Source organism: Barbatula barbatula, assembly GCF_947034865.1.
Source record: "Barbatula barbatula genome assembly, chromosome: 2".
In the NCBI taxonomy this organism is placed as follows: Eukaryota; Metazoa; Chordata; class Actinopteri; order Cypriniformes; family Nemacheilidae; genus Barbatula; species Barbatula barbatula.
In genome coordinates, this window is record NC_136767.1 from 26,728,790 (window position 1) to 26,789,737 (window position 60,948).

A 60,948-nucleotide genomic window follows, 5' to 3' on the forward strand; every position below is an offset into this window, starting at 1 on the left:
TGATTTGGAGTAAAGTGCTCAGAATGCAACCTTTGGGCATTGTTTACTCCAACAGACCTATTCATCCGCATTAGTGTGTTGTGGTTAAATGTAGTCAGCATTGTGCTTTGTTTTTGCTCTTATAGATGCAATCCTCTGAGAGCCATAGACCTCTACCGGAATTGTTTTCAGATTCAAAGAATGAGCTTCTTTCCTTGCCCATGCTTTCCAAACCAGAAACTAAGCCATCAGGTGAGGGAATTGTCTGTTTGAAAAGCTTCATTTACTTAATTTTTTCCTCAAATCCTCAATACATACAATCTTCTACTCTCAGATGTCGACGAGATCTCATCTGTACGCAAGAAGCGTGTTCGCTTCGGGGCACCACTCTCCCCGGAGTTCTTTGACAAAACCCTTCCGCCCAGTACCCCGCTGCAAAAAGGAGGGACCCCAATGTGTCCTCCGTCGTCTACGGGGAAAAAACGCTCTCTTCTAAAGACACCTCAAAGATTAGAAGGCCCTCTTCCTCAACCTGACTTCAATAGTCCCCAAAGCAATGGAGCTTCACCTGTTTTTGTTATTGACAGACGGACCACGGGACTTGTGTACAGTGATGATGTATTTGACAAGGTTTGGCTTTCACCAGCATTTCTGAATATCTGATTTTAGATTAATCACATAACATTAATATCTTGTGGTTGGTAGTCACAATGCGATTTTGTGCCATCGGTGACGTTTCCATGTCCATGTATCTCCTTAGATCGGTTTCCCCAGTATGGATGAAGAGTCTCCAAACAGGCCTTCTGAGAACTGCAAGGGTTAGTTACCATATTATTGTCAAGAGAAGGAAAAGGTTTGAAGAATAAATGAAAATGTGACCTATTTGGGTAACACTTTACAATAAGGTGCTATTAGTTAACATTAGTAAATGCCTTAGCTGACAATGATCAATTTAGATTTTCAGCATTTATTAATCCTTGTTAATGTTAGTTGATTACAATACAGTTATTCGTGTTAGTATATGGTACATTAACTAATGTTTGTACAAGAAAAACCCACCGCACACTCACTTGTGCAAGCTTTTTATTAGACTGTTAGCATTAACTAATGTTAACCGGGACAATGTTTGATTTTAATAATGTATTAGAAAATGCTGAAATTTACACAAATTAATATTAATAAATGCTGTAGAAGAATGGTCCATTGTTAGTTCATGTTAGCTAATGCATGTTAACAAATAGCACCTTATTGTAGAGTGTTGCCCCTATGTATTTTACTAGCTTAAAATAAAAAAAGCTGAAGACACAGTTTGCTTACACTGGTTGAAAAGGTTGGGAAAAATACCCTTAATCTTGGTGCAAATACAGTACATATTATAAATTCAGCCCAAAGTATTCATCTAATAGCCTAGTCTTTGAAGAAAGTCTCTTGTCTGTGTGTATTTTTCTCATGTATCTGAAATAAAAGATACTCTCTCAGCTGAAGACCCAGGGCAGCCCCAGGCTCAAGCCAGTGAAGTTATGAATGCCGCTTTTCAAGTGGATGAGGATGAACCATCAGCTTCACAGATGGAGGAAAAACTGCTATCAGCCACCAGTGATCAGCCACCGGCCCTCTCCAGTGAGTTACATTTTACGACTCTGCTATTTTCACCCATTGCTCTCTCTGACCGACATCTACTCTGAGCTGAATAGCCGTCGCTGAATAACTGACAATAGAAAGCGTGGTGTAGAAATATGATCCCCTTTAAATATCTTTTTACAAAATCTATAGACCATTTACTAACTAATACTCCTGCTCTGACAATAAAGCTGATATTTGCCTATGTAAAAAAATAAAGAACACCTTTGGTTTTTAACATTGTGTTGACACCATGGACTTGTTTTAAAGTGTTAGCCTTATTAGGGGAACTGTGGAACAATGTCAATGCTTGAACATGACTTTGACTGTCATGAAGTAATTTGAATATATATGGATACAGAAGAGCTGATCTCAGCTCTGCACTCTTTTTAACTGCTGCTGATTTATAAAGCCTGACATTTGTTTTTTTTCCCAGCAGCAGAAGTTGATCTGGAGTCTGTTGGCAACTCTGAGAAGCAGCTATCATTCAACGCCAGCACTCAACCCACTCGTTCTCGCTGTAGGAAAAGAAAGGTATGTTTTTCTCTGTAGCGCAGGTAGAAATTCTGTCATGCTGAGAAACTCAACAATATCAAGTGGAGGGTGTTGATTGAAGGTTTTCACTTTTACACTTGTTTGATGAGGTGTGTTTGCTGTTCATCTTAGAATTTCTTACTATTAATGTGAGTGCTGTTTATAGCATTTATTAGATTTGGTTATAGTTCATTTCTTTTTGTGCATTCATTTAAAAAATGCGCATTTCTTTATGTACATTAACCAAGAATTACACTTATAATTGTTTATATTTGGTTCATGATATCTAATGCGTTAACATGTATGTGTAAAATTATATTGTAAAATACTTTCCAGTATTTGCTGGGTTCGTTTCACTTATGACAATATACGTGGTCAAATTTATAGTTCCTCTAAATAAATAAACATGTTGTCAATCAAGAGCAAACACATTGAATGTTGTCAAATGGCTGAGAATTTGTTTCCTTTGTTGCAGCAACCAGGAGAAAATGAAGGTGAGAATCGGAGAAGCTCTCGCACAGCAGCGGCATCTGCTTCAGGAAAGATGAAGGTATGAAGTGGATTTATAGATCAAGTGAAGCTGACATGTGAAGAGTCTTGGTAAATCTGGGTTTTTTAAGCTCAGTTTATTCGGGTTGGAAGCAAGTTGACGTTGAGCCTGAAACAATAACACTTATGTGACTGGGACTTAACGTTTGGGATATAAATAGCATGATGGGTGCTTGTCACTTTATCACAAAGTTCACTAGTTTCTTGATTTCACATGTCTAAAGCCTTTGAGCGCATTTGAGTGTATAGACCTTTTGATAGTCCCTTTTCATTACTAAACTATAGCAGGGTAAACTTCTAGAGACTAGAAATTTCTGGTTTAAAAGCAACCCACTATTGAACTCTCACGGCTATCCATATTATGACTCCATATAAATGTCAATTTACCATTTATAAAGATACATTTTGTATCGCTGCTTGTTTTGTGTCCAGAAGACTGCGGGCATCAAGAAGCGCTTTGGCAATAAGGAGGTGGATCGTTCTCTATATGGCAAAAGAGACTTTGCCTCCAAGAACCCTCTGCTCAGTCCCATATTTGAGACGATGTCTGCCAGTTTCAACATCACACCAACCCAGACGCCATCTGAAAAGCTGTCAGGTAAAGTTTTTGTTTATAAGTCGCCCACAAGACATTAATGATAATTTTGGCAAAAAGTGCTCTGTTTCTTTGCAAGATGCCTCATAAAATGTGTACGTCTGTGGCTGCTCTGGTTTGACTGATTTGGCTGGTAAATTAGATTCATTAGACTTGGTGGCGGTAGCTAAAGGCTGGCAGGTATAAAGAACTGTTAATGCTCAGCCCACGCATTACAAGAATGTTGAACTTATTCGCATTCTTGTGGTTGTATTTAAGACTTATGTATTCAAGGGGGAGATGATATGTTATATATCTCAGGAACTGAAACAGACTTTATTTTAGCTAGCTGACCATTGTTATACCATTTTGGCAACTGTTAGAATTCAAAGCGTACTTGTTGCTTTATGAATTGGACACTGACACACCGCAATGACAAGAAAAATCATGTTTGCATAATTAATGATGGTTTAACGCTTAGTTACATCTACATTACTTTTTTCATTTAGTTATCTTTATGCAAACTGGCTTACAAATGAGAGAAAAGTCGAAAGTTGGTTACCCAAACAGTTTGAGATGCTAGATGATAACTCTTTGTGGCACCCATAGCCAATATTCTGTCACTTGCAGCTGTATAAAAGATTTCTGCTAAATAAATGTTATAATTGATGAAGCCTTGATGGCAGGAAAACAAAACCACATTAGCCAGAGTGCTTTTAATATGCTAATGTCATCTAACCAATTTTCCGTTTAACACACAGGTGCAGAGAAAGATGACATTCAGACACCCACCGTTCTTCATAGCCAGACCGATCGCTTACTGGTAAGTCTGTGGAGCGGTAGTGCCTTGTCTGATGCTACATTGACCAATAAAATCGAGGAGACATTAAGCCCCATCAACCAATCAAACACCGGCGTGACTTGTTTGGAACCCTCAGCCAGCACTGAGAGTCCTGCAAGAATAGGCGACTCCTGGTCAAAGCCTCTCAAAGCCAGACGTGGCTCGGGAAGGCCTGCAAGCCAACGCCGTAGCTCCGGCGCAACCAAGAGAAGGAAGTTCAGCACCTCGGCTATTGACTCTGGAAAACTGGAAGGTGAAACTGCTGGTATTGACAGCCAACAGTTGACCGAAGCTATAGGCTTAAACCAGATCAATAGTGATGGACTAGCGCTTCATGAAGATGAGCACTCTGAGACTCCAAACGTGGTACCAAATGACCCCATTAGCACGGAGCGGTCCGAGCAGAAGACACCAAAGAGATCTGGACGGGTTCAAAAGGCGTTGAAATCTCCTTGTGTAAAGATCGATGTTGTGCTAGAAGCAGATGAGAGAATTGTAGATGAGACTGAGTTTGCATACAGCAAAGCTGCACCTACAGAACCCGCTTTGGCCCCCTGGCAACAGACTGACTTTAACATCGATGACATTCTGAAGCCCGTGGCAAAGTGTCGAGGTTCAGTGCGACGTAGCCTGAGGAACCGGAGGAGCGTGGACTTTCAAGCTGTGGGCCTGGCGTGGGTGGACCACACCTCACCAGAGTTTAGTAAGGTGGGTAGGAGAAGAACACGTGGCAGACTCAGCGGCGTATCAGAACCATGTGTGACACTGGTCTGTGAGGAACCAACACCAGACGTGGCAGAGTGACCTTAAAGATCATTTTGTCTGTCTGTTAAATAACTTCTACAATGATATTTTGCAAAAATGTTACTCTGTATTGTTTTAATTTTTGCATTATTTTAATGTCTATGGACTATGCTCACACCTCTCTGAAGAGTAATTGCTTAATTGGTTATGCTCATTAAATGTTCACTCTGGTTAATTATGTTTTGAGGTGATATTACTGTGTTGCTTTACATAAAAGACCATGCTGGTTTGCTAGACAATTAAAGTCTTAGCTATATATTTATCTGTTTTACATTTTATTCAAAGTTGATATAAAAAAGTCTGCATTGTTTTAATAGAAATGCGTTACAACAAACAGGAAGCATGTTGTGGGTTACGGTTCATCTTAGTAGGACATGACTGGAACATAATTTACTCACCAAAAATGTACAACTAGTGAGATTTTATGTATTATTACATAATTTTAGAATAAATTCTAGCACATGCCCTATTAACATAATGCATCTTTTTCTTTTTGTGTTTGATTCCTGCTACACTCAGTTCCTATTAATTTTTTTCCAGATAAACCTAAATTGAAGTCATTTTGCACATTTTGATGTGAAATGTGACCTAGACGTGTGCATGATATTTAAGCACATTGAAACTATTTGGTTTGAAATCTACTGACAGTATCTGAGTTTTGCCATTACTTGTTATTAGGAGTCATTATGCAAAATCCAGGGATATTATTATATAATATATAGATATAATATTAGTGAATTAAATGAAAGATGTACTGTTGTGTTAGCTCTAGTGTTCCGCTTAACAGCTAATTCTGAAAACATTGCTTCATGGAAGACAATTAGAAACGTCCTGAATATAATTATTGTTATATTGTTAAACCAGTAAAGTTTCAGCTTTGTTTGTATTATGCTGTGAATCCGTTTTCAGCAGTGATGATAGTGTATTTGTGAGAAACAGCACCGCAACGGTGTTTAAATATTTATGGTCTGTCTTCAGACTCCAATTTCAGTTTGGATTTCCTGATATTTTTTTTCAACATGGTCTTACACCTGTGCAACTTGATCAGTTGCTTTTTTTTATCACAAAGTTCATTTTTCTCAGATTGTTTGTTTAGTCATAGGGATGTAAAATGTCATTACACAATAGACCTGATTCGTTTTTAGCAGTGTCTGCAAATTCATCTGCACACTGAAATTGATTTCCTGAGAACTCTTTGCTTTCCTAAATACTTTGAAATGTTTTCTTTTGTGTTCAACGGAAAAAAAAACATTTCTTCTATGGTCGTTGATGTTGCCCCAGAGATCTCAGTTGCTAACGTTCTTACAAATATCTTTCTTTGTGTTCAACCAAAAAAGAAATGCGTGTTTGGAACAACTTGAGGGTGAGTTGTAACAGAATTCAGAAATCAGAATTGCATCCAGATAACTACATAAAAAACAACAAGACAAAAAAATAGGGCATTTTTATGAAATCAATAAATAAAACAACACAATTGCACAAAGGATATTTGGGCTCTATGTATTTCTTATGACCCTAGGGTCCTGACTAATTCTTGCCTCTGGTACATTTTTATGTAATCTTACTACAGTACTGCCATCTAGTGGATTTATACTATCACCACATGTAAATCAGACTTTCCTTCCCTTAATCTGCTTGTCAGTGGTTCTCAACCTGGGGTTCATACTTCGAAATCAAATATAGAGTCGAAATGTGTTCCACTTATAATTGATTTATTTTTATATAAAAAAATCTTATTCCTAAACTCTATTTTGCTCGCAATCCCTCTGTTATTATGTCCAACATGAATATCATAATTATTCATCAGAAGCTTGGACAAAATGTAACTTTTTGGCCAGGGTGAGTTATTTTACGTTTCTATAATTACAGATCTTTCTTAAATATTCTAACAGGGAGTGAAACACTTTTCGACAGCTTAAAACATCGATATCATGAGATTGATTTCTTCTCCTCCTCACCTGTCCACTACATTAAATCAGTTAATTGAAAGCTATCAGAAAAAACAATGTGTTCCCTATGTACTCGCTTTACCCCTTTTATGTGAACTCGTATGTTGCCTTGAATGACTTGATGTGTTGTTTATCTGTCTGCCACTGTTGGGGTTAAAATGATTGTGTTAAGTGCTTTTTCTCTGTGTGTGAAGGAGGGAAACCCCTCTCCCCCATCCTGCAGGCCGACTGAAGGCAGCTTAGCACCAGAACAAAGGGGTCCTTTGACCAAACTGAGTCCCTTAAGACATGTGGCCTCCAGTCACCGTGGCAACCTCCCCCTCCTCCAATGGGGGGGGCAACGTACAGACTGACAGCTGGAGAGAGAGAGAGACTCACAAATTTGGAGTCTCTTTTTGTTCCAGCGTTCTCCACTTTGTTCTGGCCCATTATTTCTCGCATACGCTCGTGCTAAGTGTTCAGCGTCTGTCCCTGTCTCCCTTTATTTGGTAATAATGCAAACCTTTCAGATCCCTTATCACTTGGCATCTATTTATTCAGTGTGATGCTTCAACTAAATCTTTAACAGAGAGAGTCATGCAAAGTTGATATTGAGTGTCTCATGCCGTTTATGATTAAAATGTTTAGAGGTCAAATGTTCGGTGTTGAGAGGAGTTGGGTTAGCAGGTGTTGACACTTTCCACGTGTCATCTGTTGTGTTCAAGTGCAGCTATAAAGTTCGCACTGTCTCGTTTTTTGTCATAAAAACTTCTACTTTGATTGATAGGTTTAGACTGAACATCTACAACTGGAGACATTTCATCTTTCAAGCAACTTCAGTTTTGAAACGTTCAAGTTCTGGCACTATACAGTGAGGGTCATTTCAGGTCAACTCCAAGCACAGCAGAACTTTGAGCAAGTACCTGAATAAATTGTATTATTCACCTAAGAAAAGTAGTGTAGGTTTTGACCATAATAAAATGGCAACGGAAATTCTGTCATCATTTACTCACCCACCTGTCACTTCAAACCTGAATGACTTTCCTTCTTCTGCAGATCAAAACAGAAGATATGTTACAGAATGTTGTTAACCGGCACCCATTCACTTTTGTTGGTTTTGTGTTCATACGGGGAGCGCTGCTGTTCGATTACCAACTTTCTTCAAAATGTGATAAGAGGGTGAGTAAATGATGACAAAATATTCATATTTTATAACTGGACTCCAGACTTGTCATATTTTGGCAAACTGTTTGTGTGCTTGTGTTGACATTTCCAGAAGCCAACCCACTTGCATGCAGGAGGAATACAGGACAAAACATCTTGCCTAAGGTCATATAACAATACAACAATAGAATACACTCGCACCAAAACTTTGCGTTTGCTGCCCAGGTTCCTAATCATTACTTTCCAGCAGCCCAAACAGAAACAAACAGCATGAGCTGCCAGTCTGCGCTCTGTTTATCTCTTTGAGACGTGCTCTCTTTACGTCAAATCGTATTCCTCCGCCTGTGAGAGCGAGCACCTGAGATGTGATGGGGAGGATGTGCTCATCTCGTCTCCAGTGGGACGGTCTTCAGTGGAGGGATGTGGAACTCGTACGCTGCTCCATTATTAATGAAGTGTTGAGTCCTCAGCTCGCTTTCTGTCTGCTACAGAGAGTTGACAATATCAGAAGTAAGCAAGCAGCTGTAAACCTTGTCTCAGTGCTCTTGTTTGTGGCCGTTGCCTTCTGCTTATGGGTTTTAGTGACGGTTTGTGCATTTAATGGAAATGTGCAGTAGAAATAGGTAACATTTATTTATTTAGTTGTTCCTGTAGCTCGGAGCATTGCATTGGCAGCGCAACGTTTTAGGGTTCAATTCCCGGGAACACGCATGCAAATGTTTGTCTTGAATCCATTGAAAGTCACTGTGGATAGAAGCCAAATGTAATTTATTTTCTGACAGATACAATTGCTAACATTGTCACAAAGATGTAGGTATTGATGGTGACACAATGTCTACATTGCAAGCGAACAGCACAAAAGCGAAACAAAATGACTTTTTTCTATTAGATTTAGCTTGCTACTTGTGCATAGTGTGCATGGTGAAAAAAACTGCAAGCCAAGCATTGTGCTTTATTTCTTGAAATTAATGCTGTGTCCCCTTTATCAATTAGACATCTGTAGTAAACCCCAAAAACAAAAGTGAATTATTTTCATCATTTACTCACCCTTATGTCATTTCAAACCTGTATGTCTTTCTTATTTTGAAGAATGTTGGGAACCAAACAACATTGAACCCCATTGACTTCCATTGTAGGGATCCACTTTCCACATTTCTCAAAATATCTTCTTCTGTCTTCCACAGAGGAACGAATCATATACAGGTTTTTAAAAACATACGGTTGAATAAATGAATGTTGAAAAATGATGAATTTTTGCGTGACCCATCTCTTTTTTTGCTTTAATCTAGATTTTCCTCCTGTAAGCAGAATTCTGATTGTAATGAAGTCCTTTAGAAGCCACGTGTGTTTTTCTTAGTTTAGCCAGAAATGTAAACGCGTACCCGGTTACATTAGAATTAGTTGAGGACACACTGTTGAGTAAATTAACCGCTGTTTAGCGGTGATGTCAGGGAATCTGTGTAAAGGAAAGCAGCTTGCGATTGGCCCGGGCAGATGATGTATTAGTTTCGAGATTTTCAAAGGTCAGGGATCACAGTGTCTGCGCTGTGAGAAGATCTAACGATTAACTATCAAAACAAAAGCTGAAGCAGCCGGCCCCTGACTGCGTGTCAATGATGACATCACCATAAAAACATTTCAATAAGAATGTTGGCAAAATAACAGAGACAAATCATTGTCTAAAATAGATATCAGACCATGAAAAATAAAACCAGATGCTGTTAAATTAAAATCATCAATATCGAGAAGGGCCATCTATGTGCGCCATGGAAACCCGACGGAATCCAATAAGGTGGTAATTCGATTTCCGTGTGATGTCAAAGCTGATTTTATTTCATTTGAAGACATTGCCCTCATATTTTACATCGTTCTTGTTTGCTCACAGAGAGGAATGATAAATAACTCCAATTAGTCGGCCATTGTAATGCATTTCAGCTGTTGCAGTCGGGATCTAATCATATTTGGATTTGTACTATTGAATTAAAGACACTTCTCGCTGACTCTTAACTTCAATTTCATAGTGACTAGTCTCATTAGAGTGTCCGGCTCTTATATCAGAGTGCCAGAGGTGAAAAAAAAACTTAAACCGGCAATGATTATAACGTGAATCTGGCAGCTGATATCCCATGTTTCCGCCATCGCGCCGAACCGTTCTAAGCACAGTCTGAAACGGTTACAGTTATGTTTCCACCTGGGGCTTCTCGGCTCTGAATTTTCGGTACGGTTGTCTAACCGTCTAAAGCGCTCATAGTGTACCAGTTTGAATACAAACAGTTTAGTTCGTATTCATTTAGAGGAATGAAGACAAATACAGGTAAACCCTACAGGTAAAACGCATAGCCCACAAATCACAGCAACAGGCTAGAACACTCAAAGGAGACACACTTAATGAGTTTTCAAGTTGGCATTTGATGGTTGATCTCCAGAGGATTTACTAGCACAACCCAGGTAGAACAAAGTACACTTTATTTAAGTACACTTCCATAGTAATGCTGTATTGTCACACATTCATTTTGTATATTTAACGGATAGTTCACCCGGAAATGAAAATTCTCACACCCTCTCGTCATTTCAAACCAGTATGACTTTCTTTCTTCTGCAGAACACAAAAATATATATTTTTAAGATATTGTGCAGACGCAAAACCAATGCAAGTCATGGGTACTGCTGCTGTTTGGTTACCAACATTCTTCAACCTATCTTCTTTTGTGTTCTGCAGAAGAAAGTCATATAGCCTATGTTTGAAATGACAAGAGGTTGAATAAATGATGACAGAATTGTCATTTTCACTGTATAGTATCAGATGTTTGTACTTTTATTCTATGTGTCTCGAAATAGCACAGTAGAGTACAGTAGGATCATCTCAGTTTGTTGTAAATGAATAACAAAATTAGTGCGTGAAAATAGAGCACTTTAAGTCACGATTCTGCCTCTTTTTGATCATGTTTTCTTAGTCTTGTGGCAGGATCATGACAGACCACGTGTTTAGTGTGAGAGAGACATGGCATTGTTTGTTTTGGCACGCCGTGCGCTCTCTCAGGTCTCGTCTTTGTCCCCGCCCTCTCATTTCCTCCTTTTTGATTGTTAATTATTTCAAGCCCTGCACCTGTTCCCCTCTTGATTTGGTTCCCTATTTTATGCCCTCATGTTCTCCGTCCTGTGCTGCTACGTTGTGTAAGATTCGTGTATTGTTCCAGTCTGCCTTTTTGTCTTGTTGATGTTCGCTGGTCCCCTTCCTGTTGGATTATTCCTGTATTCTGTTTTTAGACTTTGTTTTGCCCTTCATGGCACAGTTTATGTTTGATCCATGTTATTTGTTCCTGCCTCCCCATTTTTTTAAATAAATGTTTTTTATTTTACTTATCGCGTATCTAATAAGAAACGGGTTAGTTTAGATCTTCATTTTGACTCCAAGTCCATGGTGCTCAGTTGGGCATACCAAGATGGCGCCGCGATCCCTTCCGGTGGCTACGCCTCCTGCCATTGTGGTTTAGTGTTTTATAGTGCATAGATTACAGTGCATCAGAAGTCTAAATCATTATCTTCCATAAGACAGACTTTCACAGAAAAATGAGCCATGAGCTCCAGGTTTATTATGGGTCCTGAGGACCTAAATGAAGAGTCTGCACCGCTGTGGTGTGAGTAGGCAGAGGGTAAAAAAAAGAGAGGGGCTGTCCTCCACTTACAGTCAAAACAGGAGAGAGGGAGGAGAGAGAGTGAAGACACGTCTGCTAGGCTCAGGGAGAAGAAACCCTCGAGCAGCCCCTGCAGAAATGCGCGGAGGTCTTAGAAGGTCTTAGAAGTCGCATTGTTGTCTGCAGTATATCCTGCCCTGTAAATATACACTGAAGTCCTGCCGTCACGTCATGTGACCCTGCGTAGAAAGTAAACATTGGATTATGTATTTTTCCTCTGCCCAGGGTGTCATTATAATGTAAACTGGAAGTACAGAACTGTACAAAGAAGAGTTTTTCCCCGGGGGGCCAAACGCTCCATGAGTGTTTTTTTCTTGCTCTGACTGTGCTCTGTAACTTGAGATATTGCCCCTGTGAGAGTGAGGGCTTTATAATAAGTAAAAGGAAAGAGTATCTGAGCTCTTTCATATATAACTCATTTTATAAAGAATAAAAAAACAGGATAAAAGTGAGATTAATATAAAACGTATATCTAGACTTTACAGTTCAGATATTCTTTTTTTCCACATTCTACGTACTGTTATATTAATTTAGGAAATTAGGAATAGTTAACCTCCAAAATGAAACTTTTGCTTATTTACTCACCCTTGTCATTTTAACCTGTGTGCTTTTCTTTCTCCTGCGAAACACAAAATACGTTTTTGGAAAAATGTTGGTATCCCAAAACTGTTGATTCCCATTTACTTCTATTGTATGAACACAAAACCAATGCAAGTCAATGGGGACCAACGTTTATTTTTGTAACCGACATTTTTCGAAATATCTTCTTTTGTGTTTTGCAGAAGAAAGAAAGTCATACAGATGTGAAATGACAACCTGCCGTGTAAATAATGACGGAATCTTCATTTTGAAGTTAAACTATCCATTTCCCAAAACAGACTTCAACAAAAACATTTCATATGCTGTTTTGGGTATATGCTTGAGTTTGCAAGCCTGCATTTCACACTAATATACTGTAGATTGTAAATCTTATTTGCTTCGAAAAGTAAAAGCACATTTTTCCTCAACAAGCCACACAATTTGGCATATTCATGTCCACATAAATGCCAAAATAGAATGTTAAAGGTTTGCACATGTAAGCAGGACCGATAATAATAGTAATGCAAGCACATCAAAAAATCACACCACACATCTCAGATTTTAGGCGTTTCTTTACAAATAACTCTATAGGCCAGCAGAAGCACACTTCTGTTTGAATCAGGAGAGCACTTCTATGCACTTGAAGGACTGAAGAGGAAAAACAGGACTAAATTACGATGTCACCGAGATCTTGGTGAAGTTGCGCTCTCTTTAGGGTCTTTCAGCTGAAAAACTCCTCTAGTGGATTCCATGAGGTGGAGATGCTTCAGTTGACTCAAAAGTGAGTAGAGAGGATATGGTGTCACAAGCAGGCCAGATTTAAATGTCAATAGCATTGAAAAGTGGGCATTTCATTGTAAACATGGAAGCTGAATGTGAGTTTGCAGTCAAAGTATCACCAGGATTAAACTATATTTAATTGAAACTGAACCTGAACAGAGATGGTGGTCGAGATTAAAGGGACAGTTCACCCAAAAATCTTGCCCTCGAGTTGTTTCAAAACATTTCTTGCTCACCATTGACTAGCCTTTGTAGGAAAACATTTGTTTAATTTGTTTGCTGTTGAACACGAATGAAGATATTTTGAAGAATGTAGGAAAGGAATAAAGTTCTGGGGCACTTTTGACTATCCTTGGAATATTTCCTACTATGGTAGTCAATGGTTACCAAGAACTGTTTTGTAACAAGCATTCTTCAAAATATCTTTCTCTGTATTCGTCAGAAGTTTTTACAGATTCAGAACAACTCGAGGGTGAGTAAATGATGATAGAATTTTTGTTTTTGAGTGAATTGACCCTTTAATTGTTGCAGTATTTTTTTCAATCTATATTTATATAAATCTATATGTAGCATTTTAAGGATTCAGCATTACCTGAATAGCTGTTTAGCTATTGGTTAACATTATAAGGTTATTTCTTTGGACAAGTGTGCACGGATGAATTATCCACAACATGGATTAAATACTGTATATTTCGTCCTGGCTTTAAAATGAAAACCAGCAGATGGTTTAAAGTGGGTGGGAGGCCTGAGCTCTCGGTTGCATATGCCTGGAAAAATTCTGCTTCATGTCTGTATTCCAGGATGGGAGGGTTGTGTGTGTTGTGGAGAAATAGAGAGCAGCGGTGTGAGACTGGAGCTGGGGTTTGAGAGTTGGCCGTAAGCCAGTCCCAGCAGGAAGCTTACTGGTTCACACGCACAAAAGCAGTAATGACTGGTTCCACGGATGTCAGTGGTGAACAAAACTGCCCAGACCACCCCAACAATAGGGTTTCTATCTGAAAGTCAGTCACTGAGGCACTGTAGACTTGAGATCACACTTGTTATCACTTTCTTGCATGGATTATGACAACCCAGCAATTCGGCTTTTTTGTCTCTTAGATTATGAAAAGCAAGATTATTTTAACGTAGTTTTTAGTTTTTGTCCACATTTTGCATAACGGTCCCTGTATAACCCCTGTAGAGGGCCACAATTTGAAAAGTTACTATTAAATTCTGTTCTTGTTAACATATGTTTGTTTGTTGCACTTTATTTTACAGTACGTGTACCTATAATGTACCCAAGAAAGTATTGGGTAATTTAAAGTAACTAAATGGGATAAGGTTAAGTTTAAGGGTAGGTTCAGGTTTAGTACCTAGTTATTACCCGGTTATCATATTTACTATAACACAGTATGTAGGCTGGGAAACAGGACTGTGAAATAAAGTGCTACCTGTATGTTTATTGCTAGACAACCAGGACGGCTTGGATTTATAACTGAAACTTACAGTATAAGGGCACATATGAACAACATCATCATAAAAGTGACAGTCCTGGAGCAACCCCGGGTTAAGTGTCGTGCTCAAGGGCACAATAGTGAACGTTCACATACAGCCTCTAGTACAGCCTTTGGATCTAGGCACTAGGCCACACAATCCTAAATACTTTTATTCACAGAAAGAGAGAGAATGGGATGTTTCCAAAACCGGAACTGAATTTGCAGTTTATGCTTTTATGGCACAACATTTCCAATAAACTGTATCTTTGATAAAACTCTGCATTCGTGAGTCAGAAATTTTTGGTGCTGTTGCATAATTTTTTTTTCTTCATTTAGGCTACCAAATAAACAAGCTTTTCATCATTAACACGTTCTCACTTTATCACGTTTATTAAGAATGAATGTTTTAATTAAGATGTGATGATGAAGTCTGCACTGTCTGCAGCTACAGCTCGCCCACACAGTGTTTTGAAAGTCCTGTCAGATTCCGTTGCTGTCTCGTGATGGTACTGCATTATTTATTTTATAGATACTGTATGTGTTTCTATAGTGACATTACTGGTTGCACTCAAGAACAGCCCCCTAATCATGTTGACATGATTCTTTTTGCAGTTTTTTCCAATATGAATTTCTGTTTTAAAAGGATTTAACCAAAGTAACAAGTCTTTTCGGAAGACAGTCATCTTTACCATCTGTCCCCACCCATCAGGACGCAAACAGACATTTATGTATTTGACAGGCACTTTTATTCAAATCAACTTACAGAAGCCATACATTATATCAGATGCGCTGCCAACACAACCAGCTGAGCTACAAGAACACAGATTACTAGATGAACGACACAGACGTCTAGATTGATACACTGTAATTGGTCAAATGTTTTAAATTGGTTGTTTTTAAATGGTTCATATTATTAACAGAACATGTACGCCAAAGTTTGTAAAGCCCCGCTGTTTGTGTAAGTCTCCAACAAATACTGAGACAAACCTAAAATGACGTTTTTCCATCTTAAAATTAGACGATGAGTCACACTGGCACAGATGAAGGCATGAATCTAATCATTTGGCCTTTTCTTTATTTTCTGCAAGCATTTCAGATGTAAAAGCAGACACTGTGTCTACATTGTAGAAGCATGGCAGTGCTTCTGCTGCGTGAAATTAGTTTATATTTATCACATAAGTTGCATCGTAATATTCAAAACATAAACATCAAACAATTCAGGGCAGGAGAAGTCCTAACATTTCAAAAACTCATATAAAAAAGATCATTTGAAAACAACGAACATTATTTTAGAATAAATCACACCACTGTTTATTCGGTGGGGTATACAGACCGTTTATAGGAGAAAATTCTTTTCGGAAAGCTCAAATTTCAAAAAGCCAGATAGGTCCTTGTTATTTATTTGAATTGTTTTAACTTGGTTTTGACCAGTTGACGTCTTGGACTGCACTTATTTAACAACAACCATAGAATAGACAGAGCGAAGATAGTAAAGACGTCTACTTTGTTATCATTATATTCTAAAGATAATAATTTATAATAATTCATCATTGTGGACATGGCAAATAAAAATGTAAACTGCGAAAAAAACGTTTTGTTAAATAATGATGATTAATAGGCCCATTCCTAATTCGTATGTTTTCCTGCTGTCTTGAAATGTAATAATGATCTAAAGCACGCCCAAAATATCATTCATAATTTTAATATATTCACGCAGCTCAAACATTACAGCAATTACAATGCCACTACATCATATCATAAATATTCAATTAATGACTACCGATGGCAAAACAGCAACGGATTCACATTTCCCGAGCGGGTGTTAAATTGAAAACATCTCTGCCTCCCTCCAGTGAAGATAAAGGTGTGTGGGTCACCTGTCATCATTGCCACATACAGCACTGCGGGAAATTTACATAATCCTCTCTTGTAGTAAGAGAGAGAGAGAGAGAGAGAGAGAGAGAGAGAGAGAGAGAGAGAGAGCCTGCGTGCAGCCATTGTTTATGTAGCCCGTTCCCGAAATAAAACATTTGCTTTGTCATAAAGCCTTATGTTTTTTTCATTGCGTGATCATTTCTCTAAAAAACAGGGATCGTCCACCGGTTCATACCCTTACACGAAAACAGCACGCAGAACAACGATGGGAGGTGTGGAGGGGCTGTCTTTGATCTTTAAATACCCTCTAACATTAAAACCACACTCCATCGCTTTGATTTCCTTCGCCTCCGCCGAGACGCGACCGCAATATTCAGACGCTCCCTAAGCACGCCACATCGCTACGTGCGAGCCAGCGCACCTTTCTTTTTCCGCTTTACCATCTGTCCCTTTCTTCCATTTCACGCGCAAGCAGCGGACATTCGCCCTTCAGATGTGCACCCGCATCCCCCCTCTCCTTCTCTCCTCCCGCCGCAGTCCCTTTCACTCCCCATCCGTCCCTCTCCGACTCCGACTCGCACGATGCAGACGCTCCCTAGCGCCGACCGTTCCCCCCTCCCCCACCCGCAAAGCTCCTGTTTCACTCAAAGATGGCGTCAGCTCTGGAGCCACTGCTCTCTGACTGCATTTTTCAGGCTTGTTGTTGTCTGTGTTTCGAACGCGTTCTGGCACATTCTCCTCGGACACTCGACCCGAAATTCCGGTGAGTACAGCATGATCGCGCGCGGGTTTTCAAATGCTCTCGGTTTGTCGGTCCGAACCGGACTCGTGGTTCTGTCTTTCAGCCAAGGAGCGGGAGAAGGTAGAGGGAATGGGGGGGTACGAGGAGATGAAGGAAGGGGGAGGGCGGGGGTGCGAGCCGAGGCCTAACTACTTCCCTCACGGGCCTCGTCTCAAACGCCACCGCGGGCTCTGCCGTTGGGTAGGGAGGGTGGTTTTCAGTAAGCGGGGAAGGAAGTGGAGAAGAAAACAAACACGCAAACATCTTGCGCGAGGAATATTTTTGCGTACGCGTATCCGAGGCTGAGATTGAGGCCGCGCGCGGCCGTGTCAAACGTTGGCGCGAGGGAGGGAAGGAAGAAATCTTGGCGTTCTTTCTTAACGGCTGAAGCGCGGTAGCCACTGGTTACGGGCATTGTGTGTTTAGCTAGGCCGCGGTGTGTCTTAACGCCGTTCCTACCTGGAAATGTCTGAATAAATGTCAGTTTTCTAGTGTTATGGTGTAAAATAACAGGCAGTGGAGGGAAGGAGGGGGAACCGCTGAGGAAACATTGTCCTCCTCAGATGCACGTTGCTTGTGTTTTGGGTCGTTTAGGAACTAACAACATCCGTTCGGTGAGTTCACATTGTGTGGGAAATAAATAAATGGTGAATTCATTCTCGATTAAGCATATTTACAACCACCCAAGGATTTCTGAGCACCTGTTTGTGACAATGTTTACATTAGTACAACGGTTAAGCCTTGTTGCCATGGGTTTCTATGCCTTGGCCCTGTTATGGCGGTTTATGTTGATGCTTGTTTACTTTTGGCCATGTGTTGACATTTATTAACCGTTTATATCTGCCTGATTAACACTTACGTTAGATTTCAAAATATCGTGTTTATAAGTGGCCATCTGCTATTGTAATGAGATTGAGATGAGTAGTAATAATAGACAGTGTATTGCTATTTGTACACATGGTTGTTAAAATAAAAGTAGCTGAATCTGTCAGGGGAGACGTTTCATGTTTTGATTCAGCAGTCTACCAGTCAAGTGATTTTATTTATGGCGATGTTTACTTTACATGGGGTATGTCATTTTTAATGCACACGTGCGTGTCATTGATACAATCGTGTATTTTTTCTGTTTAGAACAGTTAAACTGTTTATTGAAAGTTTCTGGTGCACTTATTGTTTTGTTTACATCTGAGAAATGGTTGTTCCTTCTTTGCTTCAACCGAAGCCTTAACAGGTTATGTGTTAAAGTATGTTGTGATGGTCATGCAGAACCAAAATGTGCATACTCCATCACACTTTTTCTGTAGGGTAGTTCAAAATAAGTTTTTCTATAATTGTTTCTATAATTTACATTTAGTGATTTAGCAGACGCTTTTATATCCAAAGCGACTTACAAAGAATTCGGGGAGCGATATGTCATACATCAATGCAAGTTACTGTTTATTTAGGTCTTTGTGTTTCACTATGTTTTTTATGTGGAAGATTTAGATAATATATAAATGCAACACCTGTATTGGTTTGATTGTGTTTTTCTGATCATGTTATGTTTTTGTGCAGGTTACAAGGGCTTTTGAGGAATACTCAGTAGGAAGATGTTCAGCCTACGTTGCTTTCTGGAGTGAGGTATCTGTTTTGGACAACACGTTTCTACGAAGACAAGGAAGAACAAGAGCGTACTGGAGTGTTGAACGGACTTGATTTCACACTTTTATTTTCCCAAGACACACACATCTGTCTGAGTTTCTTAAAGCTCTGCTACAATTGTTTACGAAGATGCTCCATCTAAACGAGTAACACTTAAGTATTGAAGGATTCTAACTGAATTTGAGACGGGCAAAAATCTGGGCACCCAAGATTCCTGTCAGCCGGCCACAACCCGTCTCTTCCAACGTTATCCTACTGGACAAAAGTTGCGGTGTCTGCCTGTTGCATACCTCCCTGCTTTGCTTTGGTGTGGCCACCCTTCAAAAAGAAGGGTCACTGGGTTAGGGGAATCTGTTTTAGGTTGGGGGGGATTTAGGGAGCCTATGATATGGTGATCGGCTCCCTCTATAACAGCTCCTGCTCAGGCACAGAGAGACTTACTACCCCTTCCCAGGACAAAGGATAGCCTCCTGGAAGAAGAAAGAGGAGGAGGGTAACGACAAGGCAGCGCCAGGGCTGAGGCCACTGGGTGCTTCCTAACGGTTGTGTGAGTGTGTTGGGCCGTGGCCCAACGGAATTGCAGTAGCCATGGTGAAGCTGGCCAACCCGTTGTACACCACCTGGATCTTGGAAGCCATCAAAAAGGTAAAAAAGCAAAAGCAGCGGCCGTCCGAAGAACGCATCTGCAATGCTGTGTCAATGTCCCACGGGCTCGACCGCAAGACTGTCTTGGAGCACCTAGAACTCAGTGTTAAAGATGGCTCTATACTCAAGGTGTCCAACAAGGGGCTCAACTCCTACAAGGACCCCGACAACCCTGGGCGTATTGCGTTCGGAAAGCCCCGAACGGGAGGATGTGGAGGGACTTCCTGCACCAGCACCAGCTCTAGCTCTAGCTCCTCCAAAAAACCTGGCCTGGATTGGAACAAACTTATCAAGCGCTCTCTGGAGGGGCTTCACGAACCTGGCGGATCATCTCTGAAGAGCATTGAACGCTTTTTGAAATGCCAGGCAGATGTTGCGGGTTACCTGTCTGGCAGTGGCTCTATGGGGCCTGGCCTGTTCCATCAGCACCTCCGGCTGGCTCTGAAGCGGGCCGCTGCACATGGACGTGTGGTAAAACAAGGTCCGCTCTTCCGCTTGGTAAGCAGGAGTTCCCATAATGACGGGACGGGCATCGTATCTCTGGATTCACTGCCTCCAGTACGTCTGCTGCCCCACGAACAAGATCGGGTAAGATTATGAAACTAATTTACGCTTGATCACATGGCAGTGTTGTTACCTCCACGTTCCTTATGACTTTAGTGTAGCCAGCAGACTTTCAGTTTCTCTTTCTGATGCTGTGTATTTACATATTTCACTTCTGTTTTTAAAACAGTCTTTTTAAAAGCTTTGTCTTGACTTGTAAACAAACATTTATCATGGACTGGATAAAGTAGGTCAGGTCAGGCATCCACACGAAGTGCATGTGAACTTAGATCTGTGTTGTTGTGTTCAAATGGCAATGTTAATGTTTTTAATGGCAGTTTTTCCAAAGGTTTGCTTTGAGTCTTAAAATACAAGTTGTCAGTCTGCAATGCCTAGCCATGAAGTCCAGTAGAAAACAGAAAAAACAAGATGGTCAAGAATAAGCGGTCATGTGAGATTTTCTTCCTGTCAGCTGCAAGATGGGCTGCTGTAGGGGGGTGAGAGACAGAAAGAGACAATATGTGAGTGAATACAAGAGTGTGTGTTGTTTTTTGTGTTTTGAAATGTAGGCGAAATCCAGTCAGAAGGGGTTATATGTTAGACAGGAAGAAGGGAGAGGCAGGGATAGGCTTGTGTGTGTGTGTGTAAATGTGTGAGAGAGGTGATGTGGAGGATTTTGTCGAAGTGTGGCTGAAGAGATCCACGCATGCTCAGAACGATATACTCCATTCCACTCTGCACGAGAAAGAGAGAGAGAAGGATGAAGATAGAGATAGAAGCTGAACAGTAGACATACAGGCGACAAGAGCTGAGCAATGCACACCCACTTTTTTGTAACCTGATAAATAGCAGCTCTGCCTTACGCTCCCCAGGGGCTAAACACACACACACATCCACCCTTCTTATCACATCTGATATGAGTCTTATCCATGATGTGCACTGTAGGGTTTTGGCTGTCAGAATGATGCCATGGTAAATTTCAGCTCTGTGTTTTGTTTTTGGGCACACGACGTTGACAGCTTTACACACGACCAAGGTGCTCAGTGTGTGTTGTGTCTGGCTTGGGAATTAAGTCTTCCACAAGTGGCTGCCACATGACCCCGCTTCAAGCGATAATTCAGACAAGAAAGAAAATGTCCCCTGGTTTCACTCACCCTTAAGGCATCCTAACTAAATAAGACTTTCTTATAGGAATAATGATATAAAGAGTTATGATACCATGTAGTGTTGTCAAAACATTGATATTTCGATACTGAGAAATCTGAAGCACTTCCAATACGCATGTTCAATAGTATCGATACCATCTGCGCGTTCTTGCGCCCTCTCTTTTTTTCTGACAGCGAGTTGTAGGGCTATGATGGTGGCCGTGACAACCGCACCATCGCTGTGGTAAAGTGCTGTGCCTGTGGAGAACTACCACCAGCGGTAGTGCATGTCACTCTGCCAAATATTAGTGTAATAAAAATGACAGTTGCAATAAGAATTGGTATTTGTAGCCTCTTTTGTGGAATGTTTTATTTAAAAGATTTTACATTAACGCATAAATGATTGACATACATTTCTGTTGGTGGGTTGCATTCGAGTGTGGGCCTGCACAGCAAAACCCAGGTTATTCTGCAGGTTCTGCAATGGATCTTGTTGTGAAATGAACAGTCTACAAAATCGGCTATGACCCACTTGCTTGGTGTCTGAGCCCGCGCAGGTTTTGCCAGCGGATGCGGACAGACATCTTTTCACTTGCTCTCTGAGCACATCTTCTGAACGCGCATTTAGTGCAACTGTACACATATTAATCTGGACAATGTCAACATGTTAGTGTTGCATCAATGAGAAGGTAAAAGTAACTTTTTATGGCAATCTGAATAGAAAAGCCAAGGTAGGTTGAAACAGTTTGTTTCAAATTCAATTATTAAGGACTGTAAGGGTAATGCACGACTGACCGAAGTTGTCACTGCAACAAGAGCTTTTTTATTTAGTATTTAACCTTCTTATATTATTTAAATGTTCATTATTTACTTAAATGTTACTGCTGTGTGCTGTTTCACTGATGGATTTGCGCATTAAACATGGACTGATGTTTTATCCTCATTTATTTCAGATAGCGTTATCTCATTTAAAAAAGTATTTAAACTAGGTGTATATTTCTCTTCCACTCGTGATGTGGTTGCTACATGTAAACATAATATAAATATTATTTATTTATTATTTATATTAAAAAACTGTATTTCCCAACCACCGGACCACAGGTTAATTTGTCCATTACCATCACGGTGGTAAAAAACTACCACCATGACAGCCCTAGCGAGTTGACACAGAGCGGCAACTTTCTGGTCTCTCTCGTGAAACCAACACGGAAGTGACTTAAACCTCAATTAATTGACTGGCGGTAGAGAATGGCACCAAAACAGAGCAGAAACTGAGTGAGCTCCAACTTTATTGCAGAGATAAACATGTTTACAGCTTGGTACAAAAATTATTTTGGTCTATGTAGCTCATTTCGTCTTTAATGATAACGGTGAGGGGTGAATTCTTTTATAGCTCCTCCGTTTAAATTATATTAAGACTTAATTAAGGGCATGGCCACTTGAGTGACAAGTCGTTTCACCAACCAGGCTCTTCAGCTCCACCCGCGTACTGCTTTTTGCCCTTTTTTATTATCCGTGAGTGACGACTGGCTCCGCTCACTTTAGACTCTTCACAAACCTTCGGGTGATGACACTACGTCCATGTTTTTTTTACAGTCTCTGGTTGACAAACACTGCACATGAACGCAGTGACAACAGACCCATACCATTCTCTCTGACTCGACTCGTTTGCTGCAGTTAAACAGTGTTAATGTTAAAAAAAGATGGCCAGTGCAGAGTCTCAGTAACACATCTGGCGCTTGGTGCACGCTTGTCGCTTGTTTATGCTTCCCATGTGTACCACAGTGCTCTATGTATGTGCGTTGATCAATGATTTCACCCACTCGTATCATTGGCTTTGTTCAAATGTTTTCTATGTTAAAAAGATGTCCAGTGCGGAGTCTCCAGCAGTTCTTGTGTTAGTTTGCGTTTCCGTCTCTGTGCGCTGATCGGTGATTGTATGTGAATAAAAGCCCAATTAAAATTTGTTAATATAAATGTATTAGCGAACAATGAATGAGCAAAACATCTTTTTTATTGCAAGTTAAATTTTAACTATTTATGTAAGCTCTGGTCCATTGATATTGACAAATACAACTTTGATTTTAAATAGTAAATGTATTAGTAAAATTAACATTATTTATTAATTCTTAATCTAATGTAAAAATACACCTCCTTGTCTAGTCTTGTTCAATTTACTTTTTAATCAAAATAAACAAGTAGGGCCTTAATGTCATGGCAGTTTTTCCCCTGTGGTATTTAAAATGGTATCGAATACCGATATGTTTTAGCTATAGTATGGAACGTTAAAAATTCCAGTATCGTGACAACACTGATGCCACGTATCATTTTTCTTCCAAGGGCTAAAATGCGTGCGAATGGGGGTAACGTTTTTGAAGTTTTTGAACTTTCATTTATCCCTCGGCTGCGTGTGAGCCAGAGGCTTGTTTTTCCGGTAAAGGACAGTGACAAAAGCTCTTGCAGAGAGGAGATGTATCCAAATGGAACAAAATGAAAAATGCTGTGTTCGTCATCGTCACCGGTAGCTGCGTCATTTTGCGTAAAAACAAGCCTTTGGGTCACGCGCAACTGAGGGATAACGGAAGTTAGACATTATCGCCAATATAATTCTCTTTAAGAACATGACAAATTCATTAAAGACCAAACAATCATTATTGTTAAAAACGGCAATTTAATATTTTCTAATCCAAAACCTTGTCACTTTTCTCCTTACAAGTTTGTAACAAACAGGGATGAGCTTTTCTCATCGTGTTGGTTGAAATTAACCTGTAATGTTTTTGTTTTGACAGTATTTTTACACAAGGAGTATTATGTGTTCACATGTTGCTTTGGAGACAAAACATTTTTACTACTTGGGTATTTTGTTTGGCTTTTACAATGGTAAAAGTGAAGACATTTTTGGGCCAAATAGATGTTTTCTTTAGTATATGGTTTGTCTTTTAGGTTAAGGTTGTTTTTATCACTTGACCTAGGTCAAATATTGTTTTACTTCAGTTAGCTCTGTGCATGGCGATAGACGGCGTAAAAGTGATAGACGGCAATTGTTTTGTATTTGGTTATTTTACTCTCTTTGCTCTGCCAAATTTTTGGCAAGCATCAACTTTGTCATTTTTGCATTTTTTAATGGTGTTGTCAGACTTTCTACTGTAAGTAGGGAAATGCGCTTGTTTTTCATAGCTGCTTTTTACATCTGATTTTGTTAAAGTGCGTTCCCTCTGGTCATTTAAAGCAGTAGTGCCTTGCGAACTGTTCCCATACAGCCTATAAAGGTTATACTGTAGTGCAGCGAGGAAGAGAAGCAAAACAAATGGTTGAGCACTGGCTGCGACCCCGATATGGAGAGGATTATTACACACAAATGACTGTGTCACACTCCTCCATTTAAACATGATCGCAGACTCGCTTAAATGCTTTTTTCTCTAATAGAGGGTCAATGCCAGGGCATATGTGGGGTGTGGGAGGGGGGCCGGAGTCAAACAGGGGGCATGGATGTATAGATAGAAAATCTCATAGGTTATAAGAGCGTGTGTGTCTGTATATAGGACATTAAGTGGGCTGGTCCTGATGAGAGCTTTTTGTGTAAGAGTCAGCAGTAAGAAGGATGGCAGTCTCGTGTTGCCCTTTCACAGCTGATAGCTCCAGGGTTGAAGTAAAGTTCCTTGGGCGGTCATTCTGGGGACGTGTGAAAATCCAACGTCAATGAACTAGTAGCCTGTGACGTTCAGTTCTTATTCAGCCAAAGGAGAAAGCTGATTGTAGCATACCATGTTATGGTTATTTTATGCAGGCGTTCAGTTAAACTTAAACGACAACACTTCTCCTCTTCTCGCGATATAAAACGATAAATCCTAGTTGATGACGTATTTCTTTGTGAGACCCATTCACAGTTTATGACAGAGTAGATTTAATAGATTTAATTAGATTTAATCTTTTATCCGCATCCACACTGTGCAGGAGAGCGTGATTGACAGCGTGATGCGAAGGTTTACACCCAACAATAGGCTATATAATGTTTAGATATTACATGATGTGTATATGGAGTTAAAGCTAATTTAATTATTTCTTTACAACAACCTTTTGAAGTCGAATATCACCATTTATATTTAAAATTTACAAAAATATTGTATGTATATTTTAGGAGGCTGTTTTAATTGGGGTACATTTTACTTTTTGATTCATGTTTGTGTTTCCGAGGCTCTAGACTACATGCAGCTAGCTGATATCATTTGCGGCAAAAACAGCGGTGGATGGTGTTATAGTTATATCATCATTTGTATAGTTATCGCAACAAATATCAGAAAATATTGTCATTGTGTTTTAGGGCCATAACGCGGCGCCTAGTGTTATTAATTTACGTTATTCTGTGGGTTCTGAAATGGATCTTGTTGTGAAATGAACGGATACATAAAATCAAAACTGGCTATGACCCGCTTTCTTGGTGAACCTGCCTCCCATCATGGAATAAAAGTATTTAATATATTAACACTTTTTTGAGTGCGAATCGTTGTGTATAATTATTAAAAAATATTGTCACTTGTTGGGAGAATCTGACAAGCAACTTTGTTTCTTTACATCCATGGTCACTGTTTTCTTCATTGCATTGACTAACACTCTCTGCTCACAGTTGGGCTTTTTGGACTTTATGCGGCGCTGCACAGACCGATCTGCCCACAACAGTGCTGCAGGAGGTCAAACTACAAGCAAAACACGTGTATACATGTATTTTCCTCAAACATCCCGCCTCCTCTACCACTTAAACTAAATGTATTAAGTCTGCCACGATTAGAATGAAATGTGAAAAGGAACGAGAAGTGTTGGTTACACTCTAACTTTCAGATCTGTGCGGTAGGAAAGAGTAACTTCCACTCCTTGTAGCATTTAAAGAACTACAGATCTTTGCAGGCTGAAGTCGTAAAAAGTCCGGTTTAAAGATAAGGAACGCACCAAGCACAATGTTCTTTCATCATTCTAACGCGCACACACACACACACACACACATACATACACACACCGTTTGTTGCAGTCTCGCACTAGTCAGAGCAGAAATGAAAGCCAGTAGATTTTTCTGTAATTTATTCTGCAGTGTCTTCTGTGTTTACATAACATGTCCAGTTTTGCAGGCTGTGCGTCAATAGTCATGGTCCGTGGGGAAACGTGGTGCTCTGTGTGTAATGTAGTTAAATGGATTAAACAAAGCAATGATTTCTTGATTTCAAATTACTCGAGCTTCTCGAGGAAGTGTGGAATTTTTTTTTGTGCTTTGCATCATGTTTTTAGCATTGAAACTTCTAAGGTTTTTGCAGCGTAAAATTCATTGTGGGTCATTGTGCCCTATGATGGATTTGAGTTTGACAGGACTGAGTGTGACTTAACCGACACGCTTGTGCACATGCATTTTCTCCTCCATTAAACTCTACTGTAAGATATATTTGCTACCGCCTATTATTTGTACAAGATTCACTCGTATGACCTCTAGGTCTAAACACTTACTTCACAGCAATGGGCTGTGTCACATCCCACAAACTACAAGGGATTTTGGCGTGCTTGGAACCTCCTTTTGAGAAGCTTTGACATACTGAGACTTGATAAACCGTTTAAAGGACTTCATGTGATGTCGATCTCAGCAGGAGGTGTTTTGGAAGTTGCAACTTATCCGAAAGGTGTTTTATTGTTTGAAGAGCTATGAAAGGTCTTAGAAATAAAGAGAATCTCTTAAGGGCAGAACGGACTCGTTCATTACCATGGTATGTCATCATACATTATAGATTTAAAATTCTTAAATAATAAAAGTGGATCAGGGCTTTTTTTAAGTCCTGGTGAGATTTAAAATAAAATAATTCTTATTTCATTGCAGTGAATATTGCAGTGTTTGTTATAAATAGGCTATCAGTGTGGGCCATTCACATTTTAAAATTGATGTGTCCTCATAATCTTTCATCAAAATCTGAAAATGCACTTTATATACAATATAGTGGGTATCCGTCTCAGATGATGTCAGTTAGACAGCTTGGACAGGGCAGAGCCAAAAACTCCTCCCCTAATTAAAGTTCTTGTGTACTATAGTATATTTGATCCTAACTATAGTAAATATTAAAGTATACTATAGTGAAGTGTTTTCACGATACTGGAATTTCTAACTTAAATTCGATACCTAAAAAATACAGATTTTTGATACCACCTGGATAAAACTGCCATAGCAACAAGGCCCTATTTACAACGTTTAAGCAGAGCAAATGAGACGAGTGGATGAAATCATTCATCAGCGCACATACATAGAGCACTACGGTAAACACGGACGTGCGTGTATCACACGTGAGAACTGTTGCGAAGATTTTACCCCCACCAGCATCGTTTCAAACATAAACTTAACAGGAACGAATGTGACGAGTGGATGAAATCATTGATGAGCGCACATAGAGACAGAAACGCGTGCATGCGAACTGTTGCGGAGACTCTGTGCTGACCACCCTTTCTAACATGAACAACGTTTAACCAGTTGCACATACATAGAGCGCCATGGGAAGCCTAAATGAGTGTGCATCAATCGCCAGATGTTACTGAGACTGCACTCACCATCTTTTCTGACATTAACCCTATTTAACTGCAGCAAACAAGTCAAGGCTGTGTTGTTTACTGAAGTAAAACAAGCAGGAACGTGCAGTTGGTGTTGATATGTGGGTCATCCATGTATCGAAATATCGATAGTTTCTACAGTGTTTACTAGGGCTGTGTATTGGCAAGGGCCTCACGATACGATACATATCACGATAGATGGGTCCCGAATCGATACAATATATCACAATACATTCGATACGATACAAACGTTCGATATATTGCAATAATTTGTTTTAAATAAATACAAATTAAGAATACATGTTGGTGTGTAGAATCTATGGTATTCGGGTATGTTCATCACATTATAGTGATAATTCTGCAGACACAAAAGATTCCATTCAATTTTATTAACAAAGCTATTTATAAGAGGTATTTGTCATCTTGCTTACACAGTGTTACTGAACAGCGAACATATAATGTTTAAATTGCATATTTAGTCATTAAATATTTAAATGCAAATGCCACAAAAAACATATTTTTTTCAGTATGTTGTTAATAAAAAACAAAGTACATTAAAATCTATTCATAAAACTGAAATTGTCAGTATGACTCTCTTTTATATCCCACTCCACCAGTGCAGTTTTCAGTAACTCCGCAATGTTTATGCCAGTATGGCTCGTCTCATGCATTGCGCGTGTCTGTGGTTGTGATGTAATCCTAACATACGATGCATTGCAAGTCAGGGTCACTCGCTCTACCGAGCTAAGGGATTTTTTACCTCTTGGTAAATCCCGGGTACTTCTACGTCCGTTATGTGCCTGCGAATCGGAATCACATAACACAGCTAGTGTTCACCATATGCCCGAAGCCGGGGTTTTCAACCACACTGTCGCAGATCCTTACAAATAAAATACACCACCGACTAAGATATACGGAAGCTTGTTGGTGATATTATATGAATGAATCTACTTTACGCCATTTGCTTTCTCGCACCCGCTTCCTTTTGAGACATTGTCCGTATGACAGCGAATCACAGCGACATCAACAGGAACGGAAAAAATGGTTATGTGATGACATGTCATTTTGAATCCATTCAAAACATGACTTATTTAAGGTATCGATACTATAGGTTGGACTATCGATACACTATCGTGAAAAAATTATCGCAATAGTTTGCTGTATCGATAATTTTGCACAGCCCTAGTGTTTACTACAGTTTATACAATTACAATACATTTTTTAAATTAATTTAATCTGGTTCAAATACATTTTTTAATTTTGGGGGGTCGTCGTGAAACTTCAGTGTTTGACAGAAGCTTCACTTAATCAGTGAAATGCTCATAAAGAAACTTTAAACAACTCTGTGGGGTAAGTTCATGTCCTCATATATTAAGATACAGTCAAATCCACAAGTGTCATGCTTGTAATATGTTATAACTCATTCACTCATAGACGCAGAACAAGCAGAGGACCTATTTAAACAGTAGAATTCCGCTTTTGTGATTCCTTCCATGTTTCAATAAGCTTGATGCAGCTGGAAAACAAGTTTGAATTGCAAACACTAAATAAAAACGAAAACTTCACTCAAACAAGCGGATCTGTCTAATGCACCTGCTAAACTGTATCGCACACGTGCTACAGTTTTCGTAGCATGTGTACACTATGTACAGCCCTGGGAATTAATTGGAAGTCAAACACACTTTCAGAAATTGGTTGCCTGCCCAGTAGTATCATTGCATCTGCATGTTTGCCCTCTATTGTATAGTTTTTTCTCTCACTGGTTTGTGGTTGGGTTTGTGTGTGTCCAGCTGTCTCGCTCTGTGCATTGATCGGTGGCTTTTTTGCAAAGGAGGTTTTGGGAGATGGGTAGGGGCTGTTCAGTCAGGTGACTGCACAAATGAGTTTCACATGTTAATGAGAACCTTGACGGAGCCATAGACAAGGACAGCAGGTCTTTCTCCCTCCCCCTGCCTTTCCTCTGCCATTCTTGTTGTATCCACAACTACTAATTCGGATTTCTAGTGTCTGAGTGATTGCCTATGCACAACGCGCACTCAGCTTTGCGTACATTAGGAGAAAATTGAAGGCTATATATGAATGGGTAAAACTGGCAGATTGATGCATGTGCATGAGGGGGAGGCTTTTGTTCTGTCAGATGCGAATAATCTTTTTCTCCTACATTGCTGGAATATTTTTAGATTTCCTGTGGCGGTGGGCTGCCTGGCAGCTGTGCTTTAATTCGGCCCTGTGAATAGTTGGTTCATCTTCAGCTATTGTGCTTGTTTAGAAAAGTAATTGTCCGTGGAGGCAGAGCTCTTTTTATGAATGATGAAGGTGTGTCTGCAAACTGCCCAGGTTTCTCCACATGTTTTTAACAATAATTTTCTATACAGGTTGGAAGCTACCTATCCTACACTGTCTGGCTACGTGTGTGCCTTAATGTGATCATTTATTATCAAATTCTTATGCCAGCTAAGCCTAAATATGTTTTTCTTTTTCTGTTAACAGCGATGTTGAATCAAAGCAGAACTTTCTAGTAAGTGTCAGTAACTAACTTGACAAGTTTCGAAGGTGAATAAGTGGTTGCTAATGTCAAGTCCAGTATGTTCCTATGCTATTCAAAGGGTTGGTGTTTTCTGGTGGGTCTTTACTGGCCAAGTCCATAATAATTATGAACTTTCCTTATGAATCTCATAGACAGATTGTACACTTGAATTGGTTTCTCATGGAACTGTGTTCCGCTCTGCCCAGTTTTTATTGGATTGGGTTGTTGATTCAAAAAGATAAATAAGCTCAAAAACATACTTTTCTTAAAAAAGTGTAGTCAGAGGAGAATGAACCCAATAAATCATGCTGTCCCTTTTCTCTCTCTTCCCTTCCTGGACCTGCTCACCGCTGCTCTCTTCCTATCTGAAAGTAGACCTCTCTGTCTTCTGTCTGTCTCTCTCTCTCTCTCTTAGCTGTTGGACACTAGGGCTGTCAACATTAGTCGTTTAGTCGACTAATCGGTCGATGCCGTCTTGGTCGACTGACATTCTCATTGGTCGACCAGTTGCCTATTTTTTTTAGCCTATGTTTCATCCCCAACTTTAAATACTTTAATTTCGGCTATTTAAAAAAAATCACTTAATTTTCAAAGAATTGTATTATTATTATAGTTGTATGTATTATTGATGTCTTTTCGTTGTTGTTTTATAAATGTTCTATGACGATTGTTTAATAAATGTTCAATCAAAATGCAAAACATCGCGTCTTTTTTTTTTTTTTTTTGTTTTTTTTTTTTTTTAGTCGACTGATCGCTGCGCAGGACAGGACTTTGGTCGACTAAGCATTTCTTTGGTTGACTACAGCCCTATTGGACACATTATCCTTTTGCAAGTTTCACCTCTGAATTGAACTTCTTTGCCATTGTCACTAGTGTCACTGTCTTTAGACCTATCACAAGGGTTTTTTCGCTGTTTACATTGATCAGCTTTTTATTTTTGCCACAGCGTCTTAAAAGAAACGAGATCTTCGTTTCCACATGCGTTTCAGAAAAATCTCTGTCTATACTACACTATATAAAAGGCATGTAATTGATGTCACATCACCATTCAGGCATGCGCATACAATTGTAAACAGTGTTATCCATGTTAATGGGCTTGTTTAATTTCATGTGATGCCGTGCTTGCAGATCGATGGATGACATCGCAGCATACTGAGCAGACGGCTCCCAATTCTCTCTCGCTGTGCTAAAATGTCAACGGCTCGATCAGTTTACGCCATGCCACATAAAGTTAAACAAGCTGTTGTTTACATGGTCGTTCCAAGGCTGCTCATTGTCGTCTTGCAGTAGCGTAATGGCTCGTATGACAGGGACTTGACGAATGAGGGAAGTACGCAAGGATACAGAGGACTAGGCTTGTTGCGATAGTCTGTGTTACCGGTGATATACGGTGTTTATCCCGCCTACCGGTTACATCACTTGCCTACCCTGGCACCGTCCCCACTGTCGTTTTTAAGTTTTCTAGCAATAAAGCACTTAATTCAGTTAGTGACTACAATAACGCGCAATAATGCGTCTTCTCAATTTAGCGTAAGCAGAACGAGTGTCGCAGTAAAGATCAGTAGCAAGTGTCAGATTTCATTTATTATTTGTGAGGCGAGCTAACGGACAAAACGATGGTGAAGATTTGATTTCAAAGCGAAATGCAAAAGTGCCTATTTGGAAATATTTCCATTTTAATATTTAAACCATTTGACGATCTAATATGACATTTGAGGTCAGGTTTAAATAAGAGGCTGCTATATGTAGGAATGTACTTGGTTTACACAATTTCTTTTGTCCGTTCACAAAGATAAGCTTTTAATTCAAGCATAACATTTTTACTTAAAATGTTACTCATGTTATTAATATGTTATTAATTAACCTACTGTAAACTTAGTTGTCAAATGTTGTCCTTTTCATGGGCATTTTGTTTTCAAAGTCATAGATGACGGGATGTATCGGTGTAGGATTGTCAAGCAATATATCGATTATCGCAGAATCCGTGCATTGTGATGTTATCGGTATTGTGAGCCATGTATTGTTTATTGAATCACCCCTAGGTGGGATTCATCTAGCTGGCTTTGAGCTCTGTTGTTCATCTACGTATAAACAGCCAAATGGATTATACTATACATTTGTTTCTGAGTATGTGCAATCCTTGGGATCGAACCCATGACCTTGGCGTTGCTATTGCCATGCTTTAACCACTGAGCCACAGGAAAAACCTCAAATGCATACCACATGCCATTTAAGTCTGAAATGCTCTGAAGACATATTGTAATGCCCAAAGCCTCTTTTGTTTTTTTGCAAACACTGCTTTTCTAGGATTGCAGTTTACATTCTCTGTTTCGCTGTTTATGAGCAGCTACTGTGATGTTCACCTTAGCAATTTTTAAGAAAAACCTGTTCCACACACAATCCATCTGTTACGTGTAACTGTTTGTTAGCGTGCTGTGTGTGTATGATGCATTCTGCGTCGTGGGTGGGTCTCTCCTGGACACGCTGAAAGATTAATGGTGCTCTGAATCAAATGTCAGATGGTGTGGCTTAGAATAAGCATCAACACAAGCCTTTGTGCCCACACACTGACAACATACCCACCTCTGTTCCCACACATCCACTATGATCGTCTCCACTGCATCCTTTCTATAAATGAAAACTCTGAGCCACTGGCCAATGCTTGTCAAGCTCTCCTTTTTTATGTTTAAAATTTTAGACCAGCAAGAAGATAGAAGTTGCAAATATGGCAAGGAGATATGTATTGAAATTAAATAATTGTTTGATTTAACAAACATTCGTGGGGTGAGGCAAGAAAAAAGAAACACTAAAACTACATCTAATTTAATACATTAATAAATCAATTTAAAATTAATACAAATATATATTTTATTTATTATTGATTTTATTGGTTTTATATAAAGTCTTAACACCCTTTCAACACAAAGTGTAGTGTATTTAAAGCATATCTTTAACAACTAAATAATTTTATGCTACTTTTTTCTTTATCTTTAACAACTTGTATAAAGAAAAATCAACTAATTTAATATCATTTTGTTTACTTCAAGAAACAGACTATTTTTGGCGTAACTGACTTTTGACGTAATTTTGAGTTTGTGTCCGTTTCATAGTAAGAAGATGTGAAAGAAATCTCAGTCTAGTAGTTTGCGCTCTAACTCTCTGGGCGTGTATGTATATTATTGATCAGTTTGGCAGTCGCCAATTATGAAAATTAAGAAAAACTGCCAATTAGGACCCTAAAGAAAAAATGGTCACACTGGCGGGTGTGTTAAAATTTTCGCAAATTGCCGCCACTTGGGCGCAGTCTCTAGAGTTCTGTTATCAATGGATCCCCTCAGCTTTTAAGCAAATGTCTAATTTTCTTTCTTTCTGTTTTTCTTAATCTCTCTCAGTCTGTGGCAGAGCCTATACCCATCTGTAGCTTCTGTTTGGGGACCAAGGAACAGAACCGTGACAAGAAGCCAGAGGAGCTCATCTCCTGCGCAGACTGTGGGAACAGCGGTAAGAAAAAGCGTCAAAGTTTAACCACGACCCTTTGAGTTTTCAGTGGCACCGTGTATGCCCATCAGAAAGGGCTTTGTTCAGCTGGTTCGAGGTTGTCTCACTCTCACTGTCTTTTCAGGTCACCCATCCTGTCTGAAGTTCTCTCCACAGCTCACAGCACGAGTCAAAGCTCTATGGTGGCAGTGCATCGAGTGCAAGACCTGCAGCAGCTGTCAGGACCAAGGGAAAAATGCTGTAGGTTTTTTCGTCACTGAAACCATAATTTGGGCTGCATTCTAAATCGTATACTTTTACTTAACCAGAACGCGCACATTGATGAGAGTTACATGCTTTTTGTTATAGCTTTTGTAAAAGAGCTCTCCAGATTAGAGCTTTTTTAACAGTCTGGATAAAACATAATATACTTGTATATGAATGTATGTATGCTATGCAATAAAACTCAAATTAGATTCCTCTAAAATTAGAGTCCATATGTTGACTCATGTCTGTGTGTTTTTGTTTCATAGGATAACATGTTGTTTTGTGACTCCTGTGATCGTGGTTTTCACATGGAGTGTTGTGACCCCCCACTCATGCGAATGCCAAAAGGTGAGTCGAGGTCACAAAAATAAAATGTAAAACAAGGTTTATATGGATATTTAATCCAAAATCGTATTACTGTTAAATGTATTTGTTTACTTACCCACAAAAATGTGTGTTTTCTTAATTTTTTTATTTTGGTTGTGTTATGATTCTTGACTGCTGCTTTACAGGCATGTGGATCTGTCAGATCTGTCGGCCGAGAAAAAAGGGAAGAAAGCTCTTACAAGAAAAAGCAGCACAAATCAAACGGCGATACAATGCACCACTGGGGCGGCCGAAGGGAAGGTATATATAACCATTTCAACATTTCACAACCCATGCAAATTGTAAATTGTTAAAACGGTTGTTAAATATTTTTTCACAATTCTACTGCACGCTCTCTTGTTCCCAGACCGGGCCGTCCCTTTAAGAAGCTTCGAGGTGGTGGGCGGGGCAGAAGGAGGCGGGGCACTTTAGGTCTGGACCGGTGCTCGCAAGGCTCTTCTTCTCCACACTCCTCCTCAAGCTCCTCATGCGAAGGATACCCCGGCGATGATCGAATGCTCTTCTCCCTCCACGAAGACGATTCTTCGCAGGGCGGCCTGCGCTTTAATAAAAAGACGAAGGGTCTGATAGACGCCCTCAGCAAGTTCTTCACGCCGTCCCCGGATGGACGGAAAGCCCGAACTGAGGTGGTGGACTATTCCCAGCAATACCGAATCCGCAAGAAAAGCAACCGCAAGGGCGACTCGGATGACAGGACAGGTGAGCGAGTATATTAACTAAACTTTCAAAGTTATTTGGTCCCAGTTATTCAGATTTTAATTAAATATTCAGTTAGTTTGCAAAAAACATGTAAATGGAATAGTGGTATTTAATAACTTTTATTTATTATAGGCATACATAGGGCTGGGTGATCTTCCCAAAAAAGCGAATCATGATCTTCATACTTGAAATACAAATTTTGCGAAGAGGTTCGAAGTTTTTTTTAGCACAGGTAGCGCAAGTATAAAACGTCTGTTTGCATTTTTAAAAAACACAAATGCACAGATCATTACATAAATAGACTGGTTTACAACAAAGGACATTCATGTTTGTCCACATAAAAATACTGTAGTAGCCTCAACTATAGTATTTACTAGGCCTATAGTAAACTGCAGTAAAATTCCTTGATAATATAGTGTGTTTGAACCTTACTATAGTAAATATTAAAGTATACTTTTTTTACTTCAGTTGATCAATTTAGAAATCACAGGGCTCTAGATATAGGCTGTATGAACTCAATGCAGCCGGGAGACAAGTTTTAATCGCAAAATAGACTAAAACTAAATAAATTAGCTGTGCGCCATTGACTTAAGTCACACACAATCAAGCCCCCCTATCTAATGCACTTGCAAAGCTGTATCGCAAGCATGAGACCTCGCAGCTCGGCGAAAGTGATCCGAAAGCATGCAAAGCTCTTGCGGCGCTTCAACGTTATACGCCAATGGATTTGTGCATCGCTGAATGTTGCCGAACACACCTCTTGTGTAAGACAACAGACAAGGTCACAATCCTCGCCATTCTGTTGAAAAGTGATCGAGGACACTTCAAGATAGATCTCGATTTATGATCGTCAGATCGCCCACCCCTAGGCATACATTTATTTTGTGTTGTCTTGTATGTTTGGTTAATGTTATTGTACAGTGCTTCAGAATGTTTTTCTTTACTTAAGTGCTCTGTTTGTACTTCTAATGTTTCAAGTGTCTTGTGTCTTTTGGTTTTACAGACAATCAGGAGTACGGAGACTGCTGGCGGGAGGACGAAGACAGACTACCAGGGCATGAGAACCTAACTGAGAATGACGTGGAGCTCTTCAGACGTATACAGGAACTGGCACTACAGGTACAGGCAGCAAGATGCATCATTAGAGTAATAGGTGTGGCAGGATTGTGGAAAAGAAGGTTCAATAAATTAAATGGAAACCACAACCTCTTGTCAATGAATTCAGGTTTTTCTTTGTTTACTAGAATCTACTTTATGTTTGCAGTTGCAGGCATTCACAGTGTTAGTAGAGACGCGAGGTTATGAAGACCTTTAACTCGACTGAGTGTAATGTGGGGATTTGAGTGGTTCCATTATCTTGCTTTACTCTGTGACACGAATTCACATATATTGTCTGATTGGTCTGTCTGTGTATGTGTTGAGGATCCCGACACAAGCAGCCGCTCTCAGACAGCCTCAGGCCATCAGCCTAAGAAAAACACTCACTAACCCAGAGAGACTTTTTTGCAATCGGCATCAGAGACATCCAGTACTCGTGCAGAAACGCGTTGAAAGTAGCCAGGAGAGGGAATGCAATGCTGAATTCTTAACAATAAGACCTAGCGTGCATGGTAAACATGGCACTTTTTGTAGCTTTGGGTAGAGAGAATTCCTGAGGCTGTTGAACTGTCACTGGTATTTTCTCCTTGCGTTATGCTCAGTGAAAAGTTTGTTGTAAAATCTTTTGAAGTGTGCATTTATAAGGCAAGTAACGGTTCGAATTCCACATGGTTATGTTTCGTGTACACCTCTAAAAGCAACGTCCCAGGTCTTTAAATCATGAAATCTGATGCCTATATGGTATTTTAACAGTGTTTTCTACAGTTTATTAATTAACTACAAGGGCAATACAATTTTCTATATCAAATACGATAGTACACTTCAATATTTTTTCGTCTTTGTGGCATGTGTAATAGGGATGCTCCAAAATTAAAATTCTTGGCTGAAGCTGAATAAAAATGAAACATAGGCCAAATATCAAACACCGCACATGGTTTTTTGCCTTTCTTATATTTATTTAGCCATTTTCTTCACTATTGCATAAACTGAATGGTCAAAATGTGCTTTTATAATTAGTTTTTCAATAAAATGCAATATAACTTGAGCAAAACAAAGTGAATTAAAACAAAAAAATTAGCCCTCTCCCTTCATGAATAGTTTATATTAGGCCTACAACTGACTGCTAAAAGAATGTTATGTAAGTTACTCTGTACCCCATGGCTATGGCATGAGGGTGTGTTGTTCGACAAGGCTCTTAAAAGAATGGCATTTTAAAAAGATTATTTGAAATTGTAATGTTGTCTGTGTTTGCATTTCTCCTATTTTTAATTTCTCCCTTGATCTTCATCTCTTAAAGAAGGTTGGTGTGACTGGACCACCTGACCCCCAGATGCGCTGTCCGTCAGTCATAGAGTTTGGAAAGTATGAAATTCAGACGTGGTACTCCTCTCCATACCCACAGGAGTACAGCAGGTAACTAACAATAAAAATAAGTCTTGCAATTATTTCTTATATTGTATTACAAATATTAGCGAATTTATTTTAGACGTGAAAGCCATAATAATAAAAAAATAATAAAGTCTGTTCAGGAAAACAGATTTAATCTGAAGTGTTTTCTTTTGTGCACTTGCACACCAGTTGCGCTTTTATCTGCTTCGGGTTTTCTTCAGTGCTAATTTCTGATAAATGTATTTTGGCGGGGTAGGCTCCCTAAGCTCTACCTCTGTGAGTTCTGTCTGCGCTACATGAAGAGCCGTGGCATTCTGTACCAGCACATGCGAAAGTGCAACTGGTTCCACCCGCCTGCCAACGAGATCTACAGGAAGGACGACGTGTCCGTCTTTGAGGTGAGGAAAATAAATCTTAACCTAGAAAGAAATCACAAATACACAGTGAGGCACACTCGCATGTCTTTTTGGTTATACCCATTTGATGCATTTCTTTCTCTTATCCGTCTACACTTTAGTCGCGCACACACGTTTGTGTTCATATACACACAGAGTCAACAAAGGAAATCTCATTCACACAAAAATGTGCACACTCCCACATTGGCTCTGGCAATAACATGCACCCACATCCTGCACTTGCGAGGTGTCGTAATAACTATGCTCAGCCGGGTAATAAATGAGTAACAGTAACCTCTTATTGTTTCAGAATAGCTCCGGTGATTTACTAGATGTTAGTTCTGTTTTTATGAAGGTAATTTATGCATCAGTATGCAATAAAAACACATAATCTACCGAGCATATCATATGTTCTACAATAATTATCACAACTAAGGATTTCTAGGGTGTGTCACTGCTTGCGTTCCTGCTCGGCCGGTTGGTTTTAGAGGTTCTAGTTCCAGAGCTCCCAGTCAGGTTCTGACTCCGCAGGATACCTGTGGCAACAGTGCTGCTAAAAGCTAACACTACTGGCATGCCTCAGACGGGAAAAAACTGGAGGAGTGTCATTTATCACAGCCGTTGTTGCTGCCGAGCACATTTTGTGCCAGTCTCCACTGTGTTTCAAAATGTTGATTTGATGTGTAGAAACATACTACTGTATTTTAGACAGCGTTGTATTTTTTTAGGTAACACACATGATAAATGTATATCTTAAAAGCACTGCTGGTCAATGTGAATGTTGCTAAGATTGTTATTTCCCAACCAGGTTTAATAAGAAATGATCAGGGGAGGATTTTGGGCAAAATAAACGAGCCGTTGGTGGGAATTCCAGTATTTTGGACAAGAGATTTATTCATTTATCATGCATCATATAAATAGCGAGTGGCATTAAGACAAAGTCTGAAACCATTTATTTCTTGCACAGGTGGATGGAAATGTCAGCACAATATACTGTCAGAATCTGTGCCTGCTGGCCAAGCTTTTCCTGGACCACAAGACGTTGTACTACGATGTGGAGCCTTTTCTCTTCTACGTGCTCACACAAAATGACAGTAAGGGCTGCCATCTTGTGGGATACTTTTCAAAGGTGAGCACAATGTTTATAAGACTATTAAATTACTTTCACATCCTGTGAAGTCAAATGCTTTTGGGAGCTTTGAAGTTCGATGAGTTGTTGATTGAGTCGTATCATTTTCGCCTTCCTGAGCAAAATGGGTCAAGAATAATCTTTTGTATGTGTTTGCAATAATACAGAGGTAGAGATTCTTCGAGATTAATTATAGTTTTAATGTTAAACGGGATCTTAATGTCTATGAATAGGCCATTGATAATGTTTAGTTGTTTCTTTTTAAACATGCTAGGATCTGTTCAACATTTTGAACATATCTTAATCCATATCTTAATCTTAATTGTGCCTGTGCTTGTTTTTCTTTGTAGGAGAAACATTGTCAACAGAAATATAACGTATCCTGCATCATGATTCTTCCACAATATCAGCGCCAGGGCTATGGGCGATTTCTCATTGACTTCAGTAATAATCGGCATTTTGCTCCTCAGTTCTGTCAATCTGTTTTTTAATGAAGGAAATGTTTCAGAATATTTTTTTATAGAGGTAATCACCAAGAGGATAAACTCTTTTGACTCTCTTCAGGTTATCTGCTGTCCAAGAGGGAAGGCCAGCCAGGCTCACCGGAGAAGCCATTGTCAGACCTTGGCCGACTGTCCTACATGGCATACTGGCGTAGTGTGGTGCTGGAATGCATGCATGAGATTAGAGACCGTCAGCTCACCATTCGCAGGCTAAGCAAAGTCACCGGCATATGCCCTCAAGATATCACCGCCACTCTGCTTCATTTAAATATGTTGGAACAGAGAGGGGACGGGTAAGACACACACACACACACACACACTAGGCATGGGCCGGTATGAGATTCTGACGGTATTAGAAGCTTGATCAAAACTATCACAGTATTACTATTACATCTCTAAAATGTGTTATTTTTTTAAAATAAAAACAACTTTATACACAATAAGTTTTATTTTTAAGAAACATATATATCATTTTGGAACAGTAAACATGTCAGGTTAAATAATTAAAATAAATATTCTTTTTAAGAGTTCTTCTTAATTAAATTAAAATAAATGCAGTCAGTTAAGTGAGCCTTAACCTGTAGCTTAACAATAATCAGAAGTTCAGAACATAAATATTTTTCTGTAAAAAATCATTTTAAATGAAAGAAAAAATGCACTTACTTGAGTGAGCCTTAACCTGCAACTCAACAATTAGCTGTTGGTAGAAAGCCAAATAGTATTTATTTCAACAGTGCTAAACACGCTAACTTTCTTAGATGGCTGCAGATGTTAATTTAAAGGCCATGTTTTGACTTTTTTAGAAGCTGCTAGCGTTTGTTTTACATTATAATCCTGTGGAATAAATCGTGTTTTCAAAAAACGTCTTGAGCGCTTTTTTAAACACCAGCGCCGGCATCTTTTTCTGCAGCTCAGAGCGTCTTTTGAGGTTGAAAAAAGTTCCTACGTCAAGCTCCCTTTTCACAGCTAACCAATGAGTGAGAGCTGTCGTTTCCAAGATCACATGCAAAGAGCGTGATTGGTCGAGAAAAAATAAGAATAAAATGCCCGTTGGAGCATAGTTTTCTATAAATGTAAGTTTAATTTTCACTTTCAAAAACTTTAATTGAATTTCTAGCGAGAAATTAGTATTGTAGATTTAAATATGTGATTAGTTATTGCAAAGACACTCTCTGTTTATAATTCAAATAGACTTCCATTATGCTGCCTATCTGTTTCTCTGGGCTGCATACGTGCACCGACACTGCCTCCAAAGTCATGGCGTTTGGCTGCTATTTGTAACCAAACACTACCAGCGTTTTTTTACTTAGTCTTTTTCGAAGGGGAAAAAGTTCCAAGGACTCATCTCCTTCGGCCATCCTGAACAAAGGTTACTGCTTCCACCAACCAAAGGGGAAGGGGCCACGTGACTCGTTACGCTCTTCGCTGCACAGAACCTGAGGGATTCCTGCACTTTCTGTCTTTGAGGAGGAGTAAAAAACTGCTCATACCATAGGAACGGTATAACGGGAAATTTTTGTGGTTTTGAAACCGCGTCTTTTCAAAACCACGGTATACCTTGAAACCAGTAATCGGCCTATGCCTAACACACACACACACACACACTGTAAAATACATGTACATCTTATAAGTGTCAGACAATATTTCTAAAAACATGCACAGGGTAGACAAATTACACATGCACTGCGCATAACATCACAAATAATGTCCATGTTTAAACAAAGTTGTGCACTTTGCTTGTTTTTTGCATCTTATGATGTAATTAGTCACCTCTGACAAGTATGTTGTGTTCGATAAATGCACCAAAGTAGCTGATGTTGTAATCAATTAATGGAGTTTGTCCAGAATGGAACAACATAGATGTAGATCTACTCTCTTAGTTTATTTTTCTGTTATTACAGTGTGGTGATTGTACGCAGAGAGAAGATGGTTTCCGATCATATGACCCGACTGAAAGCCAGACCTCGGCAACTTGAAGTCGATCCTGACTGCTTACGATGGACGCCTGTTATTGTCACCAACACAGTGGTATCTGAGGGAGAAGGGGATGAGGAGGAGGATGACGAAGAAGAGGAGGGAGAACTTAACAAAGAGGTACATTTCAAAGACCATGAAAAATGGAAAATCTTATAAACATGCAAATTGTGTAACTGTTTTGTGACCTTCCTCTTTTTAGATCAAACCCAGCCGCAAAAGTCCTCCACTTTCTTGGCATGTGCAAGAGAGGGAAAAGGATGAAGAGAAAAAGAGCTTCCCTTTGTTCCCCAAAAGCCAAAACTCTCCACCATCCTCCTCTGTTTGCAACAGTGTTGTCAGTCCTGAACGTCCTTCTCTTTTTCTTCCTGCTAACGGTGAGCGCCGGGGACCAGGGCGTCCTCCCAAAAACTGGCCATGGGGCAAAGTAAAAGATAGACCTCGTCCAGGGCCAGGTCGGCCCCGCAAAATAAGGCCACCAGAGGATGACGACGATGATGAGGATGGTAGAATAGTTATTAATAAGGTGACGACAACTTCCCTACATTTGTCTTTAGACAACGAGCCTGACTCCACATCAGCTTGTCCCTTGGAAAGGCACCCTGCCATACCACCCCCACGCAGCAGAGGTCGACCTCCAAGGAAGAAACGTGGTCCAAAACGCAGACTTAGCGAGGAGCATGGAGACTGCCTGCCATTGTTGCCGCACACTGCAAGACTGAGTGAACCTGTGCTATCCCGACCACCATTTTTCAGTGAGAGCAGTGAGGATGAGGATGATGACGAAGACGAGTTAAGGACCCTTTCTCCACCTATACTCACCAAGCCTACACTAGGACTTAAATGCAAGGTATTTGCAGTATAGTATAATTTTTAATGTTCTCTAAGTTTTATTTTATTGGCCTTCAAGGTAAGTTAAAACTATATTTTTACTTGAAAAAAAATTTGGGCCTCAAAAATATAAGTTTAATACCAAACCGTATTTCATAGTTTTAATCAGAGTATATTATCTGTAGTTGCATGCTGATTCTCACACAAGGGTCAGTGAGGATTGAAAAGGGTGCAGATATGATGTGGATTACTCTAATTCGGGATTTTCTTGCTTCTCTCCTCTCTTGCATTTTTTAGTCTCAAAAGTCTTTGCGGAGGCGCCGTGTACGTCCACGCAGCCATCCCCACAGCAGTGTAGTGACAGAGACAATTTCGGAGACCACTGAAGTTCTGGACGAGTCATTTGTGGATTCGGATTCTGAAAGGCCCATGCCCAGACTAGAGGAGGAAACTCCATTTGGCAATCCTCTCCGACGTTACACAGCAGCCCGCAAACACATGGGCTCTACCCTCAAGAGGATCAGCGGAGGCAATCTGACCGAATCAGAAGAAGACGGTAAATGAGACTAAATAAGATTAGATAGAAGTTAGATTCTTCTCAGCTCTCTAGTAATAGTGACAAGAAAGTTAAAAGTTTTTTACAGCCACATCTTCTTTTTCTTAGTATTTTGTGTGATGCTAATAATTTTCTGTGTGATTTGTAAACAAGTTTGCCTCTTGTCTTTGTCCAGATCCCACTCCTGTGTTGAAACCAGTTACTGGATTAAGAAGGCCTGAACCTTCAGAGACCACACAAAGAACAGGGACAACAGCTGACATTCCTGAGGTCCCAGTAAAAAAGAAGAAAGGTTGGCCTAAGGGCAAGAGTCGCAAGCCACTGCATTGGAAGAAGCGTCCAGGGAGGAAGCCTGGTAGTGGGGCAAATCAGACAGCTGACTCCAGTCTGGCAATTCCATCCTCAGAGGGTCTACCACCCCCAAAGATCAAAATGAAGCCTGGCAGGAAACCTCGCAGCTATTACCTGCAGCGGGCCCAAGAGGAGGCAGCGAGACTGGAATTTGAGCGAAGCCGATTAGCTCAGCAGCACTTGGATAATTCAACACTCAAAACATCTAGATCCATAACATCTAACCTCAACCCTGAGAAGCAGAAAGACTCAGAAGAGGAGGATGATTTCCTTCAGAGGTTCAGAGAACCAATAAAGCCTAGAAAACGAGGCCGACCTCCAAAAAATGCCAATCTTCCCCCTCCTGTACCTAAGCCACCCCCTTTGTCTGAGCCTGAAGAGGAAGACGAGGAGGAAGACCAACCATGGACTGTGGAGAAGACTAGCCGTCCACCTTCTCGTACAATGTCACAGTCCTCGATCACAAAGGCCCCTCCACTAAGAGCTAGCACAGACATAGCAGATGCAGAGGAGGATGAAGAGGGGGATGATGATGATTGTGACAACAGAGCTAGTAGGAGAACAGCAACAACACCAGGCTCAGGAAGCAGACGTAGTGATGATCATGATGCCGATGATGAAGGGGATGGTCGCCTCGAAGAGAAAAGTGACAGCGGCACTTGCAGTAAGAGGAGAAAAAACAAAGACTCTGAGGATGATGAGGAGCAAGAAGATGAGGAAGAGGAGGAACAATCATCACCGGTACACTCTCCCCCTGTGAAAGAAGAACCACAAAGCAGTGAAGGTTTTTTAGACTTGTCAGGGCATGTGGCTCGAGATTATGTCAGCAAACAGGAGGAGGGGGAGGACGAGGAGGAGGATGCAGAGGAAGTGCAAGAGGTGAAGACTAGCTCTGTCGATACTCAGGATGAACAGCGACGGCGTGAACAGGAGGAATCTGCGGCGGCTGCAGCAGCTGTGGAAACGGTGACTGCTATTACAGTCACTTCAGAGCCGATGGACATGCAGCCTCTAAATGTTGAGGACAAAGCCGTGCTGATGTTGAGGGCTGACCACTCACATCAGCACGCTGTTTTTAAAGATGACCTTAGTCAACACCAACACACACATCACCACAGTAGTGAGTTGGATCTAGAAACCGTGCAGGCCGTTCAGTCACTTACACAAGGTGAGGCCCAAGAGGAGGAGGCCGAGTCCCACGGAGCCTATCAGGACTGTGAGGAGACGCTTGCTGCCTGCCGTACCCTTCAAAGCTACAGTCATGGTGAAGGAGAGGAGGAAACACTAGCCCTGGTGGAAGATTGTGGAGCCTCCCAGCACAGTCCCATGCCCAACCCACCAATGCCCACATTACCAAATCAATCTGTGCGTTCAGTCAACAGCCCTGGAATGGCTCCTGGTCCTATGGAGACTGGGCCAGGAGTACATGGACCCACAGGAACCGGAGGGGGAACAGGTGGAGGGTATACCCAAATAACCCCAGAGCATCCCAGCTCTCTATCGGCTCCCTCACTACAAAACATGGAGACCTCCCCCATGATGGATGTGCCATCAGTTTCTGATCATTCACAACAGGTGGTGGACAGCGGCTTTAGTGATTTAGGCAGCATCGAAAGCACTACAGAGAACTATGACAATCCAAGCAGCTACGACTCAACCTTGGGCGGTGGAGGTAACGGAGGAGGAAATGGAAGTAATGGAGGTGGCATGTCGGCAGCAGCAGTGGCTGCTTCTTCTTCATCGTCTTCGTCCTCTTCTTCAGCCACTCCGTCATCGTCAGCTTCACAAGGCAACAGTTGCTCCTTTGTCTCAACGCCTGGAATGACATCCTCAAACACAGGAGTTAGCTCTCAGATGGCAAGCATGGGAAGCTGTAGCCTTATCCAACAGGGAGGTCCTGGGCCTGCCAATGTACCTGGATCTAACAATGGTAACAGTGTCCCACAGCCTCCGCCCCCACCACCTCCCCCTTCCGCCAGTACTCCAAGTTGCAGTATTAAGTCTCCGCAAGGGTGTGTCATTGAAAGGCCACCGAGTGCCAGCCAGCAACAGCAGAAGAAAGTCTCTCAGCCACCTCAACAACAGCAAAATCCGCAACCTCCGCCTTCTGTTGCTCCACCCCCTCCACCTCAACAACAAGCACTCTCGCAATGTAGCATGGGAAACGGTTTTGCCTCCACACCCATGATCATGGAGATCCCTGAGAGTGCAGGTAGTGCAGGAGGAGGCCGTAGTTTGTATGACCGTATGGGTCAGGACTTTGGTGCTGGTGGCTATGGCCAACCTACCGCTACTTTTAGTTTGGCCAAACTTCAGCAGCTAACTAACACCATCATGGACCCTCACGCCATGTCTTATTCACATTCTGCAGCAGTCACTTCATATGCTACAAGCGTTTCCCTTTCCAACCCAGGCTTGGCACAACTTGCGTCCTCCGCACACCCACCTTTGTCACAGGCACAGCCCACTATGACCCCACCTCCCAATTTGAGTTCTGGCTCTATGAATCTAGGCTCTCCCTTGATTCAGTGCAACATGCCTGGGCCTAACATCGGACTGCCTCCCCCACCCCATACACAACGTCTCCAAGGCCAAATGGCTACAGTCAAAGGCCACATTTCAATTCGGTCCAAAGCCTCTCAAATTCCAGCGGGCTCCCCACACCAGCAGCAGTTGTACAGTCGTAGCTCTGGGGCTGTGACCATGCAAGGGTCCCCACGCACTCTAGCAGTGCAGCGTGGCATGATGACCAACCTTATGCCCACGCCTGCTGCCTACAACTCTATGAACATGAATCCCCTCAATGCCGCCATGTCAGCTAGCTATCGCATGCCCCAGCCCATGATGAACAGCGGGTACCACAGTAACTCACCCTATATGAACCAGCCGGCTCAATACCCCATGCAGATGCAAATGGGCATGATGGGAGGGCAGGCCTACCCGCAGCAGCCTATGCAGCCCAATCACCATGGTAACATGATGTACACGGGCCCCTCACACCACAGCTACGCTGGCGTCCCCAAACAGTCGCCTTACATGAGCAGATGAGCACTAGAGAACAAGCAGGGGGAGAGAAAGCTGGGAGACGTTTCCACTGAACTCTCTGTACTTTATTCATTTGAATCCACCCTCCAAAGTCAGGGCGAAGGCTAAGTGACAGCGAGCTAGGTGGAAGAAGAGAACATAGAGACAGCGACAATTTCTTTTCCTTTCTAAATATGTTGTCGTCAAGCTCGGTTCCTTATGTTCGTTCCCTATTGCCTGAGCTAACAGAGCTGGGGGAGATGATCTGGGCTGATCACGGGAGATGATTTAACGGACCTTTTGCGGCCAGTGTCATGCTCCCAAAGATCGCTCCATCTGACGTGGTTGTACCAACAGATGTTGGTCCTCCAAAGTGTCCAACACTCCATCCATGATCAAGCATCAAAGCAGCTATAGTGGAAGTGTGGATGTAATCTTTCAAACTGAGAAACAAATATGTTTAAATTGTATTTGAATATACATTGAATCATGCACACAATCGTTCAATTGACATAGGAAGCCTTACCTAAAAAGGGACAAAATAATTGTAGATGGACTTTATTTTTTGTTTCTTTTTTATTATATTATTATTATTTACTTTATTTTTAATATGTACTTTTGTTTTTTCAATGACTGTTGAAATGCGTGTTTCGGTCTGACCTTGTCATGCTTCGCGTGTGTGGCTGTTCTGGACAAAGTGATTTACACTCGCTTGCTTATACACTCGCTCAAGTACATTTTCACACACACACACACACACACACACACACACACACACACACAGAGCTCTGTAGCCACTCGAGAGCTTATGCGGAAGCACTTGAAATAGGGTTCTAGTTGGGACACGCAAGGTGTCTGTGATATCTGTAAATCTGTGTCTTCCTAATATGGAACAGTGTAAACAGAACCCAAGATAATGTTAAAAGGTTTTTTTGGAGTTACAAATGTCTAATAATGACCAAGCATAATTTTTAATATGGTGGGCTGGACCGAGCAGTTTTCCTAAACTCCTAAACATAAATTCCTATGTAAATAATCTGGTACTACCTGGTTCACATCACAGACCTGTAAAATCTCACACACGGTTTCTCCACAGATATCTCTAGAGGGCGCCACAGTCAAATAGAGGAAATAGACTGTGCGCCCATCCAGTGGGGATAATGATGCCTCCTAAAAATAGGCCTTGCTGTGGCACCAGTAAGTAGCGCTCGTACTCCAGCTGATCATGCAGTAGTGATGTTAGCAACCAGAGAGAGAGAGTTGCACAAAAAGGTGCATCCATGTCTGCAATGCACACATGGACAGAGAAACACTCATACCCCGGATAAAGGTTAAAGTGCATGATGTCCTAAGATGGTTGCTGTTTAGGACAATAAGCAGAGAATTTCTTAATGTTCCAGTATTCATTGTCAATATGAGGAAACTTTCTCAATGACCTGACGTTTCACACATTATTTGTGCGCTTTTGTGTTTCTGAATTTTATCAGACTGGGCAGCTTTCTTTTATGACACAAGCTGACTCTTTTTGACTTTAGAAGACTTATTGTAGAGAAAATGTTTTTTCTAAAATATAAAAAAGAAAAATTCTGATATGGATATTGGTACTGTCATTTTTTTCACTTCTGTTTCAGGAAAAAAACCAATGCATATTTTTTAGCTCAACTCTTGGGGTAATATTATTAAGAAATTCAAAACGAAAAAAAATTACAACTCACTTTTAGTGAATTTAAGATGCCTTTAACCTTTTCATTCCATCTCATCTCTAGAGTTTTCTATCTTTGTGTAGTATATTAATGCTATTTTAAAACAAAAGGAAAAAACAGATATCTAAAGGTCACTTTTAGCGTTATTTTCTTTTGTTTTTCTTGGTTATAGTGTGTATAGGACAACTTCCTTACATCTACGAGGCATGTAAAAATGAGCTCAGTATATTTCTGTCTGTTTATATTGCTTACCTTTTCGTATCCTTTGTAATTGTACATGGTGAGTTGTAAGCTAAGAGAGAGCCTGGTAGCTGGAGAAAGAGAGAGCCAAGCTGGGGCGCTCGGTGATGGTCGCAAGCGTCCACCTTCCACTCCTCTCTGTTTTGTCCCTGTATGTATTTCCATTTTTTTGTTTCTTTTTTTTTTCTTAGCAAGTGCTTTCAAAGAACTGTACATTTTAACATGAAACAAAATAAATTATGTTGAGCCATTTCACTTGTAATTGTGTTTTTTAAAACGTCTCTTGAGTCTGAAGGGATTTTAGTCACATTTTTCCTCAAGAAAAATCGGTCCTACAATAAGGTGTTATTAGTTAATGCATTGGCTAACATTGGGAAACATTGAAAATTTCAGTTTTCAGCATTTATTCATCTTTGTCAATGTTAGTTAATGGTGCATTAACTAATGTTAACATTTAAAACGTTTGATTTTAATAATGTATTAGTAAATGCTGAGATTAACTTTAATATTTATAAATGCTGAAGGATTATTTTTATTTCTTGTTAGCTAATGCATTAACTTTTTGTAGTTAACAAATAGCACCTGACTGTTAATTGTTACCGTTAAGTCATTGAGCGATATACTGGATGCAGAAGAGTTTCCCCACATTTTACATTTTAAAGTAAATAGCCACGAAGAGTTCCGTTTAAAAAAAATCTAAAATAATGTTTTTATCACGTTGCTTTTAATAGTGTTGTATTGGGTTAGTTGGCTGTATTTTTTTGTTAAAGTAAAGATTTATTGATATTAATTGGAATGCACAATAAAAACAACATGCTTTTAGACAAAAATTTTAAACGGAGTGATCTCATTTTGTAGCCAAACTCTTCAGTCTATCAAACGTCATATCTTTTGACTGTATGACTTTGTCAAAGTTTATACAAAAAGCAGGCAATAAAAATCCTAAACCATGTGAGAAATTAATTTATAGGATTAGTAGGATTTTATTTGTTAAAAGTAATTTCTGCTTGTGTGTGTATACTGTATACTGTATATTCTAATATGTCTTAAAATGGTCAAGTTAATATGTTGACTTGAGGTTTTTAGCAAATCCAATGGTTAAATTGTTGCAACCACCAAAATCATTTGTATTATTTGTAGGAAGCCCAAGGTTAATATTCTTAAAGCTATTGTTCACCCAAAAATAAAAATATTGTCATCATTTAATCACCTTTGAGTTGTTCCAAGTCTGCATAAATGTCTTTGTTCTGATGAACACCGAGAAAGATATTTGGAAGAATGCTTGTAACCGAACTGTTATACCCCATTGACTACCATAGTAGGAAAAATCACTTTATAATTGTTTTGTTCTGTTGAGCACAAAATCATTTATTTTGAAGAATGTAGAATAGCAAACAATTCTGTGGCACTGTTGACTACCATTGTCATTTTCCTACTAGCTCCAAGAACTGCTCGATTACAAGCAATCTTCCAAATATCTCTGTGTTCAACCAAACAAAGAAATGTATACAGATTGCAGAGAATTTGTATTTTCGGGTGAACAGTTCCTTTAAGTGATTTGGATATGACATCACAAATAAACAGCTCAACAACTTATTTATTAAAATTAAATCTGTTCCAGTAGTGTCCACCGTTAACATTTTTAAGTTAATGTTGTATATCCAAAGCAATACTGCTTGAAATGGCGAAAAATATATAGTCTGAATGAGTTTTATTTCCCTCTTTTTCCATTCTAAGACGGCAACCCAATAAAAAGGGATTTACGTTGACGTTTCATGGACGATGTCCAATGAACCTCGAGCATAATCGTCTCCTCCGTTTCCGCACCGTGCGCCAATCATTTCAAGAGTAGGCGGGTCCTCTTACCCTGCGCGGCTCTCTATTGGACGCAGCGAATGACAATCATGTATTTTCTCGTCGCAAAGTAACGGAGGAGGAAGCGACATTTCTGGTGCTGCTTTATTAAAAATCTCGGAAAGTGGCCGACGAAATCAAAGCCAGTAATCGTGAGTATTGAATACGACTTATATTTGAAACACTCGCGTTTATGCACAACTAAATAAATCGCCATTGTGCATTGAATGCACCTTATAAATCCTCACCGGGCTTGTCATAAGACAGTCCTGTGATGCGCGAGGGGAGGAGAAAATATGGATGCAAAGATACAGGGATGCGGATGTAAGAGGCTCGCTGGCTGTGTTAAACCTATTTTTCTAGCACGTAACCCGATAGGTTTGGGAATATTAAATGAGCTCAACGGGCTATCAGTTTACCGTGGTGGTGTTTGCAGGCTTCTGTACAATAATTCCCTGAACGCCAGAGCAGGTTTCAGATCCGATCGTGTATGTATGGGACAAATCGTCATCATTGTTATTGCCTATCACAGAATTATAATCTCACTTTCTATGTTCCCAGCTGCTTCAGTCCGCAAGCCGTCAAGATGATCCACAGTCTGTTTCTGATTAACGCATCGGGTGATATCTTCCTGGAGAAGCACTGGAAGTCCGTGGTCAGTCGGTCCGTGTGCGATTACTTTTTCGAGGCCCTGGAACGCGCCACGGAACCGGAGAACGTCCCTCCGGTGATCCCGACCCCGCATCATTACCTCATTAACGTCCTCCGACATCGCATCTACTTCGTGGCTGTCATACAGAGCGAGGTTCCGCCACTTTTTGTCATCGAGTTTCTTCATCGTGTGGTCGACACATTTCAGGTTTGAGGCTTCGGTCATTTGATCAGATCTACCAATGACCTGATATGTCCCATATTACCCAAGGAGTACTATAATGTACGTAAGTGTACCTTTAAGGGGCATTGTGTTTACCCGGTACGAAAATGACCTACGGTTTTACCATAGTGGCTTTGCCATTCACCATCTTGGTAGCTTAATAATCAGCAGTTTACTGTTCTCACCACATTTAACATAGTTTAACCATGATATTTGTAATACAAAGATTGCACTATAGCAATACAAAAAGGAACAAGTCCACCATCCATTTATCTTTTTTTATTATAAAACCATGGTCATTTTTAAAGGGGTATTCTAGTCCAGGGGAATTAAACGGTATCACCATGATCCCAAATTACAAACATGGATTTGACCATATATTTTAGGACCATATATATAAACAATATATAAAAAGCTGGTTTCTCCTGTTGGTCAAGCTGATCTTTGGTACAAAACCGTCTTATTGATTGTATGATTATAATGGGACTTATATTGCTTTTAAAGCGGCCATAACTCAGACAGTTTCTGTATGTCTCATGTTAATCTTGAGTAATATATCTCACTCTTTAAATATCAGTAGTCTTTAGTTTGATTACATTTTTAAAAGATGTGCGCACACATTGCCAACAAAATACAAAGTTTCACTTACCCCGTGCCGTTCATGTCCGCCATCGTTTAGGGAAAAAAATATTTTAATGTAGCACCGTAACAAAAACAGTGTACATTAATTATTAATATTTATCGACAACATTATTTGATGCATAAGTCATTTATAGTCAATCTGTGTCCCATTTCAATCCAAATGATCAAAACATTATGTTTTATATTTTAGGACTACTTTGGGGTATGCACGGAGGCAGCTATCAAAGACAATGTCGTCGTGGTCTATGAGTTGCTGGAGGAGATGTTGGACAATGGCTTCCCTCTGGCCACTGAATCAAACATTTTGAAAGAACTTATCAAGCCTCCAACCATCCTGCGCACAGTGGTCAACACCATCACAGGTTTTTATGCGCAGTGTATGGAATTCCTGTTGGCTTTCAGGTCTATAATATTCCGTTTTATTTCTCACCTTCCATGTTTTCTGTGCACAGGAAGTACTAATGTTGGCGAGCAGCTTCCTACAGGACAGCTGTCGGTGGTTCCATGGCGGCGCACAGGTGTCAAATACACCAACAATGAAGCTTACTTTGACGTGGTTGAAGAGATCGATGCTATCATAGACAAATCAGGTATCTTAAACCTGAAGTAGTATGTCAATTTATAATATAACCTTAAGATACAGCTCGATTTGCTGTTAGATGAACAAGCAATGTTTTATCAATCTTTTAAATGTTTTTCTTCCTAAGGCTCCACTATCACAGCCGAGATCCAGGGTGTAATAGATGCCTGTGTGAAACTTACGGGAATGCCTGATCTGACCTTGTCCTTTATGGTAAATCTGTACTTTTAATGTTCAAGGTACACCAGGTAATCTCCGGTTACTTTTGGACCACCTTTCGGTAGAATACATTTTGTAATTGTATTTAACTAAATATTAAAAAAGTGACAAAACACTGTCCATATCCATTTAAAATCATTGCTGTCTGTTTGAGCATGCGATCTGCCCAGCCAATGGCACAAAGTTTAGGGCAAACTTTAAGTTTGCATTAATGGTGCATTTTTTTCAACTTTTTCTTATGATTCTATTCAATCCTTTACACTCTCTCACCTATAGAATCCTCGACTGCTCGATGATGTGAGCTTTCACCCCTGTGTGCGGTTTAAACGTTGGGAGGCTGAGAGAATCCTCTCCTTCATACCCCCAGATGGAAATTTCCGTCTTCTCTCCTACCACGTGAGCTCTCAGAAGTGAGAACTGTTCTACTTGTGTCAAAGTCATGTGAAGATAATGAAAATGTTAGATCCCTATTCGATATCATCAATATGCACAGCGGGAATTAATTTGAATTACTTCTTCCTGTTAAAGTTATTTTGTTTTTACTAATGTTTATAGCATACTGTACAGTTCTTTATTCCGTTATCTGTCTGTTGTATGCTATATATTTAGTCAGCGTAGATAGTATGTGTAATCTGCTAAATCTATGCTGATAGCTTCTGTGTTTCTTTGTGCCGTTTCCTGCAGCCTGGTGGCCATCCCAGTGTATGTAAAGCATAACATCAGCTTTAGGGAAGGCAGTTCTCAGGGCCGTTTCGAGCTCACTCTCGGCCCAAAGCAGACGATGGGTAAAGCTGTTGAATCTGTGCTGGTGAGCAGCCAGCTGCCCCGTGGTGTCCTCAATGCCAACCTCAGTGCCTCACAGGGCACGTACACTTTTGACCCAGTCACCAAGGTACATGTAACCTTCTGTTTCTTATTTTCTCATATGGTTGTGTGTTTTTGTTCACAGTGCACAAATCATTTTGTATATTGTTCCCGATCAACTGTTGTTACGGTGTAGAAGCATTGGATTTTTTATATAGAAAATCATGTTACTAGCAAGTTTTAATGTTTTTATCTACATGCATTATTGGTTTTGGTTTATATTATGTGTAGAACAGTGATAAATTGTTAATGTTTACAGCTTTTGTCGTGGGACGTGGGTAAGATAAACCCTCAGAAACTGCCCAGTTTAAAGGGTTCAATGAGCCTGCAGGCTGGAGCATCCAAACCGGATGAAAACCCATCAATCAATATCCAGTTCAAGATTCAGCAGTTGGCCATCTCAGGTACCTTAGGCCTCTCACTCATCACACCAAACAGACCATTGATAGGGATGCTCCGATCGATTGGCCGCATATCGGTGTTGGCCAATAATAACATCTGTTGACGCGTGAGGACATATATGATGCGTAGGAACGTAAATGATGTGGCGCTACAGCCATGCCATCACTAGTGTGGAATTATTGTGACGTTTCGAGAAACAACTGAAAATGTGCTATTTGTCCTGTATGTTAAATTTTACGTGGAGGAGCAGTGTCCAAAACATACAACAAGCCTGTTTGGGCACTCATGTTTGTAAGTTTAATTACTACAAAAGAACAAAGGCAACATCTATGAGATTTATATGAAAAAGGGTTAAAAGTGACCAGTCTATGTTAATTTTATAGTTTTATAAGTAATGTAATGCGTTTATAATGTAATGCGTTAAAATAATTAGTCTGTCAAAATATTGAATGAACAATGAGGTACCTTGGAGCCTTTCTTTTGGGTAAATAATTGAGAATCAAATGAATGTGCACATGGAAATGACCCTCCGTTGGTAATTTGTGGAAGAAATGTGGGTGGGTGGCATTCGGTAATGTGCTATTGATTTGTTTCACTAACATGAGATGACCACACGGGGGAACTGTTTTCTAAATGATACAGATTGTTCGACAGCTGCACTTTCATATAACAGTGAACGACAAATTATGATTCATCAATGATTCAGTGATTTCTCATAGACACCATAATGCTAAATACAGTATAATTAAGTAAAAGGTGCTTGTGTTCTGCTTTCTCACCCAACAGGTCTGAAGGTAAACAGGTTGGACATGTATGGTGAGAAGTACAAACCTTTTAAAGGCATCAAATACATGACCAAAGCCGGCAAATTCCAGGTCCGAACCTAAACCACCTCTTTCTGCTTCCGTTCCATAATAAATTGGGTTACAGCAAAGAAAGGATTATTTCAGGAAAATGATTCATTCATTGAAGACTTTGCTTGCCGCTGTTGGAAGGAATATGACTGTACAAACATCAGTGTTGTAATTAACATTATCAGATTCATCCATATGCAGCTTCTTTTTTAATTGCAGTTGCTCATGACGGACAACATCTTTCTTCTTTTTTCATGCTCTTTGCTTTATTTCCTATGGTTTTGCACCTCCGTCCTTCATTTCAACACTGTATTTCCATCTACGGTTTTCACGGTCTGATTTCTTAATGAGATTCGCCGTTCTGCTGTGTATTGATCTCTGCTCTCCTCCACCGCAAAATGATGCTATGGGTGACTAATTTCTGCACTGCAGAAGAATACTCTCATTCTCCTATTACAGACTGATTCTTGCTTCCATTCACAGTGATCCTGTGCAGTGTAACGTTTCATTTTATTTATTTGGTCTAGTTCTTTTCGGAATCAGAATTCTGAAGTTTCAGTTCCGATTCACCAGGTAACCACTCAAGTCTTTTATTACAAAATTGACTATTACCTTCCTATGTCAAATCTAACTGACCCCATGAGTCGTATGACACTATAAATGATTATTGAATGCCCAGTTCTCATCGTTTTACCCAGAATGCAACATTATTGCTAGCAAACTAACAGCTTCAATGAGACATTCCGTCCTATCATTCAAAGTGCAAAACAACTTTAAGGATATAATGATTTATAGTTTATTTAAGGATACTACTACTTGAACCAGGAATGGTGTGATTTCTAGCTTCTGTTCATGTTGTGTTGTGTGTTTGTTTTCTGTACTGTTTTACAGATAAACTGTTAACAGTGCCATGAACTGATGAATAAACAAATAGCTTCAAGTTTGGCATCCTGAATCTCTCAATTAGTCAGAATTACAGAAGTATGTGGGAGAATTGTTTCTGATAAAATACATAGAGGAAATATATAGAATTAACAATCTAAATCTAGACATTAACTTGTCAATATATGGTCAGGGTGGGTGGGCAAGGTCATGTAACATATGAGTGGGTATAAAGATGTTCACTAGTACTGAATTCTGTACTAGTCGCTGCACGATGACGTCAGTTAAGTTTAACCCCTCCGTCCGCCGCACTTCGTGAACTCCATTCCGCAAATTACTTCACTCCGCAACTCCTTCCTCCTCCTCATCGTCTTTTAACTCTAAAACTTCAACCCAGTACACAGACGAGACGTTGTGGAAAGTTATGGGGTCTTTCCCTCATGAATTGTAACTTTTCGCACGGATTTCGCCATGTCACGTTTCGGCTCTTTCATAATTATTACACGCTCGCAGCAAACTATGTTTTCGTGTTTATTCTTTATGCCATCGATTCTTTAGATCAACAGTCAACATCATGAAGTTTTGGTCATTTTTTGCGAAGGTAGCATGTTTTCATTTTTAAATACCTAATCATAGTTATACGAATGGGATTGGAAGAGAACGCGGACGTTTCCATCGCTTTGTAAGTACTTCCTACACTTTTCTATTCACAGTACTTTCTTATTTACAGTATTACTAACCAATTGCCGGTCAGGATTAAAATGTGTATTCTCTCCAGTGAAAGCCGTGTAAGGTTTTGCATCCCTAATGATGCCATTAGCGCAATACACATCCTTTACTGATAACTTTTTTACAGTGAACGATACGATAAGCAAGAACTATCAACTCATCAGCAACAGATAACGCAAAAAACGTCATTACAGTGTAACAAATGTTACATTTAAACTCTTTCATGTTTCTTTTTTGTTACAAATTCCTCGTATGCGCGCAGGCAGCGCTACTGGTCGTAACGCGCCCCGGGGTGTTGTTGTCTTTATGCATAGGGGGCCTTGCTGATGTGTCGGTTTTCTCACCTCTCAAAGGAAAACTGTCACTTGTTTGTCAACATAAATCGGAAAAGCTAATGCGAGCGTGTGTGTGTCTCGGTTAAGGTCGCAGGTTTTTACACCTCTCCTTAACGCGACCCTTTTTGCCGCCAGTTAAAGAGCCCGGCTGTATGAGGAGCCACGTGCTCAAGTCTCGGAGCGCGTGCAGCACTCTTGACTGTATTTGCCGGTTTGGGCCATTTAACTAGTTAACATTGTAGAGTTGATAGCAAGGGATCAAAAACCGATCCCTTTTAAAGATTAGTTAATTTTTCAATTAAGTGACTGATATTTGATTTCCCCAAAAATAGTAAACGATATCAGTTGAATACCGTTCACGCAAATATATATCATTTTGTGTTTCCTTGCATTCACGGTATTACACAAGCCAATTAAGCTACTACTTCCATAACAGCGCGCGTACAAATATAAAACGCGATGATTTCAAATTGTCATCTGAAATGACCAATTGAAGCGAAAAGTCATACTCGACTTGGCGGAAGAGGAGTGGGCAGGTTTCCAGTTTTTGCTACGGTATTAATATACCGTTTTAATCGCTTCACAGTCGATCGCTATCGAAACATGAAACGCGACACCGAGGGAATTCCTCAGCGGTGCGCTATTCCCCCGTAAGCGTTATTGTAGAAATAATGTATCAAAGAAACGCGTGACGTGAAATCAAGATGCGTTAAACACGCTTGACTGACGCCTGTCTTAAATACAATACATGAACGCTACACAATATGTGAGCTGCGTGACCCGTAGTTACCAGTAAAATATTTGGGTTTATTGACGGTCGATTGGAGTCTCCAAGCGCTGAACAAAGAGCACCGAGCGCAAGTCCCGCATTCACAGAGGGCAAACAAAGAGCTTTGCGCAGAGATATCTCTTGGGGATTCGCCATTCTAACAAAGCATTTTCTCACATTTCGCACGTAGCTTGTTCGTTTTTTGCTCTGCACACCGTTAACCAGACTGCACTACGATCAATAGATTTACATCTAGACTAGTATTGTCCAGTAGCGCAACAAAATATGACTGATTTAGAAAATTGAAGAATCTTGGCACAGCTTTAGAATGACACATGTCTGTATTTGTTAGATTTTGAAGAGGGCTATATGATGAATTTGTGTTGAACATTTACTATTTATTATCTTGGTTGTTATCCATGCATTGTAAATCAACAAAATATACTTTTTTGCTTGACAGTCAATTAGAATATAATAATTTGAACTAAAGTAATAAGCTGCTTGGTTGAAAATGATATCGCTAGTGTGTTCTGCATAGTAGAGCATGTTATATTTATATACCTGTTATAATAGCCATTTCGGTCAACAACTATTACTATAAATATTTTTCGAAGAACATAAACGTTTTTGTTGATTTTTCCCTAGCCAAATTTCTTTCTGAATTTAGAGTTTTTCACCGTCTGAAACTGAAATATACGTGCTACAAACTGATATGCTTGAACTAAAACTTAAATTTCTTTCCATTGCACAGTCACCGAACTCCCTTCAGTGGCCATGACCTCATCTGGTTGCCGGTTTGAGTCTGCGGGTAACACCGAGATGCTCCCCATCACCTGCGGGCACATTAGTAACGTACCTGCACCGGCCGGTGAATGACATCGACCCCAAAACTGTCTCCTCAAAGTAGGGACGTCCTCCCAAAGCCCCAACACCTCCCTTTTCTCACCCCTTTGTGATCTTTATTTAGACCAGTGTGGCCCTAACACAGCACACACTTTATGGACTGCTCTGTGTTGTGCTGTAAAGAACCTTATCTTTTACCTCTTTATATTTTTAAGCCATTAGTGGCCACGTCTAGCACTCTCTTGTCCCAAAAGAGAGTGGGGGCCTCGGTATGCACAAGCTGAGAGGAGGGCCTGGTCCTCCCGTCCAGGATATATATGAGTTTTCCCTGGATGAGGAGGACCCCAAAGTTTTTCTCGGGGCCAGAAGTGCAAGGGTGGTGTCTCCAGCGGCCGACTACATCAGGTCTGAGCATGAGCAAGCGGGTCTCTTCTCCCTGCCGCACATGGAGGGTGAGGAACTGATGGAACCTGTTGTACCGCAGAAGAAGAAGAGGAAGAGATGCGGTGTGTGTGGACCTTGCATGAGGAAGGAGAACTGTGGTACCTGCGCCAACTGCCTGAACAGAAAGATAGGGCACCAGATCTGCAAACTGCGAAAGTGTGATGAGCTAAAGAGGAGGAAAAACCCTTGGGAGGTAAAATATCAGAGTGTTTGTGTTACGTCTGCATTATAGCCATGTTTAAATGGTACATTTACATTTGTGCATCTGGCAGATGCTTTTATCTAGAACGATATACAGTGGAGACAAGAGTTCACACTTTATTTAGATTTCTATGCTCTTTAAGAAACAAACTCCTGATTTTATAGTTGCTATTCCAGTTGAGCTTCAGGAACACCGTTGGAAACGCATTATAACACTCAAAGGGTGGTGCTGCCATCATCACCTGCTGTCTATTACCTGTTATTGGTCCAACTCATTCCACACCCGTCCTGTCCTAACATGTTTCCTCTTAACCTGTCATTCTTGCCTAGACTGTAACGACAAGACAATATAAAGAGAGTGATATAGGCCAGTTTTCTGAAGTTTCTCCGATTCTTTATATATATATATATATTAAAATTAAGATATAAACTGAGCCTCTTTTTGTTTCATTATATAGAATGTGATTTTTGTGATGATCATGTGACCGTGGCAGCTGTCTGTAGGTCTATTGGACAAATAGAAATACATTTTTGGCCTTTTTTGATGGTGGTTATTACCAAATTGAGATTAAAGTAGATTGATGTAAAATGCCCTTGTGTATTGAGGTACTAGTCGGCACAGTAACAAGGCATTGTTTTGCAGTTTCTACGTGTTCTGCGAAAATGTTAGTCTATTTTATAAGTGGTTGCTGGGGTAAGTAAGGATAAGTGGTTGTTAGGGAGTGCTGGGTGTTTGCTGGATGGCTCACTGGCCCAAATCAAACAGAGCTCTTTTATCCTTCACAACAGCAAAAATCACATGTCTGATCGCTTGGAAGAGTAGTAGTACACCTCATTTCAACATACGCATAGACCGATCATATGCAGAGGTTTGTTCAAATCCCTTAACGTAAAGGGGAGAGTTTCACCAAAAATTGAAAATGTTTTACTCACCCTCATGTCATTTCAAGCCTTTGTGACTCTTAGACAAAAGAATGCATTTTAAAAAAACGTTTGTAACCAACACAACATTGCAGTTCCATTGTATGGACACAAAATATCATCTTTTGTGTTCTATCGAATGAAAAATCCCATCATACACAATAAGTAATGACATAATTTTTAGTGATATGAGCCTGCAGTCTTTCCGTCTGCATCTTGAAGAGCTTAGAGGGTATCTCTCTTTTTTCTGTCTATAGAGGGTCTGCGCACTCACATGGGGCCCAGGTGTTTGGATCCGTGTGTTTGAGCAGGTTTAGAGTGTAACCGCGGAGAATTCCTTTTGCTTACTTTATATACTCTGCTCTCTGACCTTTGACCAGTGTTGGGGTTGGGGATGACCTATGGCCAAAAATGAGAGGAAGGAAAACGGGGGAGGGACAGAGAAAGAAAGAGAACCAGAGAGGGAAGAATTGAAAGCAGTGGATAAAGAGATACCGTGGACAGCTATAGAAGAAGTGCTGATGAACAGGAAAAAGGCTTTTATGGAAGCTCAGGACAGGGAGGACAATTAAAGGAAAAGTGTCCATGTTGTTGTGTGGGACAGAGTTAAACCTTTCAGGGGTTGACAGGAAATAACAATACTGCACTCACCCACCGGCTCTCCCTCCATATTTTTATATTTTAATTATTGACCATACAATGCATGGTTTGGTATGCAAGGCTTCTGGTTAAATTTTAGCTAAAAAACCCCAGCAGTAATTAAACGGACATGGATGCCTGATCACTCCAGAGACCGCAAAATCATTTCAGTAGCGCATTCAACTCGTTTCACACCAGGCGTGATTTTCACTGTGACAAGCCTTTAAATCAAAACAATGCATTCCTAAGGACAACTTCACACTGGGTGCGAAAATTGACCCGGCAACGAAGAAGCATTCTTTTTTCATCATTTACAGTTTTTTCTTCCCAAGGAAAAAGTAACACCCAGTAGGATGTGAGCTTTTGGGTCATCCGAGATAGATGAGCAGGCGTTCTCATAGCTCAGCTGGATGCGCATGCCACCAGCAACACCAAAATCTTTAGTTTGTTCCCCAGGGAACGCATGGAGAGATTAAAAAAAGTATTCATTGGATACACTGTAAATTACTGTAGGTTAAAGTGTCTGCCAAATGCATAAAAATGTGAAGTAGATGTGGAGCTGTTGATATTCCAGTAGTCTCAGATACGGTATTTGACAAATAAACCGTACATGTGTCCTAT

General features: G+C 40.2%; 3 protein-coding genes across 25 annotated transcripts in view; all 3 read left to right on the forward strand.

Moving 5' to 3' along the window:
- Window positions 1–5,382, forward strand: part of cdca2 (cell division cycle associated 2) — a 9,107-nt gene extending 3,725 nt beyond the window's left edge. For 5 of the 20 annotated variants that reach the window (XM_079486924.1, XM_079486926.1, XM_079486925.1 and 2 more), the window contains exons 6-13: window positions 126–231; window positions 314–609; window positions 740–797; window positions 1,447–1,599; window positions 2,036–2,133; window positions 2,609–2,683; window positions 3,115–3,280; window positions 4,018–5,382. In XM_079486924.1, the coding sequence (XP_079343050.1) occupies window positions 126–231; window positions 314–609; window positions 740–797; window positions 1,447–1,599; window positions 2,036–2,133; window positions 2,609–2,683; window positions 3,115–3,280; window positions 4,018–4,901 (1,836 nt within the window). In that variant the 3' untranslated portion in view covers window positions 4,902–5,382. The remainder of the gene's footprint in view (window positions 1–125; window positions 232–313; window positions 610–739; window positions 798–1,446; window positions 1,600–2,035; window positions 2,134–2,608; window positions 2,684–3,114; window positions 3,281–4,017) is intronic. The other 15 variants (XM_079486913.1, XM_079486915.1, XM_079486916.1 and 12 more) reach the window with 7 other exon arrangements.
- Window positions 5,383–17,034: 11,652 nt separating this feature from the next.
- Window positions 17,035–46,484, forward strand: kat6a (K(lysine) acetyltransferase 6A). Its single transcript, XM_079486739.1, has 17 exons — window positions 17,035–17,160; window positions 18,733–20,052; window positions 33,645–33,753; window positions 33,875–33,990; window positions 34,263–34,344; window positions 34,509–34,623; window positions 34,730–35,082; window positions 36,086–36,201; window positions 37,478–37,593; window positions 37,826–37,967; window positions 38,932–39,093; window positions 39,444–39,537; window positions 39,658–39,889; window positions 41,498–41,690; window positions 41,773–42,420; window positions 42,699–42,957; window positions 43,133–46,484. The coding sequence occupies exons 2-17, from the start codon at window positions 19,408–19,410 to the stop codon at window positions 46,354–46,356; spliced, it is 6,606 nt and encodes a 2,201-aa protein (XP_079342865.1). The 5' UTR covers window positions 17,035–17,160; window positions 18,733–19,407; the 3' UTR covers window positions 46,357–46,484.
- Window positions 46,485–50,052: 3,568 nt separating this feature from the next.
- ap3m2 (adaptor related protein complex 3 subunit mu 2) lies at window positions 50,053–55,510 on the forward strand. 4 transcript variants are annotated; one of them, XM_079451293.1, is made up of 10 exons: window positions 50,224–50,495; window positions 50,566–50,617; window positions 50,691–50,988; window positions 51,836–52,007; window positions 52,098–52,235; window positions 52,353–52,438; window positions 52,721–52,854; window positions 53,129–53,336; window positions 53,568–53,712; window positions 54,497–55,509. In XM_079451293.1, the coding sequence occupies exons 3-10, from the start codon at window positions 50,716–50,718 to the stop codon at window positions 54,595–54,597; spliced, it is 1,257 nt and encodes a 418-aa protein (XP_079307419.1). In that variant the 5' UTR covers window positions 50,224–50,495; window positions 50,566–50,617; window positions 50,691–50,715; the 3' UTR covers window positions 54,598–55,509. The 4 variants fall into 4 exon arrangements, with proteins under 4 accessions (XP_079307418.1, XP_079307419.1, XP_079307420.1 ...); XM_079451292.1 differs by lacking the exon at window positions 50,566–50,617 and having other exon boundaries at window positions 50,053–50,281; window positions 54,497–55,510; XM_079451294.1 differs by lacking the exon at window positions 50,566–50,617 and having other exon boundaries at window positions 50,403–50,495.
- The last annotated feature ends 5,438 nt before the right edge of the window (window positions 55,511–60,948 follow it).

Coding starts and splice junctions, on each gene's coding strand:
- ap3m2 (XM_079451292.1), top strand. CDS start 50,716: ATGATCCACAGTCTGTTTCTGATTAACGCATCGGGTGATATCTTCCTG. Junction 52,008..52,097: donor AGTGGTCAACACCATCACAG/GTTTTTATGCGC, acceptor TTCTGTGCACAG/GAAGTACTAATGTTGGCGAG. Junction 53,713..54,496: donor TCAGCAGTTGGCCATCTCAG/GTACCTTAGGCC, acceptor CTCACCCAACAG/GTCTGAAGGTAAACAGGTTG.
- kat6a (XM_079486739.1), top strand. CDS start 19,408: ATGGTGAAGCTGGCCAACCCGTTGTACACCACCTGGATCTTGGAAGCC. Junction 35,083..36,085: donor CGACTCGGATGACAGGACAG/GTGAGCGAGTAT, acceptor TTGGTTTTACAG/ACAATCAGGAGTACGGAGAC. Junction 41,691..41,772: donor AGGGAGAACTTAACAAAGAG/GTACATTTCAAA, acceptor TCCTCTTTTTAG/ATCAAACCCAGCCGCAAAAG.